Source organism: Pristiophorus japonicus, chromosome 19 (assembly GCF_044704955.1).
Source record: "Pristiophorus japonicus isolate sPriJap1 chromosome 19, sPriJap1.hap1, whole genome shotgun sequence".
NCBI classification, from domain to species: Eukaryota; Metazoa; Chordata; class Chondrichthyes; family Pristiophoridae; genus Pristiophorus; species Pristiophorus japonicus.
The window spans coordinates 70,361,639-70,433,727 of NC_091995.1; the positions used below are offsets into that span (position 1 = coordinate 70,361,639).

The 72,089-nt window shown below is 49.4% G+C and overlaps 2 non-coding genes and 2 pseudogenes across 2 annotated transcripts; 2 read left to right on the forward strand and 2 right to left on the reverse strand.

Moving 5' to 3' along the window:
• The first annotated feature begins 10,871 nt into the window (after positions 1–10,871).
• LOC139230758 (U2 spliceosomal RNA) lies at positions 10,872–11,061 on the forward strand. The gene has a single exon (XR_011587988.1). It is a non-coding gene; the product is annotated as a U2 spliceosomal RNA (small nuclear RNA).
• A 23,329-nt stretch (positions 11,062–34,390) lies between these two features.
• Positions 34,391–34,627, forward strand: LOC139230666 (U2 spliceosomal RNA; annotated as a pseudogene).
• A 3,651-nt stretch (positions 34,628–38,278) lies between these two features.
• Positions 38,279–38,479, reverse strand: LOC139230664 (U2 spliceosomal RNA; annotated as a pseudogene).
• An 18,777-nt stretch (positions 38,480–57,256) lies between these two features.
• LOC139230729 (U2 spliceosomal RNA) lies at positions 57,257–57,454 on the reverse strand. The gene has a single exon (XR_011587965.1). It is a non-coding gene; the product is annotated as a U2 spliceosomal RNA (small nuclear RNA).
• Positions 57,455–72,089: the final 14,635 nt, after the last annotated feature.

A 72,089-nucleotide genomic window follows, 5' to 3' on the forward strand; every position in this document is an offset into this window, starting at 1 on the left:
GGGTTACATTAGTTACCCCCTAATGCTTAGGAACTGATTCAGGGTCCATGGAATGTTGGAAAATGACCACCAGTGCATCCACTATTTCGATAGAAACATAGAAACATAGAAAATAGGTGTTGGAGTAGGCCATTCGGCCCTTCAAGCCTGCACCGCCATTCAATGAGTTCATGGCTGAACATGCAACTTCAGTACCCCATTCCTGCTTTCTCACCATACCCCTTGATCCCCCGAGTAGTAAGGACTTCATCTAACTCCTTTTTGAATATATTTAGTGAATTGGCCTCAACAACTTTCTGTGGTAGAGAATTCCACAGGTTCACCACTCTCTGGGTGAAGAAGTTTCTCCTCATCTCGGTCCTAAATGGCTTACCCCTTATCCTTAGACTGTGACCCCTGGTTCTGGACTTCCCCAACATTGGGAACATTCTTCTTGCATCTAACCTGTCTAAACCCATCAGAATTTTAAACGTTTCTATGAGGTCCCCTCTAATTCGTCTGAACTCCAGTGAATACAAGCCCAGTTGATCCAGTCTTTCTTGATGGGTCAGTCCCGCCATCCCGGGAATCAGTCTGGTGAACCTTCGCTGCACTCCCTCAATAGCAAGAATGTCCTTCCTCAGATTAGGAGACCAAAACTGTACACAATATTCCAGGTGTGGCCTCATCAAGGCCCTGTACAACTGTAGCAACACCTCCCTGCCCCCGTACTCAAATCCCCTTGCTATGAAGGCCAACATGCCATTTGCTTTCTTAACCGCCTGCTGTACCTGCATGCCAACCTTCAATGACTGATGTACCATGACACCCAGGTCTCGTTGCACCTCCCCTTTTCCTAATCTGTCACCATTCAGATAATACTCTGTCTCTCTGTTTTTACCACCAAAGTGGATAACCTCACATTTATCCACATTATACTTCATCTGCCATGCATTTGCCCACTCACCTAACCTATCCAAGTCGCTCTGCAGCTTCATAGCATCCTCCTCGCAGCTCACACTGCCACCCAACTTAGTGTCATCCGCAAATTTGGAAATACTACATTTAATCCCCTCGTCTAAATCATTAATGTACAGTGTAAACAGCTGGGGCCCCAGCACAGAACCTTGCGGTACCCCACTAGTCACTGCCTGCCATTCTGAAAAGTCCCCATTTACTCCTACTCTTTGCTTCTTGTCTGACAACCAGTTCTCAATCCACGTCAGCACACTACCCCCAATCCCAAGTGCTTTAACTTTGCACATCAATCTCTTGTGTGGGACCTTGTCGAAATCCTTTCTGAAAGTCCAAATATACCACATCAACTGGTTCTCCCTTGTCCACTCTACTGGAAACATCCTCAAAAACTTCCAGAAGATTTGTCAAGCATGATTTCCCTTTCCCAAATCCATGTTGACTTGGACCAATCATGTCACCTCTTTCCAAATGTGCTGCTATGACATCCTTAATAATTGATTCCATCATTTTACCCACTACCGATGTCAGGCTGACCGGTCTATAATTCCCTGTTATCTCTCTCCCTCCTTTTTTAAAAAGTGGGGTTACATTGGCTACCCTCCACTCCATAGGAACTGATCCAGAGTCAATGGAATGTTGGAACCAACATCCTTAAGTACTAAGCGGTCATAAACCATACAGGATCCTGGGCTTCATAAATAGAGGCAGAGGGGCCGAATTTGGCCAAGGTCTCAGCTCGCCCAAGTGCTGCCCAAAGTGCCGCCGATGGCCGCCGAGGTACCGGACGGTACTTTCGGCAAGGTTTTCATCGCCGAGGTCGCTCGAAGGTCGACGGGCAACAAATCAATGACGTAGGCGGGAGGTCTTATTCTCGGCGGCAGAGGCACTTGCCGCCCAAGTGCCGCCGAGGATGAAGTCGGGCCCACAGAGGGTCGAAGAGGTCAAAATAAAAACCAGCATCAACAAAAAAAGCCATCTGAGGACCTTCAGCGGACCCCATCCAGGCAAGTCCCTGTAAAGAAATAATTTTAAACCATTCCCACTTACCTTTTTTACAGGATCTTGACACTTACCATTGAGGACAGAGCAGCCTACGCACCGGTCCACCGCCGTCCTAGCCCCGACGGTCACCCGCACCAATCAGGCACCTCGGCGGGCGGGAGTCCACTTACATGCCCCGGTGATCCGCTGACATCGGCGGGGGCTTCCCGGCGGCTCTCCCCTCCCCCGCTCCAGGCCACGTCGAAAGTGGCACTGGGCGGTCCGAGCAGAGCAATGTCAGCGGCAGTGGGCAGTAAGTTCATCAAAATCAGCCCCACAGAGCACAAAAGCAAAGAAGTAATGATTAATCTTCATAAAACATTATTTCACGAACTGGAGCACTGTGTCCAATTCTTGGCATCGCACTTTCGGAAGGATGTGAAGGACTTAGAGAGGGCGCAGAAAAGATTTACGAGAATGGTTCCAGGGACGAGGGACTTCAGTTACGTGGATAGACTGGAGAAGCTGGGGTTGTTCTCCTTGCAGCAGAGTGAGAGGAGATTTGATGGAGGTGTTCAAAATCATCAGGGATCTGGACAGAGGAGAGAGACTGTTCCCATTGGCCGAAGGGTCGGGATTCTATCAATCCCACCCTGGGCTGTTGTATTTTTGCATTTTGTTTTGGGGTTTTTGCGACAATCCGATAGTTTCATGGTCACCATTATTGATACTAGCTTTTTATTCCATCTGAATTATTGAGTTTTGCATTTTAATCAATCGGGGGTTTAAATCAATCTGAGCTTTTTCAATTCAGCAATTCACCTGCTCCAAGCAGATATTTCCTGATTAAATGCCTCTCATCTTTACTCCACAATAGGTGATTGTAAATTGACTGTTTCCTGAAGATATGGATTTTTTAAAATAATAGTTTTGTCAGTAAAATAAGGAAAATATTTATTTTTTCCGACGAAATTGCAGCGAACTTCGCAGCAGTGCCGATGTGTTGCAGTTCCAGGCTCTTCCAACAGGTGCCCTCACCCTCCTTTGCCGACAAGTTTCCAATTCCACATCAATCCAACAGAGAGAAATTAATCTGGAGCCAGAGGAAACTCTGGTGAGACCACACCTGAAATACTGTGAGCAGTTCTGGCCACCTCCCTCTAGGAAGGATATATTGGTCTTGGAAGGACTGCACCGTAAGTTTACCAGAACAATCAAGAGTTAAGTTATGAGCAGAGATTACACAAATTAGGATTATATTCCCCAGAATTTAGAAGGTTAAGAAGTGATCTGATTGAATTTTTCAAGATATTAAGGGGAACAGACAGAGAGAAACTATTTCTGCTGCTTGTGGATTCTACGACTAAGGTGCATACTCTAAAAATTAGAGCCCGATCTTTCAAGAGTGAAATTAGGAAACTTAAATGACGGATATGAGATTCCCAAAGCAAGTGCTCTACTCGGAGCTCCGACACGGCAAGCAAGCCCCAGGTGGACCGAGTCAAGGCTTCAAGGACACCCTCAAGGCCTCCTAGAAGTTCAACATTCCCACCGACACCTGGGAATCCCTGGCACAACATCGTTCAAAGTGGAGGAGAATAATCCGTGAAGGCGCTGAATAGCTCAGCTCTCTTCGCCGGGAGCTAGCGGGGGACCAAGCGGGAACAGCGGGAGGAGCGCATGACAACCCAAGCGCTTCAACCAATGTCCTTTCAACCACCGCCTGTCCAACCTGTAACACAGACTGTAGTTCCCACATCGGACTTATCAGTCATCTGGGAACTCACTTTTAATGTGTAAGTAAGTCATCCTCCACTCCGAGGGACTGCCTATGATGATGATTTAAAGTCGTCGGTAGAAGGATCAGAGGGAGATGAGGAGACATTTCTTCACCCAGAGACTGGTGGGGGGTCTGGAACTCACTGCCTGAAAGGGTGGTGGGAGGCAAAAATCTTCATCACATTCAAAAGGGACTTGGATGTGCACCCGAAGAGCTGTAACCTACAGGGCTACGGCCAAGTGCTGGAAGGTGGGATTAGCACACCGAGACAGACATCACCTGCTGCTGGAGGGCCATCACTCGGTGAAAGACGCACTTTGGTCTTCCCGAAATTTGCTGGTCTTCCAGAGCAAGGAGATGTCCACGGCCGAGTGTTGCAGACTGGTGCAATCCAAGGTCCAGGAGTACGTGCTGAGGGACGCACTAAAGATTGGTGCAGTCTCCACAGACACACAATGTACAAATCTCTGGACAGTGGAGGAAAGGATGTTCTGAACGTGGCCCTCATCCTGATGGCCACCTTTGTGTGCAGCTGCATCAAGCTGTGCACAGCCCCTCAGTACATAAACACCAAGTGTCACTATGTGCTGAGGTTCTACCTGTCCCCGGTGTTGCAAAGGATGGGTCTGGTCACGCTGCCACAAAACGGCCCCACCAGCTGAACCATGCCTGTCCACCTGTCCTTCGTGGAAAAGACTGGCACAATCCAAGATCCAGGATTACGTGCTGAGGGCCACAGTTTAAAGCCCTTCTGCCATGGTAAACCCGGGGGCAGGAATCAGTACAAAACTCCCCTCGGGCTGTACTTGTAATTTTATTTTGTATACATGGAGCACCATGATCTGTAAACACCAATGTCGTGCCATGTACAATGCAAGAGCTTTCACACAAGCACCAAGATGTAAATGTACCGTCACCCAATCCGTGTACTGTATAGTGACACAAATAATGTAATTTGTTGAATGTACTACAATGTATCCCGTATTGTAGCAAATTGTACTTAAACTGAAAAGCAAGGAAATGTATCGAACGGAACTGCTGTCAGCACCCAAATGTAGTGTATGGGATTGCTGATCGCAGCTAAAGGTATTGAAATGTCTTTGAATGTACTGTACAGATTTTTTTATGAATAAAGTATATTTTGAAATTTAAAAAAATATTTTGAAATAAAAAAAAACCTATGTAGTGCCATATATAATGCAAGTTGGAAAGAAATGTAACTGTATGGTGACACATGTAATGTAACTTGATGAACGTACCACAATGTATCCTAGATTGTACGATGGGGAAGGCCCACGGTTTAAGGCCCTTTGTACACCGAGGGGCTGGGACCGGTAATAAACCCCCCTCAGGCTGTATGACGTAGGAAATGTTCAAAGTGAACATGCAATTGTAATGTGTGTGTAAACAGAGTCGCATGTGTTGATTTCACTTGTGTTATGCCATGTATAATATAATTTCTGGACTGTATCTGAAAAGTCATGTAAAACTCCTCTTATCAGTTCCCTGCACTGCTTTCATCTGTATAGTGCTGCATGTAATGATCAGTGACTGTACAGTGAAATACGGAAATACAGTTTCTGTCATAAGTGGGACAAAGACTCTGGTTTACCGCAACGGAGACGAGAGCTGCTCACAAAACACAACAGCGTACGCTCTGATTATTTCTTCTTTCAGTTTGCATTTTTCCCAGAAGGGAAGGGAGATGGAGTAGGGAAACCAAACCTTGGTCTCCCCCCACCACGTAGAGCAGAGGGAGCCCCGACCATCTCCCGCTCCAAAAATTAATATTTCTTGCAGAGGAGGTTCTTCGGAAAAAAAATTCAGCTCCCGCTCAGGTCACTCAGACCGCGCCTCTTTTACATCAAACCGACTACGTACTGATCATGGGACTTAACGTGTTGATATGAAATGTTGTCTGTCACTCGGGTCTTCCCTGCATGTTTATAGGAGCACAAAATGAATAAGGACATTTCTCTCCTTTCTTTTTCCAGCTGCACGTTTAATTTGTTTTCTTATTTGCATATCTCCAGCCGTTCGCCAATTGGGCAGCGGGTTTCTCTGCATCCCAGCATTGCAGACCTCAAAGTTCAGCAATTGGCTCAACGAAATGGCAATCACATTATTGCCCCGCCTTTCCATTTTGTTTATTGGTTGCTCCTATTGCCACTCAACTCTAACCGAGCCATGTGATTGGTGAAGCCGTGTGGGGCGGGTCTGCTGGTCGTGTGCCGCCTCCCACAGTTGGCCAGCCCTGTTGGGAGACTGAACATTGCCGCCCTGCTCGGTTCCCCATTGCTCAGACCTGTCAGCTTTCACTCCTCACTTAGCTTCAAAATGTGATTCTGTTCTTTATTCATTCTGGGGATGTTGGTGGAGCAGGCTAGGCCAGCAGTTATTGCCCGCCCGACTTGCCCTTGAGAAAATGGTGATGGGCCTTCTTGAACCGCTGCAGTCCGTGTGGTGAAGGTGCTGCTGAGCGGCCCCCGGCCTGCGAGCACCATCCAAGGCACCGGCCTCGTGGCAGCCTGGCGGCCTACCACTCCAGGGAGTAGCACGTGCTGGAGCAGGACAGCAACGGTAGTGAGAAGAGACGTCGCCAAGGTCCAGGTCGGTGATTGGAGCGTGGGCAGGTACAGCAGGAGCGGCGAGGTCGGGGCGAAGGAGCGGCGAGAGATTGTAGAGGGATGTGATCGGGGCCCGGGAGAGGCGAGAGTTCGGGGCCCAGAAGAGGCGAGGGCCCAGGGGCAGCACGGGCCCAGCCCACACTGTGCGATATGTGTGCGCACTAGGTCCGTGCAGCAGAGCTGGTCTCCAGTCGTCCTGGTTAACCCTTGCCACTGGACCAAGACCCAGCTCTGTCAAGCCCGTGTGGTGGCTGGTGTGCAACGTTCACCCCACGTTAAAAAAATCTTCCACCCTTCAAGATGTAGTCCAGGACCGGGAATATTAGGTCCTTCATTGAAACACCTGAGAACTTTCTGACGTGGAAGCAAGTCATCCTCGACTCGAGGGACTGCCTGTGATGATGATGATGATGAAGATGCTCCCACAGCGCTGTTCGGGAGGGAGTTCCAGGATTTTCAGTCAGTGACGATGAAGAAACGGTGATATGTTTCCAAGTGCTGGATACTAGTGAGGCTCATGAAACCTCGGGGGAAAGCAGTCTACATCACATCAATGGTCTGTGGGGACACAGCAATCTGTAGCATCATCATCATCGTAGGCAGTCCCTCGAAGCGAGGATGACTTGCTTCCACGCCGAAATGGAATGAGTTCACAGGTGTTTCAATGAAGGACCTAATATTCCGGATCCTGAACTACATCCTGAAGGGTGGAAGATGCCGGTGTGTGGATTCTTTTAACGTGCCACCACACGGGCTTGACAGAGCTCAGTCTTGGCCCAGTGGCAAGGATTAACCAGGATGACTGGAGACCAGCACTGCTGCACGGACCTAGTGCGCGCACATATCGCAGTGTGGGCTGGGCCCGTGCTGCCCCTGGGCCCTCACCTCTTCTGGGCCCCGAACTCATGCCTCTCCTGAGCCCCGATCACATCCCTCTTGCCGCTCCTTCACCCCGACCTCGCCGCTCCTGCTGCATCTGCCCGCACTGCAGCCGCACACACTGCCGCCGCACACTGCTCCCTCTAACGGCCCCAGCCAAATGATCAGCAAATCACAGGGGATTTGCTGGTCAGGGGATAGGCAGGCTTTTCTGCAAACACCTACGTGAGCCCCACCAGAAGGAGAATAAAGTACAAGGATGCTAGAATCTCGTGTCCTCTCATCCCCGCCTCCTCTCAGCCCCGCCTCCTCTCAGCCCTGCCACTGGCCAAGGGCTCAGCCATGCCTCTGCCAAGAATGACCTGCACCGTCTCCTCCAAGGGGGCGGGTGAGGCTAGGAATGGGAGATGTGCCTCGTGATTGGTGCAGATAGTTGTAGGTGAGTGCTTGGTGGTTGAGCATTGAGCAGTGTCTGAGGCTAGTGGTGCAGTTGGATTTTGTAGATGCATTCACTGACCTTGACCAGTGGTCTGAGTACATGAAGCTCCTTTGGGCACTGGAGCCAGGGTGGTGGGGGGCCACACTGCTGGCAGTGATGGACTCGGTGATGTTCCCCCACATTGTCCTGTCTGGAGGGGCTCCTGGCCCCCTGTGGGCAGAGGGCCGCTCTTGCAGTGTTGACCCCCTGTACAAAGCTGGAGCGCTGCCTATGAGACCCTCGATGCTGATGATACAAAGCTAGGTTGGAATGTAAGTTGTGAGGAGGATCCAAAGAGACTTCAAGGGGATTATAGACAGGCGAAGTGAAACAGAAACATAGAAAATAGGTGCAGGAGTAGGCCATTCGGCCCTTCGAGCCTGTACCACCATTCAATATGACCATGGCTGATCATTCCCTCAGTACCCCATTCCTGCTTTCTCTCCATACCTTGATCCCTTTAGCCATAAGGGCCACATCTAACTCCCTTTTGAATATATCTAACGAACTGGCCTCAACAACTCTCTGTGGTAGAGAATTCCACAGGTTCACAATTCTCTGAGTGAAGAAGTTTCTCCCCATCTCGGTCCTAAATGGCTTACCCCTTATCCTTAGACTGTGACCCCTGGTTCTGGACTTCCCCAACATCGGGAACATTCTTCCTGCAACGAACCTGTCTAAACCCGTCAGAATTTTATATGTTTCTATGAGATCCCCTCTCATTCTTCTAAACTCCAGTGAATACAGACCCAGTTGATCCAGTCTCTCCTCATATGTCAGTCCTGCCATCCCGAGATTCAGTCTGGTGAATCTTCGCTGCACTCCCTCAATGGCAAGAATGTTCTTCCTCAGATTAGGAGACCAAAACTGAACACAATATTCCAGGTGAGACCACACCTGGAATATTGTGTACAGTTTTGGTCTCCTTACCTAAGGAAATATATACTTGCCATAGAGGGACTGCAGCGAAGGTTCACCAGTCTGATTCCTGGGATGAGGGGATTGTCCTATGAGGAGACATTGACTAGGCCTATATTCTCTAGATTTTTGAAGAATGAGAGGTGACCTCATTGAAACATGCAACATTCTTACAGGGCTCGACAGGGTAGATGCAGGGAGGATGTTTCCTCTGGCTGGGGGGTCTAGAAAAGGGTCACATTTCTCAGAATAAGGGATCGGCTATTTAGGACTGAGATATGGGGCTGGATGTTCGAGAGGTTTGCGACCGGGTTTTCGCCGCGATTTGACCCTCCGCGGTAAAAACACAGCCGCAAAGCCTGGGGCAGGATCGTCGGCTCGTTGTTTGCGGCGCCGATGGGACGTGCCGCTGGGCACTCCGAGTTTCGGCACTCTCCCGAACCGTACGCCGCGCCCAGAACACCGACAGGTCAAATCCGTTGCTCATCATCATAAGCAGTCCCTCGGAATTGAGGAACATACATAAGAACATAAGAAATAGGAGCAGGAGTAGGCCATACAGCCCCTCGAGCCTGCTCCGCCATTTAATACGATCATAGCTGATCCGATCATGGACTCAGCTCCACTTCCCCGCCCGCTCCCCATAACCCTTTATCCCCTTATCATTTAAGAAACTGTCCATTTCTGTCTTAAATTTATTCAATGTCCCAGCTTCCACAGCTCTCTGAGAAAGGGAAGACTTGCTTCCACTCTAAAAATGAGTCCTTCGGTGGCTGAACAGTCCAATACGAGAGCCACAGTCCCTGTCACAGGTGGGACAGACAGTGGTTGAGGGAAAGGGTGGGTGGGACTGGTTTGCAGCCCTGCCACCAGCGGTAAGTTAGAAAACCTGCAAAAAAGGTACGTTCAAGTTTTTATTTTTTTATTTTTTTGCAGTGATGGGTCAGATAAGGGTTTTGGTAATCTTTTTCGGAATGTTTTTTGAATTTTTTTCCCCCTCCTCCCAAGGCCACTCTTGCAGTGCAACCGGCCCCACACTAAAGTTGGCAAAACTCGCGTTTTGCGCTGCCAATAACTGTGCAATGCTTCCCTTTGCAGTGCGCCCGCACAGACCCCAAAGGCTGAAAGTTCGGCCTAAAATCAGTACGCAGCGAAAACGGTAATTTTCACATATTGTAAGTGGTTCTGACCATCATTTTCCCGTCCTCTCTGGCTGCAGGTATGGTGCTGGAGGACTGGAGGACTGCTAATGTGGTACCTTTGTTTAAGAAGGGAGAAAGGGATAGACCGAGTAAGTACAGGCCAGTCAGCCTAACCTCGGTGGTGGGAAAATTATTGGAAAGAATTCTGAAGGACTGGATAAACCTTCATTTGGAAAGACACGGATTAATCAAGGACAGTCAGCACGGATTTGTTAAGGGAAGGTTACTTTGATGTGACCTTCAGAAACGTCGCCCTCTGCCTAAAGTTCCTGAAGGGTTTGAAGGAGGCGAGTGAACCGCTGCGCTCAGCGCTAACTTGGGAGCCACTGTTCACCCTCCCGTCACAGAGAAGATGCACTATCACAGTGCAAATGTACAACCCCCACATCCCCGTCATTGATGTGCTGACTTTCCTCGCCAGGTATGTCGATGGGGCAGGAAACAGCATCGACCTGAAGGATTTCCACGGGATATGGACCAGCAAGCGCCAGATCCAGGTCACCATGAAGGTGGACGCCAGCGGAACCATCCTGCACCCCCCCTCCAGCTTCACCATCGGAGGAAGTCGGGGCTACATGGTGTACGCTGGCCAACCCAACGTGTGCCGCACCTGCGGGAAGGCAGGCCATGTGGCGGCAAGCTGCAAGACTGTCATCTGCCGAAACTGCAAGAACGAGGGCCACCAGACGAAGGACTGTAAAGAGAACAAGTGGTGCAACCTCTGTGGTCAGGCTGGACATCTGTACAAGGCCTGCCCCAAGCGCAATTTCAGCTATGTGCAGACAGCAAAGAACATGGTGACATGTGAGGAGGGAGCTGAGGAGTGCAACGCCCCAGAGGAGACCTACACCTCCCTCCCCACCAACACACCGTGCGAACAAACCACCGCCCTAGTCGACACTGACCGAGAGGAGGAAAGGAAGTCTACCACGGCAAGCCGCCAGACACTAACACCCAGCAGTGAAACTCCCCCCCGAGACACCGAGTCCATGGAAGAGGAGGGAGCAGAAACAGAAGAGGAACAGGAATGGCAGCGTGTCACCAAGAAGAAGGCTTCTTGCCTTTTGGCTAAGATCAAGTGTAGTATCTGTTCTTATCAGTTTAATATCTGATACGTCCCCTATCTGGGGACCAAATATTAAATTGATTTTTGGAACAGGGAGATGGAACAGGGGCTTGCTCCGTCCACTCCACGCATCGACCTGGTATTGCAGTGTTTCCAGGAACGGTGCAGCTTCCCCTCTCGGCCTTTTGGCTAAGATCAAATATAGTAGCGCAAAGTGATCTTTGGCGCTGGAGTTGATCTGACAAGAATGAACCAAAAAAAAAAATCAAGAAGAAGACGGCCCACAAGTCAAAGGAAAAGAGGCCTCCTGCAGAAACGAGAGGCAAAAGACGGCTACCATCCACAACGGACAGCAGTGGCTGCAGCTCTTTCGATGACGAAGGGCGAGGCAGTCCAGCTCCAGGACCCCGGGAGCAGTGATGTCACCGATGTACCCCCGCTCCGGATCTCCGGGAGCGACGAAGCGACAGATGCACCCTAACTCCAGAACGCTGTGAGCGACGACACCACGGGGGATGTACACAAGGAACAACCAACACCAGGCGAGGGCAGCCCAGTTGACATGGAGGATCCCCGTCCACACTGCTGGCGTCCCCTGGTCGAATCATCCCCGCGGCAGAGGACAACCCATATCTCAGCCAAGGTGCAGTAGAAGAGTTTAAAGTTAACCTATGTATACGGGAACAGGCCACAGGGCCAAAGGACTGCGTGTTCCAAATGTAATGTTTGGACTGTAACCACCAATTTAAAAATGGGTTTAAAGATTGAATCCATTAACGTGCGTAGCATTAAGGTGATGTGTTTCCACCTTGGGGTATTTCGCCAAGGTCAAGGCAGACCTGCTATTCTTGCAGGAGTGCAGCCTGCCACACTTCAGCAGTTACCGGTAGTGGTCGCAATGGTGGTCCCACGGACCATCCGTTTGGGCCACGTTAGGAACATCCTTTTCTCCACTGTCCAGAGATTTGTACATTGTGTCTCTGCGGACACGTTCCATTTTGGACCTCCAGACAAAGTGGAATACGGCCCGGGTAACTGCCGCGGCACAGGAGCGAGGGATGGGCCAGACCTGTGTCACGTGTAGCAACCCCGAGAGCACCTCACTCCTGATGACCAGGTTCTTTCCTGCCATGGAGAGGAAGCGCATCTTCCACCATCCCAGTTTTTGTTTCACTTTGGCGGTACGCTCTTCCCAATTTTTGCCGCACGCCCCGTCCGCTCCGAACCATATTCCCAACACCTTCAGGTAATCTGGCTTCACGGTGAAGGGAATAAAGGATCGGTCGGCCCAGTTGCCAAAGAGCATGGCCTCGCTCTTGCTGCGATTGACCTTTGCTCCCGAAACCAGTTCAAAATGGTCGCAGATTGTTGGTCACCTTTGAGTGGATAGTGGATTTTACGCTACGCATGTTAATAGATGCAATTTTTAAATCAATGTTTAAGTTACAGGTTACAGTTCAAAACATTTACATTTCAAATAAACTGTCCTTTACATTGGAGACCTGTCCAATGGCCGGTTCCTGCATACATATACAATTTATATGCCTCTTCCTTGGATCTAACACTATCCTTAATTTCCCTTGGGTTAGCCACGGTTGAGCCACCTTCCCTGTTTTAGAAACATAGAAACATAGAAAATAGGTGCAGGAGTAGGCCATTTGGCCCTTCTAGCCTGCACCGCCATTCAATGAGTTCATGGCTGAACATGCAACCTCATTACCCCATTCCTGCTTTCTCACCATACCCCTTGATTCCCCTAGTAGTAAGGACTTCATCTAACTCCTTTTTGAATATATTGAGTGAATTGGCCTCAACAACTTTCTGTGGTAGAGAATTCCACAGGTTCACCACTCTCTGGGTGAAGAAATTCCTCCTCATCTCGGTCCTAAATGGCTTCCCCCTTATCCTTAGACTGTGTCCCCTGGTTCTGGACTTCCCCAACATTGGGAACATTCTTCCTGCATCTAACCTGTCTAACCCCGTCAGAATTTTAAACGTTTCTATGAGGTCCCCTCTCATTCTTCTGAACTCCAGTGAATACAAGCCCAGTTGATCCAGTCTTTCTTGATAGGTCAGTCCCGCCATCCCGGGAATCAGTCTGGTGAACCTTCGCTGCACTCCCTCAATAGCAAGAATGTCCTTCCTCAGGTTAGGAGACCAAAACTGTACACAATACTCCAGGTGTGGCCTCACCAAGGCCCTGTACAATTGTAGCAACACCTCCCTGCCCTTGTACTCAAATCCCCTCGCTATGAAGGCCAACATGCCATTTGCTTTCTTAACCGCCTGCTGTACCTGCATGCCAACCTTCAATGACTGATGTACCATGACACCCAGGTCTCTTTGCACCTGCCCTTTTCCTAATCTGTCACCATTCAGAAAATAGTCTGTCTCTCTGTTTTTACCACCAAAGTGGATAACCTCACATTTATCCACATTATACTTCATCTGCCATGCATTTGCCCACTCACCTAACCTATCCAAGTCGCTCTGCAGCCTCATAGAATCCTCCTTGCAGCTCACACTGCCACCCAACTTAGTGTCATCCGCAAATTTGGAGATACTACATTTAATCCCCTCGTCTAAATCATTAATGTACAGTGTAAACAGCTGGGGCCCCAGCACAGAACCTTGCGGTACCCCACTAGTCACTGCCTGCCATTCTGAAAAGTCCCCATTTACTCCTACTCTTTGCTTCCTGTCTGACAACCAGTTCTCAATCCATGTCAGCACACTACCCCCAATCCCATGTGCTTTAACTTTGCACATTAATCTCTTGTGTGGGACCTTGTCGAAAGCCTTTGAAAGTCCAAATATACCACATCAACTGGTTCTCCCTTGTCCACTCTACTGGAAACATCCTCAAAAAATTCCAGAAGATTTGTCAAGCATGATTTCCCTTTCACAAATCCATGCTGACTTGGACCTATCATATTACCTCTTTCCAAATGCACTGCGATGACATCCTTAATAATTGATTCCATCATTTTACCCACTACCGATGTCAGGCTGACCGGTCTGTAATTCCCTGTTTTCTCTCTCCCTCCTTTTTTAAAAAGTGGGGTTACATTGGCTACCCTCCACTCCATAGGAACTGATCCAGAGTCAATGGAATGTTGGAAAATGACTGTCAATGCATCCACTATTTTCAAGGCCACCTCCTTAAGTACTCTGGGATGCAGTCCATCAGGCCCTGGGGATTTATCGGCCTTCAATCCCATCAATTTCCCCAACACAATTTCCCGACTAATAAGGATTTCCCTCAGTTCCTCCTCCTTACGAGACCCTCCGACCCCTTTTATATCCGGAAGGTTGTTTGTGTCCTCCTCAGTGAATACCGAACCAAAGTACTTGTTCAATTGGTCCGCCATTTCTTTGTTCCCCGTTATGACTTCCCCTGATTCTGACTGCAGGGGACCTACGTTTGTCTTTACTAACCTTTTTCTCTTCACATATCTATAGAAACTTTTGCAATCCGTCTTAATGTTCCCTGCAAGCTTCTTCTCGTACTCCATTTTCCCTGCCCTAATCAAACCCTTTGTCCTCCTCTGCTGAGTTCTAAATTTCTCCCAGTCCCCGGGTTCTCTGCTATTTCTGGCCAATTTGTATGCCACTTCCTTGGCTTTAATGCTATCCCTGATTTCCCTTGATAGCCACGGTTGAGCCACCTTCCCTTTTTTATTTTTACGACAGACAGGAATGTACAATTGTTGTAGTTCATCCATGCGGTCTCTAAATGTCTGCCATTGCCCATCCACAGTCAACCCCTTCAGTATCATTCGCCAATCTATCCTAGCCAATTCACGTCTCATACCTTCAAAGTTACCCTTCTTTAAGTTCTGGACCATGGTCTCTGAATTAACTGTTTCATTCTCCATCCTAATGCAGAATTCCACCATATTATGGTCACTCTTCCCCAAGGGGCCTCGCACAACGAGATTGCTAATTAATCCTCTCTCATTACACAACACCCAGTCTAAGATGGCCTCCCCCCTAGTTGGTTCCTCGACATATTGGTCTAAAAAACCATCCCTTATGCACTCCAGGAAATCCTCCTCTACCGTATTGCTTCCAGTTTGGTTAACCCAATCTATGTGCATATTAAAGTCACCCATTATAACTGCTGCACCTTTATTGCACGCACCCCTAATTTCATGTTTGATGCCCTTCCCAACATCACTACTACTGTTTGGAGGTCTGTACACAACTCCCACTAACGTTTTTTGTCCTTTGGTATTCTGCAGCTCTACCCATATAGATTCCACATCATCCAAGCTAATGTCCTTCCGAACTATTGCCTTAATTTGCTCCTTAACCAGCAATGCTACCCCACCTCCTTTTCCTTTTATTCTATCTTTCCTGAATGTTGAATACCCCTGGATGTTGAGTTCCCAGCCCTGATCATCCTGGAGCCACGTCTCCGTAATCCCAATCACATCATATTTGTTAACATCTATTTGCACAGTTAATTCATCCACTTTATTGCGGATACTCCTTGCATTAAGACACAAAGCCTTCAGGCTTGTTTTTTTTAACACCCTTTGTCCTTTTAGAATTTTGCTGTATAGTGGCCCTTTTTGTTCTTTGCCTTGGGTTTCTCTGCCCTCCACTTTTCCTCATCTCCTTTCTGTCTTTTGCTTTTGCCTCCTTTTTGTTTCCCTCTGTCTCCCTGCATTGGTTCCCATCCCCCTGCCATATCAGTTTAAATCCTCCCCAACAGCACTAGCAAACACTCCCCCTAGGACATTGGTTCCGGTCCTGCCCAGGTGCAGACCGTCCGGTTTGTACTGGTCCCACCTCCCCCAGAACCGGTTCCAATGCCCCAGGAATTTGAATCCCTCCCTGTTGCACCACTGCTCAAGCCACGTATTCATCTGCGCTATCCTGCGATTCCTACTCTGACTATCACGTGGCACTGGTAGCAATCCCGAGATTACTACTTTTGAGGTCCTACTTTTTAATTTAGCTCCTAGCTCCTTAAATTAGTTTCGTAGGACCTCATCCCTCTTTTTACCTATGTCGTTGGTACCAATGTGCACCACGACAACTGGCTGTTCTCCCTCCCTTTTTAGAATGTCCTGCACCCGCTCCGAGACATCCTTGACCCTTGCACCAGGGAGGCAACATACCATCCTGGAGTCTCGGTTGCGGCCGCAGAAACGCCTATCTATTCCCCTCACCATTGAATCCCCAATCACTATTGCTCTCCCACTCTTTTTCCTGCCCTCCTGTGCAGCAGAGCCAGCCACGGTGCCATGAACTTGGCTGCTGCTGCCCTCCCCTGATGAGTCATCCCCCTCAACAGTACCCAAAGCAGTATATCTGTTTTGCAGGGGGTTGACCACAGGGGACTCCTGCACTACCTTCCTTGCACTGCTCTTCCTGTTGGTCTTCCATTCCCTATCTGGCTGTGGACCCTTTCCCTGTGGTACGACCAACTCGCTACACGTGATACTCACGTCATTTTCAGCATACTCCAGATAGGGATGTACAATTGTTGAAGTTCATCTATGTGATCTTTAAATGTTTGCCATTGCCTATCCACCGTCAACCCTTTAAGTATCATTTGCCAGTCTATTGTCGCCAATTCATGCCTCATACCGTCGAAGTTAACTTTCCTTAAGTTCAGGACCGTAGTTTCTGAATTAACTGTGTCACTCTCCATCTTAATAAGGAATTCTACCATATTATGTTCACTCTTCCCCAAGGGGCATCGCACAACAAGATTGCTAATTAGTCCCTTCTCATTACACATCACCCAGTCTAGGATGGCCAGCTCTCTGGTTGGTTCCTTGACATATTGGTCAAGAAAACCATCCCTAATACACTTCAGGAAATCCTCCTCCACCGCATTGCTACCAGTTTGGTTTGCCCAATCTATATGTAAATTAAAGTCGCCCATAATAACTGCTGTACCTTTATCGCACACATCCCTTATTTCTTGTTTGATGCTGTCCCCAACCTCACTACTACTGTTTGGTGGTCTGTACACAACTCCCACTAGCATTTTCTGCCCTTTGGTATTCCGTAGCTCCACCCATACCGATTCCACATCATCCAGGCTAATGTCCTTCCTTACTATTGCATTAATTTCCTCTTTAACCAGCAACGCCACCCCGCCTCCTTTTCCTTTCTGTCTACCTTTCCTAAATGTTGAATACCCCTGGATGTTGAGTTCCCAGCCTTGGTCACCCTGGAGCCATGTCTCTGTGATGCCAATTACATCATACCCATTAACTGCTATCTGCGCAGTTAATTTGTCCACCTTATTCCGAATACTCCTCGCATTGAGGCACAGAGCCTTCAAGCTTGTCTTTTTAACACACTTTGCCCCTTTAGAATTTTGCAGCAATGAGGTCCTTTTTGATTTTTGCCTTGGGTTTCTCTGCCCTCCACTTTTACTTTTCTCCTTTCTATCTTTTGTCGCAGTGTCCCTTTTATTTCCCTCTGCATCCCTGCATAGGTTCCCATCCACCTGCCATATTAGTTTAACTCCTCCCCAACAGCATGAGCAAACACTCCGCCTCGGACATTGGTTTCGGTCCTGCCCAGGTGCAGACCGTCCGCTTTGTACTGGTCCCACCTCCCCCAGAACCGGTTCCAATGCCCCAGGAATTTGAATCCCTCCCTTCTGCACCACTCCTCAAGCCACATATTCATCTGAGCTATCCTGCGATTCCTACTCTGGCACTGGTAGCAATCCTGAGATTACTACTTTTGAGGTCCTACTTTTTAATTTAGCTCCTAGCTCCCTAAATTCGTAGGACCTCATTCTGTTTTTTACCGATATTGTTGGTACCTATATGCACCACGACAACTGGCTGTTCACCCTCCCTTTTCAGAATGTCCTGCACCCGCTCCGAGACATCCTTGACCCTTGCACCAGGGAGGCAACATACCATCCTGGAGTCTCGGTTGCGGCCGCAGAAACGCCTATCTATTCCCCTTACAATCGAATCCCCTATCACTATCGCGCTCCCAATCTTTTTCCTGCCCTCCTGTGCAGCAGAGCCAGCCACGGTGCCATGAACTTGGCTGCTGCTGCCTTCCCCTGATGAGTCATCCCCCTCAACAGTACCCAAAGCGATGTATCTGTTTTGCAGGGGAATGACCGCAGGGGACCCCTGCACTACCTTCCTTGCACTGCTCTTCCTGTTGGTCTTCCATCCCCTATCTGGCTGTGTACCCTTTACCTGCGGTAAGACCAACTCACTAAACATGCTATTCACATCATTCTCAGCATCGTGCGTGCTCCAGAGTTCATCCACCCGCAGCTCCAGTGCCGCAATGCGGTCTGTCAGGAGCTGGAGGCGGATGCACTTCCCGCACACGTAGTCGTCAGGGACTTTAGAGGCGCCCCTGAGTTCCCACATAGTACAGGAGGAGCATAACTCGTGTACGAGCTCTCCTGCCATGACTTAACCCTTAGATTAACTTAATTGGGTAACAACAGTGCTAAAAGTTACACACTGATAAAGAAAGAAAAGGAAAAACTACTTACCAATCACCAGCCAATCACTTACCCCCTTGGCTGTGACGTCACCTTTTGATTTCTTTCTGCTTCTTTTTTGCCTTCTCCCTGTAGCTGCACAAGCTCCGCCTTTATAGGCCTCTCGCCAACTCACGGAATCCCGATTCAGTGACTCATCTCCCGACCTCGCGGCCTTTATAGGCCTCTCGCCGACTCATGGAATCCCGATTCAGTGACTCATCTCCCGACCTCGCGGCCCTTATAGGCCTCTCGCCGACTCACGGACTCCTGACTCAGCTCTCTTCTCAATCTTCCTCGCTGCCATGCTCCACCTCGCAGTCAACAAGCTCCCAGCTGGAGTGGAACTAAACTACAGAACCAGTGGGAACCTGTTCAACCTTCGCCGTCTCCAGGCCAGGTCCAAGACCACCCCAACCTCTGTAGTCGAGCTACAGTATGCACACGATGCCAGCGTCTGCGCACATACAGAGGCTGAACTCCAAGTCAAAGTCAACGTATTTACTGAGACGTACGAAAGCATGGGCCTTACGCTAAACATCCGTAAGACAAAGGTCCTCCACCAGCCTGTCCTCGCCGCACAGCACTGCCCCCAGTCATCAAGATCCATGGCACGGCACTGGATAACGTGGACCATTTCACATACCTCGGGAGCCTTTTTATCAACCAAAGCAGACATTGATGAGGAGATTCAATACCGGTTACATAGGAATCAAAACCCTGCGTCCAATTGATTCCTGACCCAGAATCTTGCCATTGTCATTTAAAGACAATCCCCACATCTCCCCTGCACTTGTGGCTAGATCCAACCACACAGACATAAATCCCTTCTGCGCCTTCCACCACTTTTTCCATCACAATTTCAGCTCTTCTCTTGTTCCTGTGGTTCGCCTGTTAGAACTGTTACCCAGTTTCTCCCACTCTATGGATGTATTCGTTTTTCCCCTGTCTGTTTTCCGTAACCAACACCATCATCGATGTGTTTCCACCTTGGGGTACCTCGCCAAGGTCAAAGCGGACCTGCTGTTTTTCCAGGAGTGCGGTCTGCCGCACTCCAGCAGTTACCGGCAGTGGTCACGATGGTGGGCCCATGGACCATCCATATGGTCAGGAGGCAACGACAGCCGGGCTTCCGGCCTGGGCATTCTGCTGCGGGGAGACCACTTCACCATCACCGAAGTTAAGGAGGTGGTGGGCGGCCGCCTCCTCGTAGCAGACGTAATGTACAAAAACTCCCCTCTAAGGCTAATTAACGTGTATGCCTCGCCTCTCTGAAGCGAGAGGCTGGCCCTCTTCCAGCAGCTCCCACTGCTACTGGCAACGTCCAGGCCGGTCATTCTGGGCGGTGACTTCAACTGCATCATCGATGCGGCTGGACGATCCAGCAGAGCCGACAGCAAACTGGACACCACATCCAAACTCCTGATGGATGCGGTAAAAGATGCCAAGCTGTGCGACGTCTTCAGCAACCCTGCAGACGGAGCACCGCGCAGGTACACCTGGTCGAGACCAGACGGGTCCGTCCGTTCCAGAATAGACTTCCTGTTTGTGTCCCACACGCTCAAGGTCAGATCCACCGACGTCACGCCGGTGTTCTTCTCTGACCACTGCCTCCTACTGGCCGACTGTCGCCCACAGGAAAACCAGAAAGTTGGCAGAGGGATATGGAAGCTGAACGTGAAACTGTTGACTCCGGAAAACGTGGAGGAACTCAAGAGGGATTACAAAGGTTGGAGAACCGTAAAACCCCTCTGCGATTCCCCGATGCACTGGTGGGAAACAATCAAGACAAACATCAAGAGGTTCTTCATCCTCAAAGGTGTTCAGGAGGCGAGAGGGAGACAGAGGGAATTGTCCCAAGTCCAGACGAATATGCAAAACCTGCTCCTGCTGCAGTCGATGGGGGTCGATGTCGCGGAGGAACTCGAAGAGGTGAAGGGCCAGCAAGCCTCGCTCTTTGCCTCAGAGTCCTCCAAAATCATTTTCCGCTCCAGAGTCCGCTCCGTTGAGCAGGATGAGATGTGTTCGCGTTTCTTCTTCCAAAAGGTACACAGGGGGAGCTCTGTGATCACCAGCCTAAAGGAAGAAGACGGTTCTGTGACGTTTTTGCAGCCTGACATGCTGAGGATCAGCAAATCCTTCTATGCCAGGCTGTATGACGTCAAGCCCACAGACTGCGCGGCCTCCAAGTCTTTCCTGTCGTCTATTTCGGAGGTCCTAAACGTCAGCGAGCGGGAGAGTCTGGACCACCCGTTAACTCTGGACGAGATGACAAAGGCCGTCCGGTCCTTCGAGACGAATAAAACTCCCGGAAGCGACGGCTTACCGGTCGAGTTGTACTCGGCTCTGTGGGACTGGATGGGCCCAGACCTGCTGGAAGTGTACGGAGGTATGCTTCTGGCCGGCAGCATGTCAGAATCGATGAGGAAAGTCATCATCACCCTCATCGACAAGCAGAAGGGGGAGAGGGAGGAAATCAAAAACTGGCGGCCCATCTCGCTGCTCAATGTGGACTACAAGATCCTGTCAAAGGTCATCGCCAACAGGGTCAAGTCTGCTCTTGAGCTGGTGATCCACCCGGACCAGACCTGCGCTGTCCCCGGCAGGAAGATCTCTGATAGCCTGGCGCTACTCAGGGATACGATTGCCTACGTGCGGGACAGGAGGGTGGACACCTGCTTAATCAGCTTAGATCCAGGAGAAGGCCTTTGACAGGATATCGCACACGTACCTGATGGACGTGCTCTCCAAAATGGGGTTTGGGGAGGGTATCCGCAATTGGATCCAACTGCTCTACAGAGACATCTGTAGCGCAGTTCTAATCAACAGGTGGGAAACTGAAAGCTTTCCGATCAGATCTGGAGTCAGGCAAGGCTGTCCTCTCTCGTCTGTCTTGTTTGTGTGTTGTATCGAGCCCTTTGCTGGGTCCTTCAGGAAGGATGTGAGCATTAGAGGGGTGACGATCCCAGGCAGCGGAGGCGCTCAGGTCAAGACCTCCCTGTACATGGACGACGTCGCCGTCTTTTGCTCGGATCCGCAGTCGGTCCGCAGATTGCTCACAATCTGCGACCAGTTTGAACTGGCCTCGGGAGCAAAGGCCAATCGCAGCAAAAGCGAGGCCATGTTCTTTGGAAGCTGGGCCGACCGATCCTTTATTCCCTTCGCCGTGAAGCCAGATTTCCTGAAGGTGCTGGGAATATGGTTCGGAGCGGACGGGGCATGCGCCAAAAACTGGGAAGAGCGTATCGCCAAAGTGAAGAAAAAACTGGGATGGTAGAAACTGCGCTTCCTCTTCATGGCAGGAAAGAACCTGGTCATCAGGAGTGAGGTGCTCTCGGGGTTGCTGCACGTGGCGCAGGTCTGGCCCATCTCTCGCTCCTGTGCCGCGACAGTCACCCGAGCCGTCTTCCACTTTGTCTGGAGGTCCAAAATGGACCGTGTCCGCAGAGACACAATGTACAAATCTCTGGACAGTGGAGGAAAGGATGTTCCGAACGTGGCCCTCATCCTGATGGCCACCTTTGTGTGCAGCTGCATCAAGCTGTGCACAGACCCCCGGTACGCAAACACCAAGTGTCACTACGTGCTGAGGTTCTACCTGTCCCCGGTGTTGCGAAGGATGGACCATGCCTGTCCACCTGGCCTTCGTGGAAAAGTTTTTCACAAAAAACCCCTTTGACCACAAAGCCATAAAACAGTGGTCAGCACGTAAGGTCCTGGACGCCCTACGAAAGAAGGAGAGGGTGGACCCTGTCGGGTGGTTCCCTGAGCAGAGTGTCGAACTCGTTTGGCAGAACGTCTCATCGCCAGAGCTTTCACACAAGCACCAAGACGTAGCTTGGTTGGCGGTGAGGAGGGCCTTACCCGTCAGAGCGTTCATGCACAGCCGACGTCTCAGCAGCACGGCACGGTGCCCCCGAGTCGGCTGCAGGACGGACGAGACTGTCACCCATCTCCTTCAGGATTGCGCCTTCGCAAGGCAGGTTTGGAAAGAGATGCAGTGGTTGCTGTCGAGGTTCATCCCAAGCAGCTCCGTAACACAGGACTCTGTGCTCTACGGGCTGTTCCCAGGGACACACACCGAGACAGACATCACCTGCTGCTGGAGGGCCATCAACTCGGTCAAAGACGCTCTTTGGTCTTGCCCAAACTTGCTGGTCTTCCAGAGCAAGGAGATGTCCACGTCTGTGTGTTGCAGACTGGTGCAATCCAAGATCCAGGATTACGTGCTGAGGGACGCACTTAAAATTGGTGCAGTCGCCGCAAAGGCACGGTGAGGAAGGGCCACAGTTTAAAGCCCTTCTGCCACGGTAAACCCGGGGTCAGGAATCAGTACAAAACTCCACTCGGGCTGTAATGGTATGCATCAATTTCCCCAACACAATTCCCCACCTAATAAGGATATCTTCAGTTCCTCCTTCTCTCTCGACCCTCGGTCCCCTAGTACCTCCGGAAGGTTATTTGTGTCTTCCTTCGTTAGCTGCAAACACCTATGTCGTGCCATGTATAATGCAAGTTCTGTTGCGTAATGCACGTTGGAAACAAATGTAACTGTACCCTCACTGTGTACTGTATGGTGACACATGTAATGTAACTTGATGAACGTACCACAATGTATCCTGGATTGTATGAATCGTACCTTGAAATGTAAAGTAAAGAAATGTCTTGAACGGAACTGCGGTCAGCATCCAAATGTAATGTATGGAATTGCTGACCGCATCCAAATGTACTGAACTGCTTTTGAATGTATTGTGCAAATTTTTACATGAATAAAGTATATTTTGAAATAAAAAAAATAAATAAATAAAACTGGGAAGGTGTCTCAACCTGGCTAACAAGGGAAATTAAGGATAGTGTTAGATCCAAGGAAGAGGCACATAAATTGGCCAGAAAAAGCAGCAAACCTGAGGACTGGGAGAAATTTAGAATTCAGCAGAGGAGGACTAAGGGTTTAATTAGCAGTGGGGGCAGGGGGGGGGGCGGAAACAGAGTACGAGAGGAAACTTGCCAGGAACATAAAACCGACTGCAAAAGCTTCTATAGATATGTGAAGAGAAAAAGATGAGTGAAGACAAACGAATGTCCCTTGCAGTTGGACTTAGGTGAAATTATAATGGGGAACAAAGAAATGGCAGACTAATTGAACAAATACTTTGGTTCTGTCTTCACGAAGGAAGACACAAATAACCTTCCGGAAATACTAGGGGACCAAGGGTCAAGTGAGAAGGAGGAACTGAAGGATATCCTTATTCGGCGGGAAATTGTGTTGGGGAAATTGATGGGATTGAAGGCTGATAAATCCCCGGGGCCTGATTGTCTGCATCCCAGAGTACTTAGGGAAGTGACCCTAGAAATAGTGAATGCATTGGTGATCATTTTCCAACAGTCTATCGACTCTGGAGCAGTTCCTATGGACTGGAGAGTAGCTAATGTAACACCACTTTTTAAAAAAAGAGGGAGAGAGAAAACAGGTAATTGGAGACTGGTTAGCCTGACATCAGTAGTGGGGAAAATGTTGGAATCAATTATTAAGAATGAAATAGCAGCGCATATGGAAAGCAGTGACAGGATCGATCCAAGTCAGCATGGATTTATGAAAGGGAAGTCATGCTTGACAAATCTTCTGGAATTTTTTGAGGATGTAACTAGCAGAGGGGACAAGGGAGAACCAGTGGGTGTGGTGTATTTGGACTTTCAAAAAGCCTTTGACAAGGTCCCACACAAGAGATTGGTGAGCAAAATCAAAGCACATGGTATTGAGGGTAAAGTACTGGCGTGGATAGAGAACTGGTTGGCAGAGAGGAAGCAGAGAGTCAGGATAAACGGGTCCTTTTCAGAATGGCAGGCAGTGACTAGTGGAGTGCTGCAGGGCTCAGTGCTGGGACCCCAGCTCTTTACAATATACATCAATGATTTAGATGAAGGAATTGAGTGTAATATCTCCAAGTTTGCAGATGACACTAAACTGGATGGAGGTGTGAGCTGTGAGGATGATGATAAGAGGCTGAGGTTAGGTGAGTGGGCAAATGCATGGCAGATGTAGTATAATGTGGATAAATGTGAGGTTATCCACTTTGGTGGCAAAACACGAAGGCAGAATATTAACTGAATGGCAGCAGATTAGGAAAACAAGACCTGGGTGTCATGGCTCATCAGTCATTGAAAGTTGGCATGCAGGTACAGCAGGCGGTGAAGAAGGCAAATGGCAGGTTGGCCTTCATAGCTAGGGGATTTGAGTATAGGAGCAGGGAGGTCTTACTGCAATTGTACAGGGCCTTGGTGAGGCCTCACCTGGAATATCGTGTTCAGTTTTGGTCTCCTAATCTGAGGAAGGACGTTCTTGTTATAGAGGGAGTGCAGCGAAGGTTCACCAGACTGATTCCAGGGATGGCTGGACTGACATATGAGGAGAGACTGGATCAACTGGGCCTTCATACACTGGAGTTTAGAAGGATGAGAGGGGATCTCATAGAAACATAAGATTCTGACGGGACGGGACAGGTTAGATGCGGGAAGAATGTTTCCGATGTTGGGGAAGTCCAGAACCAGAGGACACAGTCTTAGGATAAGGGGTAGGCCATGTAGGACTGAGATGAAGAGAAACTTCTCCACGCAGAGAGTTGTTAACCTGTGGAATTCCCTGCCGCAGAGAGTTGTTGATGCCAGTTCATTGGATATATTCAAGAGGGAGTTAGATATGGCCCTTACGGCTAAAGTGATCAAGGGGTATGGAGAGAAAGCAGGAAAGGGATACTGAAGGAATGATCAGCCATGATCTTATTGAATGGTGGTGCAGGTTCGAGGGGCCGAATGGCCTACTCCTGCACCTATTTTCTATGTTTCTTTGTTTCTATGACGCAGCCCTGTTTGACCCCGGTCCAGACGCTGATTGGGTTTGTAGTGGATCCGTTGGTAAGGATCACGGCCTGCATGTCATCGTGGAGCAGGCAGAGGATATTGACGAACTTTTGGGGGTATCTGAAACGGAGGAGGGCGCTCCATAGACCCTCGTAGTTGACAGTGTCAAAGGCCTTTGTAAGGTCGAAGAAGGCCATGTATAAGGGCTGGTGCTGTTCCCTGCATTTTTCCTGCACCTGTCGCGCTGCAAAAATCATGTCTGTTGTGCCCCATAGGGGATGAAATCCGCACCGAGACTCCGGGAGGAGCTCCTCGGCCACAGGGAGAAGACGGTTGAGGAGGATTCTAGCGACGACTTTCCCCAGTGGCTGATAGCAGGGGGATTGCTCTGTAGTTGCCGCAGTTGGACTTGTCCCCTTTTTTAAAGATGGTCATGATCATTGCATCTCTGAGATCTCCCGGCATGCTCTCCTCCCTCCAGATGAGAGAGATGAGGTCATGTATCCACGCCAATAGTGTCTCTCCACCATACTTCAGTACCTCAGCGGGGATTCCATCCGCTCCCGTAGACTTGGTGTTCTTAAGCTGTCTTATGGCTTTTTCTACCTCTTGCAGTATTGGGGTCTCACTGAGGTGGTGGCGGGTCGCATGCTGCGGGATGGAATCGAGAACACTCGAGTCAAAGGCAGAGTCTCAATTGAGGAGATCTATGAAGTGTTCCTTCCAGTTGGCCCTGACTGCCTCGGTGTCCTCGATGAGTGTCTCCCCGTTCTTGGCCAGGAGTGGGGTGGGGCCTTGGGTGCTTGGGCCGTAGGTGGCCTTGACTGCGATGAAGAATCCTCGCACATCATGGCTGTCGGCCAGCTGCTGTATCTCCTGTGCTTTCTCCATCCACCACCTGTTCTTTAGGCCCGGGTTTTTTGTTGGGCCTCGGCCTTAAGCCTTCTGTAATGCTGCCTTGTCGATCCCGAGTTGGGTTGTTTAGGCTCAGGAATGCTTTGCGCTTGCGATCTATTAGCTCTTGGATCTCCTGATCATTCTCATCAAACCAGTCCTGATGTTTTCTGGTTGACTGACCAAGTATCACTTCACAGTCACTGGTTATAGAGGCCTAGAGGGCAGACCAAGCGCTGTGGGCATTCTCCATCTCAGGGTCATCAAGGCACGCCAGATTCGCTGAGAGTTGCTGGCTGTATAGGGCTCTCTTAGCTGGGTCTCTAAGTGCCCCGGCATTTAATTTTTTGCGGCACTGCTTCTGCTGTCCCCTCTACTTTAGGGCAATGTTAATGTTGATGATGGATCGGATTAGGTGGTGGTCCATCCAGCAGTCGTCAGCTCGTGTCATGGCACGGGTGATGTGCTCATCCTTGCGATCCCTGGCTTGGACGATGACATGGTCAAGCAGGTGCCAGTGTTTGGAGCGAGGGTGTTGCCACGATGCCTTGTATTTGTCCCTCTGGTGGAACAGGGTGTTGGTGATGAGGAGTTCATGTTCCGGACATTTTGTCAGGAGTTGGCTTTCCCTACCCCCTCTCTGCCAATCACACCTCCCCAGAGGGCTGTGTCCTTGCCGACCCTGGCGTTGAAGTCACCGAGGAGGATCAGTTCGTCGTCCGCAGGGACGCGGGACAAGGACTTCACGATCTGACCTGGAGCGTGTGGGACACAAACAGGAAGTCTATTCTGGAACGGACGGACCCGTCTGGTCTCGACCAGGTGTATCTGCGCGGTGCTCCGTCTGCAGGGTTGCTGAAGACGTCGCACAGCTTGCCGTCTTTTAGCGCATCCATCAGGAGTTTGGACGTGGCGTCCAGTTTGCTGTCGGCTCTGCTGGATCGTCCAGCCGCATCGATGATGCAGTTGAAATCACCGCCCAGAACGGCCGGCCTGGACGTTGCCAGTAGCAGTGGGAGCTGCTGGAGGAGGGCCAGCCGCTCGCTCCTGAGAGGCGAGGCATACACGTTGATTAGCCTTAGGGGAACATTTTTATACAGTACACCTGCTACGAGGAGGCGGCCGCCCACCACCTCCTTAACTTCGGTGATGGTGAAGTGGCCTCCCCGCAGCAGAATGCCCAGGCCGGAGGAGCGGCAGTCGTTGCCTCCTGACCAGACGGATGGTCCGTGGGACCACCATCGCGACCACTGCCGGTAACTGCTGAAGTACTGTACGTAAACTTGAGGTCATCCAAAACTCGGCTGCCCTTGTCCTAACTCGCACCAAGTGCTCTCGGTTAAGCAACGCCTCGATTTGAAAATTCCCATCCTTGTTTACAAATTCCTCCATGGCCTCACCCCTCCCTATCTCTGCAATCTCTTCCAGCCCCACAACCGCCCGAGATGTCTGCGCTCCTCAAATTCTGCCCTCCTGAGCATCCCTGTTTATAATCGCTCCACCACTGGCGGCCGTGTTGCCTGGGCCCCAAGCTCTGGAACTCCCTCCCTAAACCTCTCCGCCTCTCGCTCCTCTTGACGCTCCTTAAAACCTATCTCTTTGTCCAAGCTTTTGGTCACCTGCCGTAATTTCTTCTTATGCGGCTCGTTGTCAAATTTATCTGTTTTATCTTATAACACTGCTGTGACGTGCCTTGGGACATTTTACTGTGTTAAAGATGCTATATAAATACAAGTGGTTGTTGTTGTCTCTTCCAAAATGTGGCAACTCAGAGTGTCGGCCTGGATTTTTGTGCTCAGGTCTCTGGAGTGGGACTTGAACCCACAACTTTCTGACTCAGAGTCAAGAGTACGACCCACTGAGGCACGGCTGAGTGCTGTGCCAGCTGTTTGGCTGAGGACCCTTCATGGTTGAATAGCTGGCAGTGTGTGCCAGCTGTGAGATGTGGGTGGGAGGATTGCAGCAGTTTTTGTTGCACATAAATTCTGGGCACTGCACCTTAGGGAGGCTGTCAGGGCTGTCGAAATCTCGACCTCCGAAAAGAATGACTCCGACACTTACAGCTCCGGTAGAAGTTTCTTTAATTTACTTGCTCGCAAGGGGTAGGTCACACTCAGTCAAGGGCTAAGTGAACACCTCCGAAATGGTTCAGTTTAACAAGATATTTATACAGTAAGACCAAAGTTCTGGCCTCTCCCTGTGTATTGCTCTGTCTCACAGTCAGTGAATACAGATAAAGAGTTAATTACTATATCCTGGTCCTGACATGGTATCCAGATATTTCCTTTTGTCAGGGTTATCAGAAAGCCAAACAGCCATTACTCCATGAGTCATAGGTAATGGGCTATCACCTGTCTTGTATTGTGTCAGGATTGTTCCAATTTCCTGGTCAGTTTATCTGTTTGCATCAAATGGATGAGGTCTCGGAAAGAGATAATGGCTAGAAGATAAGGGTGGGGTGACATGGAACTCCTGTAGTGTAGACAATAGGAGAGCACCATGGGGGGGGGGGGGGTTACTTGTCTCAGCATGACTTGTCTCCTAGCTGTCTGATGGCCATCAGCCATCTCAAACCAGGTTTAGCTGTTTATGCAAGCTGACTGCTAAAATGCAGAAAGTTCTGGAAGGGCCAGGACTCCATTTTGATCAAAAGGCACACTGAAGTTGAATGTTCAGCCATGAACTCATTGAATGGCGGTGCAGGCTAGAAGGGCCGAATGGCCTACTCCTGCACCTATTTTCTATGTTTCTATGTTTCTAAATACCGTATGGTATCAGCTTAGATAAAAATACATTTCCACAGGGCCCTGGAGAGAACACAGAGGAGGTTTACCAGGATGATGCCAGGGATGAAGGAGTTCAGTTTTGTGGAGAGACTGGAGAAACGTAGAAACATAGAAAATAGGAGCGGTAGTAGGCCATTCGGCCCTTCGAGTCTGCACCACCATTCAATATGATCATGGCTGATCCTCTATCTCAACACCATATTCCCACTTTTTCTCCATACCCCTTTATGTCTTTTGTTTCTAGAAATCGATCTATCTCCCTCTTAAATAGATTCAGTGACTTGGTCTCCACAGCCTCCTGTGGTAGAGAATTCCACAGGTTCACCACCCTCTGAGTGAAAACATTTCTCCTCATGTCGGTCCTGAATTTCCTACCCCGTATCCTGAGACTGTGACCCCTTGTTCTCGACTTCCCAGCCCGGGGAAACATCCTCCCCACATCCAGTCTGTCCAACCCAGTCAGAATTTTATACGTTTCTATGAGATCCCCTCTCATTCTTCTTAAGCTGGGATTGTTCTCCTTGGAGCAGAGGAGGTTAAGGGCAAACCCAATAGAGGGTTTCAAAATGATCAGGGGTTTTGTAGAGCAAGTAGGAACAAATAATTCCCTCTGGCAAGTGGAGCAATAACCAGAGGTCCTGGATTTAAAATAATTGGGGAAGTGCTCGAGAGGAATTGAGGAGAAAAGGCTTCACACAGAGGGATGTTAAGATCTAGAGCGCACTATGTGAAAGGCTGGTGACTCCGGTTCCATAGGAACCTTCAAAAGGCAATTGGACGTGTACTTGAAGCGGAAAACTCTGCTGGGTTATGGGGAAAAAGCTGGGGAGTGGGACTAATTGGACAGCTCTTCCACAGGCACGACAGGCCAAATGGCCTCCTTCCATGCAGGGGATAGTGCTTTTCACTCGGACAGTTTAAGCATCAAATGCTGCAAACCCCCTCACGTTGAGGAATGGAGAGAAAATAAACGCAAAGATGAACACGAGCCCAGTTCCCCAGCGGAGGCCAAGCAACGGGGACCCGCGACTCGCATGTTAACCCCATACAGACCAAAGAAAGAATCCTCGGCCTCCTACACTGTTCCAACAAAGCTCAGCGCAAGCTCGAGGAATAGCACCTCACCTTTTGTTTAGGCATTTTACAGCCTTCTGAACTCAACATCGAGTTCAACAATCTCAGAGCATAACCGCTGCCAATCTGTGGCTCCCTTAATCACCGATCCCCATCTGAATTATAATATATCACACACATAATATGAAAGTGCTGCATGTAAAGAATGTTATAATAATGTTTTTTCAGAAGACAGGTCATCATCATCATAGGCAGTCCCTCGGAACCGAGGAAGACTTGCTTCCACTCCTGAAGTGAGTTCTTTGGTGGCTGAACAGTCCGATACAAGAGTCACAGACCCTGTCACAGGTGGTGGTGCTCAGCGCCCTCCCGGATGCTCGTCCTCCACTTAGGGCGGTCTTGGGGACTCCCAGGTGTCGGTGGGGATGTTGCACTTTATCAAGGAGGCTTTGAGGGTGTTCTTGAAACATTTCCTCTGCCCATCTGGGGCTCGCTTGCTGTGTTGAAGCTCCATAGAGCGCTTGCTTTGGGAGTCTCGTGTCGGGCATGCGGACAATATGGCCCGCCCAACGGAACTGATGGAGTGTGGTCAGTGCTTTGATGCTGGGGATGTTGGCCTGAGCGAGAACACTGATGTTGGTCTTACTGATCTTATTGAATGGCGGAGCAGGCTCAAGGGGCTGAATGGCCTACACCTGCTCCTATTTCTTATGTTCTAATGAGAGATGATCTCATCGAAACATATACGATTCTGAGGGGGATTGACAGGATAGATGCTACGGAGTTGTTTCCTGGAGAGTTTAGAATTAGGGGGCACAGTCTCAAGATAAGGAGTTGGCCATTTAAGACTGAGATGAGGAGAAATTTCTTCACTCAGGGGATTGTGAATCTTTGGAATTCTCTGGGTGCGGATGCTGAATTGTTGAATATATTGAGGACGGAGAACAATAGATGATTGGACTCTCGGAGAATCAAGGACGATAGGAATTGGAACTTCCCACTTGTTGGTGAGGAGGACTGCTGCCAACGAACAGGAAGTAGTTATGCATGCACCGTTCCAGTGTTTCTTTTGTTTGTTGTCGCCGGACTTCACAAAATGAGGAATAAAGAAGCGGGTTTTGAGAATTCTGTTAGAATCGTTAATTTTAAATAAATTGCGAACTGTGAGTTTATTTTTTTAAGTTTTTGTTTCCCTTGGAGACAGCAGATCTTAAACTGGACAAATCACCAATAGCGCTAACCCAACCGAGTAACATCAGTGAAACTTTATTAGTGCAACATCTCAGATCGGACCCCGTCTATTGAGGTGCACGTTATTTTTTTATATTTGGAACTGATGGTAGCTTCCGGTTCGTTGGCAGGAGTCACTCCACTTCCCCACAGAACTGGCCAACTGTGGGAGGCGGCACACAACCAGCAGACCCGCCCCCCACACCGCTTCACCAATCACATGGCTCGGACAGGCTTGCGTGGCATTACGAGCAACTAATAAACAAAATGTGCTGTTCTGATTGCCATTTCGTTGAGCCAATCAGCGGGCTTGTTGAAACTGGAGCTGGGTCGAAGAGAAACCCCCTGTCCAATTAGCAAATGGCGGCGGATATGCAAATAAGGCAACAAATTAAATGTGCAGCCAGAAAAAGAAAGCAGATAAATATCCTTATAACTTTTGCGCTCTGATAAACATCCAGACAATACCTTAGTAAGCGACAACATTACATACTAATACGTTAAGGCCGGTGTGCAGTCGGTTTGATGTAAAAGAGGCGAGGCCTGAGGGACCCAAGCGGAAGGCAAGGGAACGGTACAGTGTTTCAGCTACTGACCATAGTTGGTCGTTGCGACAAATTTTTGGTCGGGATATGGTGGGGGCTCCCTTCACTCCACGTGATGGAGGGAGGCCAAACTTTGGTTTCTCCTGTTCTGTGTCCCGAATATCAAATAAAATTAGAGATGGTGTTATCCTGTTTTTATTCCTTGCTCGATGCGAGGCACGTTTCTGGGTTAAATCAGCTCCTACTTGGGGCTAGTTTCGCAAAAATGGAGGTGAGCAGAAAGAGTCGTGAGTCTGTAAAATTATCTACCCCGAACAGCTATGGAGGTCGGGTCATTCAATATATTTAGGAGATACAGATGTTTCCACTACAGGGGTATCAACGGCTATGGAAAGTGGAGTTGATGTCAAAGATAAGAGATAAGGGGTAAGCCATTTAGGACCGAGATAAGGAGAAACTTCTTCACCCAGAGAGTGGTGAACCTGTGGAATTCTCTACCACGGGAAGTAGTTGAGGCCAATTCATTAAATATATTCAAAAGGGAGTTATATGAAGTCCTTACTACTCGGGGGATCAAGGGGTATGACGTGAAAGCAGGAAGTGGTTACTGAAGTTTAATGTTCAGCCATGAACTCATTGAATGGCGGTGCAGGCTAGAAGGGCTGAATGGCCTGCTCCTGCACCTATTTTCTATGTTTCTATGTTTCTATGTCAGCCATTCCGTGTATAGTGAATGTACTACAAGGTATCCCGTATTGTACTTGAACTGAAAAGCAAGGAAATGTATAAAACGGAACTGCCGTCAGCACCCAAATTTGTGTATGGGATTGCTGACCGCAGCTAAACGTACAGAACTGCTTTTGAATGTACTGTACACATTTTTATATGAATAAAGTATATTTTGAAATTTAAAAAAAAACTGCGCAAAGCTTTGCTCCTCACTGTCAACCGCAAGGCCAATGTTTGTATAATCTGCAAATATCTTTATCATGCCTCTTACACTTATGCGCATATCATTAATATATAGCATAAAAAGTAAGGGACCGACGACTGAGCACAGAGGAATCCCCATTGAAAGCAGTACCTTGAACGTACACCCAAATAGGTCCCGCACTGAAGTGATGGAAAGTGAAAATTGCCTGTCACATAACGCCTAACACCGCTTTTAGCATTAATTTTCCCTCATGAAGAAATGGAGACGGAACAGGAGCAGCCAACGTTAGGCAACGCCCTCCCACGTGCAGCAGAGGGACCTCCCACCAACTCCCCGAGCCAAAAATTAATAACACTTGTCTCCATTAACAAGTCCAGGAAGAGATTCTTCAACATGAAAACCCAGCTCCCGCTTGGGTCCCTCAGGCCTCGGCACTTTTACATCAAACCGACTGCGTACTGATCATGGACCTGAACGTTTTACTGTGAGATGTTGTCTGTTACTAAGGCTTGGTCTGGATTTCAATCGCAACGCAAAATGAATATGGAAATATTTCTCCCTTATCTTCTTGGTTGTACATTTAATTTATTTCCTTATTTGCATCTCTCCAGCCATTCGCCAATTGGACAGCGGGTTTCTCTTCATCCCCACATTACAGTAAGCGCTGATTGGAGATACCACCAATAATGTCTCCGCAAGATCCTGCAAATCCAGCATTGCACTGACCACACTTGATCAGCTCCGCTGGGCAGGCCACATTGTCCACATGCCAGACACGAGACTCCCAAAGCAAGCGCTTCACAGCAAGCGAGCCCCAGGTGGGCAGAGGAAATGTTACAAGGACACCCTCAAAGCCTCCCTGATAAAGTGCAACATCCCCACCAACACCTGGGAGTCCCTGGCCAAAGACCACCCTGGGTGGAGAAAGTGCATCCGGGAGGGCGCTGAGCACCTTGATTCTTGTCGCCATGAGCATGCAGAAATCAAGCACAGGCAGTGGAAAGAGCGTGCGGCAAACCAGTCCCACCCACCCTTTCCCTCAACAACTGCCTGTCCCACCTGTGACAGGGACTGTGGTTCCAGTATTGGATTGTTCAGCCACCTCATAGACTCATAAACAAAACATAGAAACATAGAAAATAGGTGCCGGAGTAGGCCATTTGGCGCTTCTAGCCTGCACCACCACTCAATGAGTTCATGGCTGAACATGCAAATTCAGTACCCACTTCCTGCTTTCTCGCCATACCCCGAGTAGTAAGGACTTCATCTTACTCCCTTTTGAATATATTTAGTGAATTGGCCTCAACTACTTTCTGTGGTAGAGAATTCCACAGGTTCATCACTCTCTGGGTGAAGAAGTTTCTCCTCATCTCGGTCCGAAATGGCTTACCCCTTATCCTTCGACTGTGTCCCCTGGTTCTGGACTTCCCCAACATTGGGAACATTCTTCCTGCATCGAACCTGTCTAAACCCATCAGAATTTTAAACGTTTCTATGAGGTCCCCTCTCATTCTTCTGAACTCCAGTGAATACAAGCCCAGATGATCCAGTCTTTCTTGATAGGTCAGTCCCACCATCCCGGTAATCAGTCTGGTGAACCTTCGCTGCACTCCCTCAATAGCAAGAATGTCCTTCCTCAAGTTAGGAGACCAAAACTGTGTGGCCTCACCAAGGCCCTGTACAACTGTAGCAACACCTCCCTGCGGCCTTTTGGCTAAGATCAAGTGTAGTACCGTTTCTGACCAGCCACCATGACCTCCGGGTGGTTTCTCCCTGGTCAGGAAGGTATATGCTTGTATTTTTGGAAACAGCAGGTGGGTGGGGAGGATTGACCCATCCACCTCCACGGAGGTGTGTGGGGGACCTGACCCATCCACCTCCATGGCACGAACCTGGTATTGCAGTACTTCCAGGAACGGTGCAGTGGCTCTAGGCCTTTTGGCTAAGAGCATTGGCGCAGAGTGATCCTTGGCATATGCAAGGATCTCTGGCGTTTGTGATTTGACAAAGAATTGGAATGATTGGCTACGAATTTAAAAGAAAAAAAAAACACCTCCCTGCCCCTGTACTCAAATCCCCTCGCTATGAAGGCCAACATGCCATTTGCTTTCTTAACCGCTTGCTGTACCTGCATGCCAACCTTCAATGACTGATGTACCATGACACCCAGGTCTCGTTGCACCTCCCCTTTTCCTAATCTGTCACCATTCAGATAATAGTCTGTCTCTCTGTTGTTACCACCAAAGTGGATAACCTCACATTTATCCACATTATACTTCATCTGCCATGCATTTGCCCATTCACCTAACCTATCCAAGTCACTCTGCAGCCTCATAGCATCCTCCTCGTAGCTCACACTGCCACCCAACTTAGTGTCATCTGCAAATTTGGAGATACTACATTTAATCCCCTCGTCTAAATCATTAATGTACAGTGTAAACAGCTGAGGCCCCAGCACAGAACCTTGCGGTACCCCACTAGTTACTGCCTGCCAATCTGAAAAGTACCCATTTACTCCTACTCTTTGCTTCCTGTCTGACAACCAGTTCTCAATCCATGTCAGCACACTACCCCCAATCCCATGTGCTTTAACTTTGTACATTAATCTCTTGTATGGGACCTTGTCGAAAGTCTTCTGAAAGTCCAAATATACCACATCAACTGGTTCTCCCTTGTCCACTCTACTGGAAACATCCTCAAAAAATTCCAGAAGATTTGTCAAGCATGATTTCCCTTTCACAAATCCATTTTTTAAAAAATTTCAAAATATACTTTATTCATAAAAAAATCTGTACAGTACATTCAATGGCATTTCAGTACATTTAGCTGCGGTCAGCAATCCCATACAATACATCTGGGTGCTGACGGCAGTTTCGTTCGTTACATTTCTTGTTTTTCAGTTCAAGTGCAATTCGGTACAATAAACGGGATAATTGTGGTACATTCACACAAATTACGTTTCATGTGTTACAATACAGTGCACGGAATGGGTGACGGTACATTTACATTTTTCTTTTCAAACATGCATTTCGTAACACACCTTGCATTGTACATGGCACGACATAGGTGTTTACAGATCATGGTGCTCCATGTACACAAAAAGTAAATTACAAGTACAGCCCGAGGGGAGGTTTGTACTGATTCCTGCCCCCGGGTTTACCGTGGCGGAAGGGCTTTAAACTGTGGCCCTTCCCTACTGCACCAATTTTAAGTGCGTCCCTCAGCACGTAATCCTGGATCTTGGATTGCACCAGTCTGCAACACGCAGACGTGGACATCTCCTTGCTCTGGAAAACCAGCAAGTTTCGGCAAGACCAAAGAACGTCTTTGACCGAGTTGATGGCCCTCCAGCAGCAGGTGATGTCTGTCTCGGTGTATGTCCCTGGGAACAGCCCGTAGAGCACAGAGTCCTGTGTTACGGAGCTGCTTGGGATGAACCTCGACAGCAACCACTGCATCTCTTTCCAGACCTGCCTTGCGAAGGCGCAATCCTGAAGGAGATGGGTGACAGTCTCGTCCGTCCCGCAGCCGGCCCGGGGGCACCGTGCCGTGTTGCTGAGACGTCGGCTGTGCATGAACGCTCTGACGGGTAAGGCCCTCCTCACCGCCAACCAAGCTACGTCTTGGTGCTTGTGTGAAAGCTCTGGCGATGAGACGTTCTGCCAAACAAGTTTGACAGTCCGCTCAGGGAACCACCTGACAGGGTCCACCATCTCCTTCTTTCGTAGGGCGTCCAGGACCTTACGTGCTGACCACTGTTTTATGGCCTTGCGGTCGAAGGGGTTTCTTTTGAAAAACTTTTCCATGAAGGACAGGTGGACAGGCATGGTCCAACTGGTGGGGGCGTTTCACGGCAGCATGGCCAGGCCCATCTTTCTCAACAATGGGGACAGGTAGAACCTCAGCACGTAGTGACACTTGGTGTTTGCGTACCGGGGGTCTGTGCACAGCTTGATGCAGCTGCACACAAAGGTGGCCATCAGGATGAGGGCCACATTCGGAACGTCCTTTCCTCCACTGTCCAGAGATTTGTACATCGTGTCTCTGCGGACACGGTCCATTTTGGACCTCCAGACAAAGTGGAAGACGGCCCGGGTGACTGCCGCGGCACAGGAGCGAGGGATGGGCCAGACCTGTGCCACGTGCAGCAACAGCGAGAGCATCTCACTCCTGATGACCAGGTTCTTTCCTGTGATGGAAAGGGAGCGCTGCTTCCAAAAATTTTTTTTATTTTTTATTTATTCGTTGCCAATCTTTCCAATTCTTTGTCAGATCACAAATGCCAGAGGTCACCTTGCACCTGTCAAGGATCACTCTGCGCCAATGCTCTTAGCCAAAAGGCCTAGAGCCACTGCAGCATTCCTGGAAGTACTGCAATACCAGGTTCGTGCCATGGAGGTGGATGGGTCAGGCCCCCCACCCACCTCCTCTCCAAAATGCCAGTTTCTGTTTGACCTTGGCGATACGCTCGTCCCAGTTTTTGGCACACGCCTCGTCCGCTCCGAACCATATTCCCAACACCTTCAGGTAATCTGGCTTGACGGTGAAGGGAATGGAGGCTCGGTCGGTCCAGTGGCCAAAGAGCATGGCCTCACTTTTGCTGCGATTGACCTTTGCTCCCGAGGCCAGTTCAAACTGGTCGCAGATTGTGAGCAATCTGCGGACCGACTGCGGATCCGAGCAAAAGACGGCCACGTCGTCCATGTACAGGGAGGTCTTGACCTGAGTGCCTCCGCTGCCTGGGATCGTCACCCCTCTAATGCCCGCATCCTTCCTGATGGACTCGGCAAAGGGCTCGATACAACACACAAACAAGACAGACGAGAGAGGACAGCCTTGCCTGACTCCAGACCTGATTGGAAAGCTTTGAGTTTCCCACCCGTTGATTAGAACTGCACTACTGATGTCTGTGTAGAGCAGTTTGACCCAATTGCGGATACCGTCCCCAAACCCCATTTTGGAGAGCACGTCCATCAGGTACGTGTGCGATATCCTGTCAAAGGCTTTCTCCTGGTCTAAGCTGATTAAACAGGTGTCCACCCTCCTGTCCCACACGTAGGCGATCGTATCCCTGAGTAGCGGCAGGCTATCAGAGATCTTCCTGCCGGGGACAGCGCAGGTCTGGTCCGGGTGAATCACCAGCTCAAGAGCAGACTTGACCCTGTTGGCGATGACCTTTGACAGGATCTTGTAGTCCACATTGAGCAGCGAGATGGGCCGCCAGTTTTTGATTTCCTCCCTCTCCCCGTTCTGCTTGTAGATGAGGGTGATGATGCCTTTCCTCATTGATTCTGACATACTGCCAGCCAGAAGCATACCCTCGTACACTTCCAGCAGGTCTGGGCCCATCCAGTCCCACAGAGCCGAGTACAACTCGACCGGTAAGCTGTCGCTTCCGGGAGTTTTATTCGTCTAGAAGGACCAGACGGCCTTTGTCATCTCGTCCAGAGTTAGCGGGTGGTCCAGACTCACAAATCCATTTTTTTTTTTCCCGTTGCCAATCTTTCCAATTCTTCGTCAAATCACAAACGCACACATCAAGGATCACTCTGCGCCAATGCTCTTAGCCAAAAGGCCTAGAGCCCAAGCACCATTCCTGGAAGTACTGCAATACCAGGTTTATGCCATGGAGGTGGATGGGTCAGGCCCCCCACACACCTCCTATTTCCAAAAAGCATTGGAGAACCACCTTCCTGATCCAGGGAGAACCACATTGGGGTCATAGTTACTCCCCTGTCAGGTCAGTTACGCATGATCTTAGCCAAAAGGCCGAGAAAGTCCTATTTCCAAATGAACTGCTATGATATCCTTAATAATTGATTCCATCATTTTACCCACTACTGAGGTCAGGCTGACCGGTCTATAATTCCCTGTTTTCTCTCTCCCTCCTTTTTTAAAAAGTGGGGTTACATTGGCTACCCTTCACTCGATAGGAACTGATCCAGAGTCAATGGAATGTTGGAAAATGACTGTCAATGCATCCGCTATTTCCAAGGCCACCTCCTTAAGTACTCTGGGATGCAGTCCATCAGGCCCTGGGGATTTATCGGCCTTCAATCCCATCAATTTCCCCAACACAATTTCCCGACTAATAAGGATTTCCCTCAGTTCCTCCTCCTTACTAGACCCTCTGACCCCTTTTATATCCGAAAGGTTGTTTGTGTCCTCCTCAGTGAATACCGAACCAAAGTACTTGTTCAATTGGTCTGCCATTTCTTTGTTCCCAGTTATGACTTCCCCTGATTCTGACTGCAGGGGACCTACGTTTGTCTTTACTAACCTTTACTTACTGACTCATACTTAGAGTGGAAGCAAATCTTCCTCAATTCCGAGGGACTGCCTTTGATGGCTCGGATAGAGTTGAGTGGCATTACCAACAGCCAATAAACAAAATGGAAAGGCGGGGCACGAATGTAAACCTGTTCTCATCTGCTCCATGTAATACCCTTATTTGCACAGTATTACATGTAATGTGATTTAAGGATTGTACTAAACTGTACCTTGAAATGAAATGCACGTTGTGCATTGTACGGAACTGCTGTCAGCATCCAAACAAATTGTATGGAATTGCTGACCACAAGGTACTGAGCTATTTTCTAATGTATTGTGAAAATTTTATATGAATAAAGTATATTTTTTGAAAAAAAAATCCGGGAGGGCGCTGAGCACCTCGAGTCCCGTCGCCGAGAGCATGCAGAAATCAAGCGCAGGCAGCGGAAGGAGCGTGCAGCAAACCAGTCCCACCCACCCCTTCTCTCAACGACTATCTGTCCCACCTGTAACAGGGACTGTGGTTCCCGTATTGGACTGTTCAGCCACCTAAGGACTCATTTCAAGAGTGGAAGCGAGTCTTCCTCGATTCCGCGGGACTGCCTCTGATGATGATGATTGGCTCAATGAAATGGCAATCATATTAGTACCCCGCCTTTCCATTTTGTTTATTGGTTCTTGGTAATGCCAATCAACTATATCCGAGCCCTGTGATTGGTGAAGTGGTGTGTGGGGGCGGGTCTGCTGGTTGTGTGCCGCCCCCCACAGTTGGCAAGCCCTGTGGTGAAGTGTTGACAGCAGCAACTCCCAGAGTGGGACTGACCGATTTTTTTTCTTTAATCCTACCCCCCTGCTTCCCTTACAGCTAGATTCAGTTTCAGCTGTGGCTTAGTGGGTAGCTGACTTGTCTCTAAGTCAGAAGGTTGTGGGTTCAAGTCCCACTCCAGGATATTTGAGCACAATAAATCTAGGCAGATGCTCCAGTGCTGCACTGTCTTTCAGATGAGATGTTAAACTGAGGCACCGTCTGTTCTCTCAAGCAGATGTAAAATATCCCATGGTACTTCTTTTGAAGATGAGCAAGGGAGTTGTTCCTGGTGAGCTGGTCTATGGACAAAAAAAGATTATCTGGTCATTATCTCATTGCTGTTTGTGGGAGCTTGCTGTGCACAAATTGGCTGCCACGTTTCCTATTTAACAACAGTAACTACACTTCAAAAATACTTCATTGGCTGTAAAGCGCTTTCAGACGTCCAGTGGTCATAAAAGGCGCTATATAAATGCAAGTCTTTCCTTCAGGCTCACTCATTTAGTGTCAACATGTGATCTGTTCCTTATTCATTCTTGAGATGTTTGCATTGCAGGAGCGGTTCCCTCTCATTTTTTGGGGGTGCACGGACCCTTTGTCGGGCTGTACCGTCCTGTCAGATTTCCGCACACGCTCGGTTGCTCCATTCGAAAACCGGTGAGCAGCCTATGCGGGACCCCGAGACCACTGCGTGATTGCTCAGTTTCACGGGAACATTGCTCGCAGGCAAGGCCAGCATTTGGTGCCCGCCCCGGCTTGCCCTTGAGAAGGGTCTGCTTCTTGTTCCGCTGCAGTCTGTGTGGTGAAGGTGCTCCCACAGTGCTGTTGGGCAGGGAGTTCCAGGACTTTGACCCAGTGACGATGAAGGAACGACGATACATGTCCAAGTGCTGAGTACCGGGAGAGGGCAGTCGAGAGCAAATCCACGCGGTGCAAATGAGTGCGCAGGGGGCCACAGCAAAGTGTAGAAATGCAGTGGTCTCCACCCTCACCTGGTGTGCCGCCTCCCTGGTGCCAGGGTAAAGGACATCACTGAACATTCTGCGGGGGGGAGGGGAACAACCAGAAGTCGTGGTCCATGTGGGAACCAATGACAGGGAGTAAAAGAGTTGAGGTCCTGCAGACAGAGTTTCAGGAGCTCGGGGGGGGAGACGAAAGAGTAGGACCCCAAAGGTAGCAATCTGGGGATTACTCCCAGTGCCACGCGCCAGTGAGTATCAGAATAGCAGGATTATTTTTTTCCCCCCAAAACATTCTTTATTCAGATAAAATTTTCACAATGCACTGGAAAATAGTTCACTACCTTGCGGTCAGCAATTCCATACAATTCGTTTGGATGCTGACAGCAGTTCCATACAATGCACTAGCTGCATTTCATTTCAAGGTACATAAGAACATAAGGATATAAGAATTAGGAACAGGAGAAGGCCATCTAGCCCCTCGAGCCTGCTCCGCCATTCAACAAGATCATGGCTGATCTGGCCGTGGACTCAGCTCCACTTACCCGCCCGCTCCCCATAACCCTTAATTCCCTTATTGGTTAAAAATCTATCTATCTGTGACTTGAATACATTCCATGAGCTAACCTCAACTGCTTCCTTGGGCAGAGAATTCCACAGATTCATAACCCTCTGGGAGAAGAAATTGCTAATACATTTCCTCTGACTCCGTGTACCTTTATCTTCTGCAGTAACCTTTTGTGTGGCACCTTATCGAATGCCTTTTGGAAATCCAAATACACCACATCCATCGGTACACCTCTATCCACCATGCTCATTATATCCTCAAAGAATTCCAGTAAATTAGTTAAACATGATTTCCCCTTCATGAATCCATGTTTCTTCTGCTTGATTGCACTATTCCTATCTAGATGTCCCGCTATTTCTTCCTTAATGATAGTTTCAAGCATTTACCCCACTACAGATTTTTTTTAATTTCAAAATATACTTTATTCATATAAAAAAAATTGTACAGTACATTCAAAAGCAGTTCAGTACATTTAGCTGCGGTCAGCAATCCCATACACTACATTTGGGTGCTGACGGCAGTTCCGTTCGATACATTTCCTTGCTTTTCAGTTCAAGTACAATTCGGTACAATACGGGATACATTGTAATACATTCAACAAATTACATTTCATGTGTCACTATACAGTACGCAGAATGGGTGACGGTACATTTACATTTTTTTTTTCTTTTCAACGTGCATTACGAATCAGACCTTGCATTGTACATGGCACTACATAGGTGTTGACAGATCATGGTGCTCCATGTACATAAAAAAGAAGTTACAAGTACAGCTCGAGGGGAGTTTTGTACTGATTCCTGCCCCCGGGTTTTCCGTGGCGGAAGGGCTTTAAACTGTGGCCCTTCCCCACCGTGCCTTTGCGGTGACTGCACCAATTTTAAGTGCGTCCCTCAGCACATAATCCTGGATCTTGGATTGCGCCAATCTGCAACATGCAGACGTGGACATCTCCTTGCTCTGGAAGACCAGCAAGTTTCGGCAAGACCAAAGAGCGTCTTTGACCGAGTTGATGGCCCTCCAGCAGCAGGTGATGTCTGTCTCGGTGTGTGTCCCTGGGAACAGCCCGTAGAGCACAGAGTCCTGTGTTACGGAGCTGCTCGGGATGAACCTCGACAGCAACCACTGCATCTCTTTCCAAACCTGCCTTGCGAAGGCGCAATCCTGAAGGAGATGGGTGACAGTCTCGTCCGCTCCGCAGCCGACTCGGGGGCACCGTGCCGTGCTGCTGAGACGTCGGCTGTGCATGAACGCTCTGACAGGTAAGGCCCTCCTCACCGCCAACCAAGCTACGTCTTGGTGCTTGTTTTTTTTAATTTCAAAATATACTTTATTCCATTAAAAAAATCTGTACAGTACATTCAAAGGCATTTCAATACCTTTAGCTGCGGTCAGCAATCCCATACACTATTATTTGGGTGCTGACGGCAGTTCCGTTCGTTACATTTCCTTGTTTTCCAGTTCAAGTGCAATTCGGTCCAATACGGGATACCTTGTAGTACATTCAAACAAATTACATTTCATGTGTCACTATACAGTACACGGAATGGGTGACGGTACATTTACATCTTGGTGCTTGTGTGAAAGCTCTGGCGATGAGACGTTCTGCCAAACAAGTTCGACAGTCCGCTCAGGGAACCACCCGACAGGGTCCACCCTCTCCTTTCGTAGGGCGTCCAGGACCTTACGTGCTGACACTGTTTTATGGCCTTGTGGTCAAAGGGGTTTTTTCTGAAAAACTTTTCCACGAAGGGCAGGTGGACAGGCATGGTCCAACTGGTGGGGCCGTTTCGTGGCAGCATGGTCAGACCCATCCTTCGCAATACCGGGGACAGGTAGAACCTCAGCACGGTGACACTTGGTATTTGCGTACCGGGGGTCTGTGCACAGCTTGATGCAGCCACACACAAAGGTGGCCATCAGGATGAGGGCCACATTCGGAACGTCCTTTCCTCCACTGTCCAGAGATTTGTACATTGTGTCTCTGCGGACACGGTCCATTTTGGACCTCCAGACAAAGTGGAAGACGGCCCGGGTGACTGTCGCGGCACAGGAGCGAGGGATGGGCCAGACCTGTGCCACGTGCAGCAACCCTGAGAGCACCTCACTCCAGATGACTAGGGTCTTTCCTGCCATGGAGAGGAAGCGCATCTTCCACCATCCCAGTTTTTGTTTGACCTTGGCGATACACTCGTCCCAGTTTTTGGCGCACGCCCTGTCCGCTCCGAACCACATTCCCAACACCTTCAGGAAATCTGGCTTGACGGTGAAGGGAATGGAGGCTCGGTCAGTCCAGTTGCCAAAGAGCATGGCCTCTCTCTTGCTGCGATTGACCTTTGCTCCCGAGGCCAGTTCAAACTGGTCGCAGATTGTGAGCAATCTGTGGACCGACTGCGGATCCGAGCAAAAAACTGCGACGTCGTCCATGTACGGGGAGGTCTTGACCTGAGCGCCTCCGCTGCCTGGGATCGTCACCCCTCTAATGCCCGCATCCTTCCTGATGGACTCGGCAAAGGGCTCAATACAACACACAAACAAGACAGACGAGAGAGGACAGCCTTGCCTGACTCCAGATCTGATCGGAAAGCTTTGAGTTTCCCACCCGTTGATTAGAACTGCACTACTGATGTCTGTGTAGAGCAGTTTGACCCAATTGTGGATACCCTCCCCAAACCCCATTTTGGAGAGCACGTCCATCAGGTATGTGTGCGATATCCTGTCAAAGGCTTTCTCCTGGTCTAAGCTGATTAAGCAGGTGTCCACCCTCCTGTCCCGCACGTAGGCGATCGTATCTCTGAGTAGCGCGAGGCTATCAGAGATCTTCCTGCCGGGGACAACGCAGGTCTGGTCCGGGTGAATCACTGGCTCAAGGGCAGACTTGACCCTGTTGGCGATGACCTTTGACAGGATCTTGTAGTCCACATTGAGCAGCGAAATGGGCCGCCAGTTTTTGATTTCCTCCCTCTCCCGCTTCTGCTTCTGATTCTGACATGCTGCCGGCCAGAAGCATATCCTCGTACACTTCCAGCAGGTCTGGGCCTATCCAGTCCCACAGAGCCGAATACAACTCGACCGGTAAGCCGTCGCTTCCGGGAGTTTTATTCGTCTCGAAGGACCGGGCGGCCTTTGTCAGCTCATCCAGAGTTAACGGGTGGTCCAGACTCTCCCGCTCACTGTCGTCTAAGACCTCCGAAATAGACGACAGGAAAGACAGGGAGGCCGCGCGGTCTGTGGGCTTGACGTCATACAGCCTGGCATAGAAGGATTTGCTGATCCTCTGAATGTCAGGCTGCGAAGACGTCACAGAACCATCTTCTTCCTTTAGGCTGGTGATCACAGAGCTCCCCCTGTGTACCTTTTGGAAGAAGAAGCGCGAACACGTCTCATCCTGCTCGACGGAGCGGACTCTGGAGCGGAAGATGATTTTGGAGGACTCTGAGGCAAAGAGCGAGGCTTGCTGGCCCTTCACCTCTTCGAGTTCCTCCGCGACATCGACCCCCATCGACTGCAGCAGGAGCAGGTTTTGCATATTCGTCTGGAGTTGGGACAATTCCCTCTGTCTCCCCTCCAAAGACGGGACCAATGTTCTCACGGGTGGTTTTGAGGGCTTTAAACTAGCTTGGCAGGGGATGGGAACCCAGGAGAGGGCTCTGAGCTAGTTAGAGTGGGTGAGAGCTCAAATGAACAGAACCCCAAGAAAGGATTCAAAAGGCAGGAGGCAACAGAGCAGAGTAGCACTTCAGTAAGTGTAAACCACAAGGTGATAGGAAGGGATAATATGTATGAACATAAAGGGGCTGCAGGAGGGGTCAAAAATAAAAATCATGGTTTAAAATCTAGTGTTAAAACACTTTACCTAAACGCACGCAGCATTCGAAACAAAGTAAATGAGTTGATGGCACAAATCATTACAAATGCGTATGATTTGGTGGCCATGACAGAAACATGGTTGCAGGGTGGCCAAGACTGGGAATTAAACATACAGGGGTATCTGACAATTCGGAAAAATAGACAAGAAGGGAAAGGAGGTGGGGAGGAGGTGGGAAAGGATGATATCAGGGCAGTTGTGAGAGACAATATTGGCTCTAATGAACAAAATGTTGAATCATTGTGGGTGGAGATTAGAGATAGTAAGGGGAAAAAGTCACTGGTGGGCGTAGTTTATAGGCCCCCAAATAATAACTTCATGGTGGGGCGGACAATAATCAAGGGAATAATGGAGGCATGTGAAAAAGGAACGGCAGTAATCATGGGGGCTTTTAACCTACATATCGATTGGTCAAATCAAATCGCATGGGGTAGCCTTGAGGAGGAATTCATAGAATGCATACGGGATTGTTTCTTCGAACAGTATATTACAGAACCTACAAGGGAGCAAGCTATCTTAGATCTGGTCCTGTGTAATGAGACAGGAATAATAAAGGATCTCCTAGTAAAAGATCCTCTCGGAATGAGTGATCATAGTATGGTTGAATTTGTAATACAGATTGAGGGTGAGGAAGTTGTGTCTCAAACGAGCATACTATGCTTAAACAAAGGGGACTACAGTGGGATGAGGGCAGAGTTGGCTAAAGTAGACTGGGAACACAGACTAAATGGTGGCACAATTGAGGAACAGTGGAGGACTTTGAAGGAGCTCTTTCATAGTGCTCAACAAAAATATATTCCAGTGAAAAAGAAGGGCGGTAAAAGAAGGGATAACCAGCCATGGATAACCAAGGAAATAAAGGAGAGTATCAAATTAAAAACCAATGCATATAAGGTGGCAAAGGTTAGTGGAAACTAGAAGATTGGGAAAATTTTAAACGACAGCAAAGAATGACCAAGAAAGCAATAAAGAAAGGAAAGATAGATTACGAAAGTAAACTTGAGCAAAACATAAAAACAGATACTAAAAGCTTTTACCGATATATAAAATGGAAAAGAGTGATTAAAGTAAATGTTGGTCCCTTAGAAGATGAGAAGGGGGATTTAATAATGGGAAATGTGGAAATGGCTGAGACCTTAAACAATTATTTTGCTTCGGTCTTCACAGTGGAAGACACAAAAACCATGCCAAAAATTGCTGGTCACGGGAATGTGGGAAGGGAGGACCTTGAGACAATCACTATCACTAGGGGGTAGTGCTGGACAGGCTAATGGATCTCAAGGTAGACAAGTCCCCTGGTCCTGATGAAATGCATCCCAGGGTATTAAAAGAGATGGCTGAAGTTATAGCAGAAGCATTCGTTATAATCTACCAAAATTCTCTGGACTCTGGGGAGGTACCAGCGGATTGGAAAGCAGCTAATGTAATGCCTCTGTTTAAAAAAGGGGGCAGACAAAAGGCAGGTAACTATAGGCCGGTTAGTTTAACATCTGTAGTGGGGAAAATGCTTGAAGCTATCATTAAGGAAGAAATAGCAGGACCTCTAGATAGGAATAGTGCAAACAAGCAGACGCAACATGGATTCATGAAGGGGAAATCATGTTTAACTAATTTACTGGAATTCTTTGAGGATATAATGAGCATGGTGGATAGAGGTGTACCGATGGATGTGGTGTATTTAGATTTCCAAAAGGCATTCGATAAGGTGCCACACAAAAGGTTACTGCAGAAGATAAAGGTACGCGGAGTCAGAGGAAATGTATTAGCATGGATCGAGAATTGGCTGGCTAACAGAAAGCAGAGAGTCGGGATAAATGGGTCCTTTTCGGGTTGGAAATCGGTGGTTAGTGATGTGCCACAGGGACCGGTGCTGGGACCACAACTGTTTACAATATACATAGATGACCTGGAAGAGGGGACAGAGTGTAGTGTAACAAAATTTGCAGATGACACAAAGATTAGTGGGAAAGCGGGTTGAGTAGAGGACACAGAGAGGCTGCAAAGAGATTTAGATAGGTTCAGCGAATGGGCTAAGGTTTGGCAGATGGAATACAATGTCGGATAATGTGAGGTCATCCACCTTTTAAAAAAAACAGTAAAAGGGAATATTATTTGAATGGGGAGAAATTACAACATGCTGCGGTGCAGAGGGACCTGGGGGTCCTTGTGCATGAATCCCAAAAAGTTAGTTAGCAGGTGCAGCAGGTAATCAGCAAAGCGAATGGAATGTTGGCCTTCATTGCGAGAGGGATGGAGTACAAAAGCAGGGACGTCCTGCTGCAACTGTACAGGGTATTGGTGAGGCCGCACCTGGAGTACTGCGTGCAGTTTTGGTCACCTTACTTAAGGAAGGATATACTAGCTTTGAAGTGGGTACAGAGATGATTCACTCGGCTGATTCCGGAGATGAGGGGGTTACCTTATGATGATAGATTGAGTAGACTGGGTCTTTACTCGTTGGAGTTCAGAAGGATGAGGGGTGATCTTATAGAAACATTTAAAATAATGAAAGGGATAGACAAGATAGAGGCAGAGAGGTTGTTTCCACTGGTCAGGGAGACTAGAACTAGGGGGCACAGCCTCAAAATACGGGGCAGCCAATTTAAAACCGAGTTGAGAAGGAATTTCTTCTCCCAGAGGGTTGTGAATCTGTGGAATTCTCTGCCCAAGGAAGCAGTTGAGGCTAGCTCATTGAATGTATTCAAATCACAGATAGATAGATTTTTAACCAATAAGGGAATTAAGGGTTACAGGGAGCAGGCGGGTAAGTGGAGCTGAGTCCACGGCCAGATCAGCCATGATCTTGTTGAGTGGCGGAGCAGGCTCGAAGGGCTCGATGGCCTACTCCTGTTCCTAATTCTTATGTTCTTATGTTCTTTGAGTGGGTGGTCTTACCGTATGTCCAGGAGAGAAGGAGAGAGACCAGTTCCCGGCTTGTGTTTTTATATTCCTTAAGTTCATTGCTCCTCAGAAAGCCCCCAGATTGGATCTTGGTTCCAGGGCAGTTCCTTATTGGCTCTCCTCACACATGTGTCTGGACTGGCCCAGCCATCTCTTGATTAGATTAAGTTAATGGCTTTCCAATTAAGACAATACACAAACAGGCCGCGCTGGAAGCCTGTGGGCTTCCATTTTGTTTCAACACTCAGCCTTTCCGTATAACCTACACTTTTAACATTTATACATACACCGAATCAATGTTATCATTAATAAATACTTTTATTCTTACAGTCGGCAGCAAGAAACACGAGAACATGTGGGCGGAGAGATGAGGAGGGACTGCAGGGCTCTCCCCAGGAGGCCTTACTGTCCGAAGGTATCCCGAGAGCACCTCCTACCTTCAATGAAGTGGGGAGCAGCATATTAGACAGCTCCGCCTCACCAAGGGGGTAGTCCCAGAACTCTGCCACATCCTCCAAACAGACCTGCAGCCTCACAACAGGATGGCTTAAACCCCAGATCCCCTTTGCTCACCACATCACCATCATTCCATCCCTCTCGCAGGCTGTATCACACCTCAAAAAAATGGTAAGTGAATTCATAAATTGATCAAGAAACAGTAAACATATATTTACACCAAAAATATTAACTGTTCACCTTTGTGCAACCCCTCAGTGCCTATCGTTACTGTGCTGCTTCCTGCTCCAGTATTCCTACGCAGTGTTGGCCCAGTTGCTGCAGCAGGACTGGTCATCATCATCATAGGCGATCCTGGGGTGGGGTTCTGAAGTTGCATGTTCAGCCATGAACTTATTGAATGGTGGTGCAGGCTCGAAGGGCCGAATGGCCTACTCCTGCACCTATTTTCTATGTTTCCCTCGAACGAGGATGACTTGCTTCCACGAGTTCACAGATGTTTTGATGAAGGACCCGACGTTCCGGTCCTGAACTCCAATCGAGGGGGTGGAAGATGCCTGTGTGTGGATTTTTTTAACGTGTGGTGACCGTTACACACCAGCCACCACACAGGCTTGACAGAGCTAGGCCTTTATCCAATGGCAAGGGTTAACCAGGACGACTGGAGACCTGCTCTGCTGCAGGGACCCAGCGCATGCACATATCGCACATTGTGGGCTGGTCTGTGTTGCCCCTGGGCCCTCGCCTCTTCTGGGCCCCGTACCCTCATCTGTAGCACATCCGCCACGATCTCTCGCTGCTCCTCCGCTGTAAACATTCACCACATCTCGCCACAAACACACGGTCTGTGACAGTATGTACATACTGGCTATGGTGAACATTATACACACTATAGCTCATTACAGTTCAAAGCAGTCATTAAATGTCAGTACTGGGTGACAGCAATTCAACTAGCTGCAAATCAAATAAACAAAAATTATTTGGCCACCCAACTGAGGAGCAAGTGACTGTTGCAAGCCATATTTATACATTTTCAATTATCTCATACCTCCTCTCCAAGGTTTGGCAACATTTCCTCAATCCTCTTTCTTATGTCCTTATGTAACCTTCTGTTTGCACAGATTGCATATTGCTGGTGGAAGTCTGCTGAGTGTCCATGCGGGGGGCTTCAGATGGCCTTGCAGGATGCCCTTGACCAGCTCTGAGCCTGGAAGGCCCGGCAGTAGACTGTGCCACCTCAGCAAGGGGGGCAGCAGCCTGGGCTGGCTGGGTGACAGGCAGCGACACGGGCAATGGCGGAGTGGCAGTGGTGGGAGCAGGAATGCTGTCATCCTGAGAGAGGGCAGCAGGTTCCTGCTCCACTGCCACTCCCCCGGGGCATCACCTCAGCATCCCCACTGATCTGCTGGAGCACAGATTGCTGGCCTGTGTGCTCCTGCTCTCCCCTGTTGAGAGTTACCTTAGCCTGCAAGAGAAAGGAAAGTGAGCAAGTGAGTGTGCAGCAATGTGTTTGGGTGTGGTGCCTGCCATAGTTGAATAGCTGTCATTGTGTACAAGGTGTGAGATGCGGGTGTGAGTGTTGGTCGGCAGAGATTGTTGGTGGGGTACGGCGCTTTGGGCAGTGTGTGAAGACTGTGGTTCAGATGGTGGTATGTAGCCTATGTTGAAGCATTCGCTCATCCTGACTACCTGAGTGAGGTCGTTAAAGTTCTTCCTGCACTGTGTGTGGGTCCTGGGGCCCGCAGTGCTGCCCGAGATGTGTTGCACTCCCTCCCGCCACATGGTGTGGAAGATTTGCGGTGAGGGCCTCTGGCTCTCCTTATTTAAGGAGGGATATACAGGTGCAGCGTCGAAAATCCGGAGTTCCTGAACCTGGACTCTGGACCAATCGGTGGCAGGGTCATCCGGAATCCGTAAAATATTCTGGAGACCGGACCCGCTGACCTTGGGGCACCGCCGCCGCCCAACCTCGGGCCTCGCCTCGCCCCGCTCTCCGCTGCCCTTACCTGGGGGTCTCCTCACCAGCCCCCCCGAACACCTCTTGCCCACCAGCCCACCCGAACACCTCCTCCGCAACTGAGGGGCTCGCCCGAACAGCTCCACGGCAGTGGGACACCCACCTCCCTTTCTGATGTTCCGAAATACCCGAACCTGGGCTCAGGTTTTTTTCTGGATTCGTGACGTCAGAAAGACGATCCAAAGTCCGGAAAAGCCCAGAATCCGTAACGGTCCCAAGGATTCCGGATTCTTGGCACTGCACCTGTACTTGCAATGGAGGCCGTTCAGAGAAGGTTCAAGAGGTTGATTCCTGGGATGAAGAGGTTGTCTTATGAAGAAAGGTTGAGTAGGTTGGGCCTACACTCATTGGAGAATGAGAGGTGATCTTATTGAAACATATAAGATACTGAGGGGGCTCGACAAGGTAGATGCAGAGAGGATGTTTCCCCTCATGGGAAAATCTAGAACTAGGGGGCATAGTTTCAGAATAAGGGGTCGCTCATTTAAAATGGAAATGAGGAGGAATTTCTTCTCTCAGAGGGTCGTGAATCTTTGGAATTCTGTGCCCCAGAGAGCTGTGGAGGCTGGGTCATTGAATATATTTAAGGTGGAGATAGGCAGATTTTTGAACTATAAGGGAGTGAAGGGTTTTGGGGAGCGGGCGGGGAAGTGGAGCTGAGTCCATGATCAGAGCAGCCATGATCTTATTGAATGGCGGAGCAGGCTCGAGGGGCCGAATGGCCGACTCCTGCTCCTATTTCTTATGTTCTTATGATGTTTTGCCACTTGCGGGGTGGAGCATTGCCCTCCATCTCTCCACAGTGAACACCGATACCTCCAATGCTTGATTGCAGAATCTGCGGGCTCACTCCCTGGGCACACCTGGTCCAGGCCTCCGGCTCCTTCTCCTTGACCCGCTGCTTGCTGAGGCAACTGCACAGCCAGCAATGCTGAGAATGAGCTGCTGCAGTATTTATGAACCTCCCCTTTAAGAACTGACAAAAGCCTATGGCAATCATGACTTGTGATTGGCCGCGAGAGGCGTCGGGAGGTGTGTCGGAGAGACGTGAGTCCGGGGTCGGCGAGAGGCCTACAAAAGGCCGCGAGAGGCGTCGGGAGGTGCGTGGAGAGACGTGAGTCTGGGGTCGGTGAGAGGCCGGTGCAGCAACAGTGAGAGGGCAAAAAAGAAGTAGAAAGAAACAGAAAGGTGACGTCACAGCCAAGGGGGCAAGTGATTGGCTGGTGATTGGTAAGTAGTTTTTCTTTTTTCTCTTCTATAACAGTGAGTAAACTTTAGCATTGTTGTTGCCAATTTAAGTTAATCTAAGGGTTAAGTCATGACAGGAGAGCTCGGTCACATGTTATGCTCCTCCTGTACTATGTGGGAACTCAGGGACACTTCCGGTGTCCCTGACGACTACGTGTGCGGGAAGTGTATCCACCTCCAGTTCCTGACAGATTGCGTTGCGGAGTTGGAGCTGAGGGTGGATTTACTCTGGAGCATCCACGATGCTGAGAATGACGTGAGTAGCACGTGTAGCGAGTTGGTCGTACCGCAGGTGAAGGGTCCACAGCCAGCTAGGGAATGGAAGACCAGCAGGAAGAGCAGTGCAAGGAAGGTAGTGCAGGGGTCCCCTGCAGTCATCCCCCTGCAAAACAGATACACCACTTTGGGTACTGTTGAGGAGGATGACTCATCAGGGGAGGGCAGCAGCAGCCAAGTTCATGGCACCGTGGCTGGCTCTGCTGCACAGGAGGGTGGGAAAAAGAGTGGGAGAGCTATAGTGATAGGGGACTCTATTGTAATAGATAGGAGTTTCTGCGGCCGCAACCGAGACTCCAGGATGGTATGTTGCCTACCTGGTGCAAGGGTCAAGGATGTCTCGGAGCGGCTGCAGAGCTTTCTGGAGAGGGAGGTTGAACAGCCAGTTGTCGTGGTACATGTAGGTACCAACGATATAGGTAAGAAGCGGGAAGAGGTCCTACAAGCTGAATTTAGTGAGCTAGGAGTTAAATTAAAAAGTAGGACCTCAAAGGTAGTAATCTCTGGATTGCCACCGGTGCCACGTGTTAATCAGAGTAGAGGGAGCAGGATAGTTAGAATAAATACGTGGCTTGAGCAGTGGTGCAAGAGGGAGGGATTCAAATTCCTGGGATATTGGAACCAGTTCTGGGGGAAGTGGGACCTGGACAAAAGGGACGGTCTGCACTTGGGCAGGACTGGAACTAATGTCCTGGGGGTAACATTTGCTGATGCAGTTCAGGAGTGTTTAAACTAATATGGGAGGGGGATGGGAACCTATGCAGCGAGATAGGGTGAAGTAATATGGAGTCAGAAACAGATGGTAGCAAGGTAAAAAGCAATAGTGGAAGGCCGAGTAAACAAAGGCAAGAAACAAAAAGGGCCACACTACATCATAATTCTAAAAGGACAAAGGGTGTTAAAAAAACAAGCCTGAAGGCTTTGTGTCTTAATGCAAGGAGTATCCGTAATAAAGTGGATGAATTAACTGTGCAAATAGATGTTAACAGATATGATGTGATTGGGATTACGGAGACGATGATCAGGGCTGGAAACTCAACATCCATGGGTATTCAACATTCAGGAAGGATAAAATAAAAGGAAAAGGAGGTGGGGTAGCATTGCTGGTTAAAGAGGAGATTAATGCAATAGTTAGGAAGGACATTAGCTTGGATGATGTGGAATCTATATGGGTAGAACTGCAGAACACCAAAGGGCAAAAAACGTTAGTGGGAGTTGTGTACAGACCTCCAAACAGTCGTAGTGATGTTGGGGAGGGCATCAAACAGGAAATTAGGGGTGCATGCAATAAAGGTGCAGCAGTTATCATGGGTGACTTTAATATGAATATAGATTGGGCTAACCAAACTGGAAGCAATACGGTGGAGGAGGATTTCCTGGAGTGCATAAGGGATGGTTTTCTAGACCAATATGTCGAGGAACCAACTAGGGAGGAGGCCATCTTCAACTGGGTGTTGTGTAATGAGAGAGGATTAATTAGCAATCTCGTTGTGCGAGGCCCCTTGGGGAAGAGTGACCATAATATGGTGGAATTCTACATTAGGATCGAGAATGAAACAGTTAATTCAGAGACCATGGTCCAGAACTTAAAGAAGGGAAACTTTGAAGGTATGAGGCGTGAATTGGCTAGGATAGATTGGCGAATGATACCTAAGGGGTTGACAGTGGATGGGCAATGGCAGACATTTAGAGACCGCATGGATGAACTACAACAATTGTACATCCCTGTCTGGCGTAAAAATAAAAAAGGGAAGAAAAATAAAAAAAGCGTAGCACCTCCTCCAGGTTGTGGAGGCGTTCTTCAGTATGAGGATGTCGTCCTGAAAAACCACCGTCCCTGGAATCGACTTGAGGAGGTTTTCCATATTTTGTTGGAAGATCGCGGCGGCCGAGCGAATCCCGAATGGACATCTGTTGTACTCAAACAGATGTGTGCCGTGATGGTGGTCAGCTTCTTCGACTCACTCGCCAGCTCCTGGGTCATGTAAGCTGAGGTCAGGTCCAATTTTGAAAAAAGTTTGCCGCCGGATAGCGTCGCAAAGAGGTCCTCCGCTCTCGGTAGCGGGTACTGGTCTTGGAGTGACACCCGATTGATGATGGCCTTGTAATCACCACATATCCTGACCGACCCATCCGCCTTGAGCACCAGCATAATCGGGCTCGCCCAGTCACTGAATTCGACTGGTGAGATGATGCCTTCCCTCAGCAGGCGGTCCAATTCGCCTTCTATCTTTTCCCGCATCACGTGCGGCACCGCTCTGGCTTTGTGGTGTACTGGCCTGGCGTCCGGGTTTATGTGAATCACTACCTTGGCCCCCATGAAAGTGCCAATGCCGGGTTGAAATAATGAGTCAAATTTGTCCAGGATCTGTGAGCATGATACTCGCTCCACAGAGGAAATTGCATTGACATCGTTCATGACAGCAAGCCAACTCCTCCCCAGTAGTGCGGGACCGTCCCCTGGGACAATCCAGAGTGGCAGTCTGTTCTCCGAATCTTTGTGGGTCACGAATCTTTGTGGCGCTGCCTAGCACCGGAATGATCTGCTTTGTGTAAGTCCGTAGCTGTGCGTCAATCGGCGATAATTTTGGCCTCCTGGCCTTGGACGCCCACAACTTTTCGAACTGTTTGATACCCATCAGGGACTGGCTGGCCCCCGTGTCTAACTCCATTGATACTGGGATGCCATTGAGGAGCACTTTCATCATTATCGGTGGTGTCCTGGTGTATGAACTGTATACGTGCTCCACATGAACTCGCTGAACTTCAGCTTCCAGCGATTTCCCCCAGCGTTCATTTCTGCAATTTCTGCAGGTATTTTGCTCACCTCTGCAAACTCCGGCTGAGTGTGTGCCTCCACGCCTCCACCATGAGCTGCGGTTTGGAACAAAAGGTCCCTTGCCAGTCGATCGTCGCTGACTGCCCCTGTTATTGCCCTTGAGTGCGCCATTAACAGGTGTTGATGGCCCCATTACTGGCCACATTGTCCCTTGTAATGGCGTGAATTGCCGTTCAGCTTGCCATTGTCTCTGTCGAGCTCCCCCTCTGGGTTCGACTATATGTTGGGGCATGTCCGACTGCCCTTGTCTGCCTGGAGAACTGTGCTGCTTTAACAATGTTGAATCTCTGTCCGAACCATTCCTTAACACAGTACCTCTCGTCTGTTCCGCTAGTGGCCATGCTCGCGTGGTTCACATCCCAGTTTCTTGTCGCCATTGATACGTCCTGACTATACAGTATAAATGCACACGAGGCCCATACTTGAGAGAAGGTCAGTCTGTGACCTGTCCTTTATTCCTTAGCACTCAAGTGCAGGAAGTGGGTGGAGCTTCCCCTTTTATATCTGAAGGTCCAGGTTAGGAGCGTCTCGCACAAGTTAACACCTAGTGGTCAGTGTTCTCACGGTGTACAACTTAGGTCAGTTTATACATGGGTTACAATGCTGGTTGAATACATGATAACATCAGCTGAGGCCTAACCAGAGAATTATAAAGGTTTATATAACTTCCTTGCTTTTGTACTCTGTTCCCCTATTAATAAATCCCAGGATCCTGTGTGCTTTTTAACAGCTTTCTCAATTTGTCCTGGCACCATCGAAGATTTGTGCACATACATCTCTCTGTTCCTGCACCCACTTTAAAATTAGAGCATTAATTCATATTGCCGCTCCTCATTCTACCTGCCAGATTGCATCACTTCATATTTCTCTGTGTTAAATTCAATCTGCCATGTGTCTACCCATTTCACCAGTCTGTCTACGTCCTCCCAAAGTCTGCCTCATTGTTTCTTACATTTCTGAGTTTCCTGACATCTGCAAACTTTGAAACAATGCCCTGTATACCCGGTCATTAATACATATCAAAAAACACATGGTCCTAATACTGACCCCTGGGGGACACCACTGTATACATCCCTCCAGTCTGAGAAACAACCGTTCACCACTACTCCCTTCATTCTGTCCCTTGACCAATTTTATATCCATGCTCCCACTGTCTCTTTAGTCCTGTGGGCTTTAATTTTGCGAACGAATCTATTGTGTGATACTTTGTCAAACACCTTTTGAAAGTCCACACACGACCCTCATCAACCCACCCCGTTACTTCATCAATGAACTCGATTAAGTTAGTCAAATACGATCTGCCTTTAACAAGTCTGTGCCGACTTTAATTTATTAGCCCATACTTTTCTAAATGCCAATGAATTTTGTCCAGGATATTTGGGCCCAAGTTTCCGATATCCGCTAGAACAGCGCACCTCCGAGAGACTTTTGTCACCTATTTTGTGGAATGAAAAGCGCGACAAAAGCTTCCCTCGCGATTCTTCGAGTGCAGCAGGCCTGTCCAGCGGTCAGCGTGAAGCAGCACAATGGCAGGGGTTCGGAGTTACAGCCCTGGGCCTAAAAGAGCTGTGCGCAGGTGCAGTGGAGTCTGCGCGCGTGCGCAGTAGCTCCTGGCCCCTAGGTTCTGTGTGCGTGTGCTGCTGGCTGTGTGGGAGAGGCCTGAAGCACGCACCCCCTAGCCCTGGCCCAATGGGCTCCTGGAGCGGGCAGAGTGCCAATTTCCAGCCTGCAACACGCAGCCCCTAGCCCCGACTGGGCTCCCGGTGCTCCTGAATGTGTAGGTGAGGGAGGAACTTTTTATTTTTTATTTATTGATTTAGTGAATGATTTTTTTAATTTTATTGATTTATTTAGCATTTATTATTGATGATGGTTTCTTTTTAAAAGTGAAGTGTTTAATGCTTTGGAAAATCCTCTAACTTTCCTCCAACCTCCCTCCCCACCCCCACTATCCCTGGCTTACCTGCGCCTAATTCTAAAGTGTATGCAAGGCTTTTCTGAGCGTACACAAGTCGACACTTAGTCCGTTGTAAGTTAGTTTGGAGTAACTTTTCAGTGCCTAAACTTGCAAAACAGGCTTAAGTGGCTGGTAACGCCCCCTTTTGAAAAAAACTGAACTAAAACAAAACTAAACTAACTCACTAGAACTGGAGCAAACTAAATGCCAAAACTTACAATTTCTAAGATTTTTTTTTTTTTTGAAATTCATAGCCAATCGTTCCAATTCTTTGTCAAATCACAAACGCCAGAGGTCACCTTGCACACATCAAGGATCACTCTGCGCCAATGCTCTTAGCCAAAAGGCCTAGAGCCACTGCACCGTTCCTGGAAGTACTGCAATAACCAGGTTCGTGCCATGGAGGTGGATGGGTCAGGTCCCCCACACACCTCCGTGGAGGTGGATGGGTCAAGCCACCCCACCCACCTCCTATTTCCAAAAAAGCAAGCATATACCTTCCTGATCCAGGGAGAACCACCTTGGGGTTATGGTGGTTACTCCCCTGTCAGGTCAGTTACGCATGATCTTAGCCAAAAGGCCGAGAAGCGCCGAGAAGCGAAGATACCCCAAACTAAACAAGTTGCAACTCCACCCGAAACTTGGGCCCGTTGTCTCTAAAAGTTCCCCAACCACCGACGTTAGGCTGACTGGCCTGTAGTTGCCGTGTTTATCCTCACACCCTTTTTTGAACAAGGGTATAACATTTGCAATCCTCCTGTTCTCTGGCACCACTCCCATGTACAAGGAGGATTGGAAGCTTGTGGCCCGAGCTTCCACGATCTCCACCCTGACTTGCGTCAGTAATCTAATTGCATCCCAGCTGGACCAGGCAACTTCTCTACTTTGAGGACTTTAAGTAGCACCTCTTTATCTGCTTGTATCCTGTCCAATATCGCTACTACCGCTTCCTTTACTGCTACATTGGCAGCATCCCCTTGTTTGGTGAAGGCAGATGCAAAGTGCGCATTTACTCCCGATGGTGCTCGCAGGCCGGGACCTGCTGGGCAAGACCGCCACGCTGCTCCTTGCGCTCCCCGGCCTGCTCCGATGCTGCCTACGATGATGACTCATTTACTACCTCAGCCATGCCCTCTGCCGCCATGAGAAGATCTCCTTTTTGGTCCCGAATCAGCCCCACCCTTCCTTTGACTGCCCGTTTACTATTTATGTATTTATTAAAGCCTTTTGGGTTCCCTTTGTGTTACCCGCTAATCTTTCCTCATTCTCGATCTTTTCCCTTCTTATTTCCTTTTTTAGATCTCCTCTCTCCTTTCAATATTCCACTTCATTCTCTACTGCGTTATACACCTTACATTTGCCACAAGCCTCCTTTTCCAGTCCCATTTTAACTTCTCTGGGGCAATAATTGCCCCCCCCCCCCCGCCCCCCGAAGTGGGACACACGCACGCACCCGGTTCCAATGGTTCTTACCACAGCTGTGTTTGAGGTCGCCTCTTGAGCAAAATTCCGCTTTTTGTTGCTTTTTAAAAAATCGGATCCGGAAGTCGCTCTGAATGGGGACGGTGACTACACGAGAGGGGCGGATACGTGGCGGTTGCATCACCTGAGGGGCGGAGGTTGGGGGCTGTGCGGAGTGACCGCCGCGATGACATCATCACGGCGCCACGTCACCGCGGCTCTCCCCGTCACTTAAAGGGCAGAGCCTTCGCGATTTCAAAACTCCGGCCCACTGGAGGGTTTCGGCCGGGCCAGTGGCCAGTCACCAGTCACACAAGAGGAGGTCCCTGTTGGCAGCCCGGCCAAACCCGGGGGGGGCATAATTATTGGGCGGCCATGGCAGTCGGCCAACAAAAAAAACATGGCGGCAGCTGCAGTGCGCCCTCCCCTTTAAGGAAAGCCACACCGCCGCTGCAGAAGGCCACAGCCTCACTGGGCCACCGGGGAAAAGCTTGTTTTGGCACTGTCGGGCGGACTGAAGATTTTCAGAGCGGAATTTCGCCGTGGGTGGGGTAGGTCGGCGGTGCGCACGGTGATCGGTAGCAGCGGAGCGATGGGGGCGGGGGGGAGATCGGGGCACCGCTGGGGAACCTCAGGAGGGCAATTGGACTATCAGCGGCCATTCCACGAGAAGTCAGCAGCCACTGCACTCCGCAGTGTGGCCACCGATCTGTGATGGTAACAGGCCTTGAGAAGGGGGGCAATTTCAGCCCCTAGATGTTTAGTCATCCAGGGAGCTCTAGCTTTGGATGCCGGTTAAAAATATTGCCAATGCTCGCCGCCACCCCGCCCCCCAATGCCGCGGTTTTTTTTATCGGTTTTCTCGCTGCTGCCGGTTTGGAGAAGCCCGGTGGTAACCCGGCAACCGCTATCTTCCTATTGCGGTAATGTCAGAGTTTCCCTGCTGTCTGCCACAAGGAAAATGATCACAGGAATCATCTTCAATCGTCTCTCCCCAGTGGCTGAAGCGCTCCTCCCGGAGTGATACGGGGCGACCAGGCATTGGGTTCTCCTGCTAATTTCCCCAAACTATGAACTTATGTTCAACATGTAGACTGATGACACCCAGTTCTGCCTCACTACCACTTCTCTCAACCCCTCCATGGACTCTAATAACAACCTCTCAGAATCAACCCTGTCAATCCCCGGTCACAATATTATATGTTTCCATGAGATCACCTCTCATTCTTCTAAACTCCAGAAATTGTAGGCCCATTCTGCACCATGAATCCTCATAGGACAGCCCTCTCACCCCAGCATAAGGGGTTATGGAGAGCGGGCAGGGAAGTGGACCTGAGTCCATGATCGGATCAGCCATGATCGTATTAAATGGAGGAGCAGGCTCGAGGGGCCGTATGGCCTACTCCTGCTCCTATTTCTTATGTTCTTATGAATCAATCGAGTGAACCTTCGTTCCACTGCCTCCAAGGCAAGTATATCCTTCCTTAGATAAGGAGACCAAAACTGTGCACAGTACTCCAGGTGTGGTCTTACCAAGGCCTTGTACAATTGTAGCAAGACTTCCTTACTTGCTTTGGAGGCTGTTATGTATGTTAACTGGGTTTTATCTGCCACCGGAGGGATCAACTGTCAGAGTCCTAATGGTCACTGGCAGACACATGCAAGCCGCTTATATAATGTTGACAGCCATGTTGAATTCTGACTTTGAGAATAAATAAACTAGAGTAAGGTCATGCCTGAACCAGCTCACCGTACTTAGCCTCGTGGAGTTATTCGACACCTAACAATTGGTGACGAGTTAAAAATCCGAACTTTCACACAACCATGTCGGTTAGAATTTTGGAGAGATTCATGGAAGGGGAAGACTGGGAGGATTTTGCTGATCGCCTCGACCAGTACTTCATAGCCAACAGATTGGAAGGAACCGATAATGCAATTAAGCGCAGGACGGTTCTCCTCACTGTGGGTCAAAAATTTCTGGCCTTATCAAGAATCTACTCTCACCGACTCGACCAATGGATAAGATGTACAATAAATTGTATACGCTGGTTCGGAACCACTTTAAACCGAAGGAAAGCATCATCATGGCGAGGTATCGTTTCTATAAGCACAATCGCTCCGAGGGCCAGGACGTGGTGGAATTTGTCACTGACCTGAGATGTCTCGCTGGGCCGTGCAACTTCTGAGCTGCATTGGAAGAAATGCTACGGGACTTTTTCGTGCTTGGCATTGGCCACAAGGTCACCCTTCGAAAGCTGCTTGCTGCTGAATCTCTAGACCTGAGCAGGGCCATCACGATTGTCCAGGCACAGATATCTTCCCAGCATCAAAATTCACCGGCAAATACTGTGCATAAAATAATATCATCGGCAGGCAGAGCTGCACATGGCAGGGCCTACTCATCTGCATTTGTACAACCTGTAACTGCTCAAAGTCCACCATCGGGGGTGAATCAAATCTTGCCTTGTTGGCATTGCGGGGGCTATCATCGGGCCCATCAATGCCGATTCAAGCAATACGTGTGCAAAGGCTGTGCAACAATGGGGTACCTTCAGCGAATGTGTTCACAAAGGAGCAAGCGTGCTGCGACACACCATGTGACTGAGGATGATCGATCCAGCATGGATCAAGCGGCACAGGCAACTCAACCCGAGGTACAGGACAAAGAAGTGTATGGGGTACATTCTTTTACCAAAGGTCCTCCAATAATGCTGGAAGTTAAATTAAATGGGGTTCCAGTCTCCATGGAATTGGACACGGGTGTGAGTCAGTCAATAATGAACCATAGGGCTTTCGAAAAGCTGTGGGACACCAAGGCAAAAAGGCCCAAACTGAGCCCAATCAATGCGAAGCTGCGTACCTACACCAAAGAGCTCATACCAGTCATTGGTAGCGTGGCAGTAAAGAGTAAAGGTATTGTATGATGGAGCTGTGCATGATTTATCATTCCAGGTAATGGCCCAATGCTGTTTAATTAAATGGAACTGGAACGATATTAAAGCCTTATCATCAGTGGATGACGCTTTGTGTGCTCAAGTGCTGAGCAAGTTTCCCTCGTTGTTCGAACCAGGCATCGGCAACTTCACGGGAGCCAAGGTGCAAATCCACCTAGGCCTGGATACAAAAACCCATCCATCACAAGGCTCGGGCGGTTCCGTGCATGATGAGGGAGAAGGTCGAGATGGTGCAGGCTCGAAGGGCCGAATGTCCTACTCCTGTACCTATTTTCTATGAGATCAAACTAGACAGACTTCAACGGGAAGGAATCAGTCGAGTTCAACGAATGGGCCAATCCAATTGTCCCTGTGTTGAAAAGTGATGGTACAGTCAAGATCTGCAGCGACTACAAGGTAACAATCAACCGAGTCTCAGTACATGATCAATACCCGTTACCCAAGACTGATGACCTGTTTGCAATGCTAGCGGGAGGGAAATCGTTCACCAAATTGGACCTGACCTCCGCTTACATGACACAGGAGCTGGTCGAATCTTCAAAAACAATGAGGTGCATCAACACGCACAAAGGTCTGTTTATATACCACAAAGGTCTGTTTATATACCACAGAATCAACACGCACAAAGGTCTGTTTATATACCACAGAATCAACACACACAAAGGTCTGTTTATATACCACAGGATCAACACACACAAAGGTCTGTTTATATACCACAGGATCAACTCGCACAAAGGTCTGTTTATATACCACAGGATCAACACACACAAAGGTCTGTTTATATACCACAGGATCAACACGCACAAAGGTCTGTTTATATACCACAGAATCGACATGCACAAAGGTCTGTTTATATACCACAGAATCAACACGCACAAAGGTCTGTTTATATACCACAGACGCCCTTTTGTAATTCGCTCAGCGGCAGTCATATTCAGAAAAACATGGAGAGTTTGCTAAAGTCAGTCCCGAGAACCATCATGTTCCAAGATGACATCCTGATCACCGGTCACGATGCCACCGAACACCTGCACAACCTGAAAGAGTTTCTACGTCGTCTGGACAGAGTGGGACTCAGGCTAAAATGCTCCAAGTGCATTTTCATGGCACCAGAAGTTGAATTCCTGAGGAGAAAGATTGCAGCAGAAGGCATCAGGCCTATGGACTCAAAGACAGAGGCCATCAAGAATGCACCCAGACCCCAGAGTGTGACGGAGCTGTGTTCGTTCCTGGGTCTTCTCAACTATTTTGGTAACTTTCTACCTAGTTTGAGCACATTGCTAGAACCCTTGCACATGTTGCTGAGAAAGGGTAACAACTGGGTTTGGGGCAAATCTCAAGACAGAGCCTTTGAGAAGGCCAGGAAGTTGCTGTGTTCCAATAAATTACTGGTACACCATGACCCATGTAAGCGGTTAGTGCTGGCCTGCGACGCCTCATCATATGGGGTCGGTTGTATGCTCCAGCAAGCCAATGTATCGGGCAAACTCGAACCAATTGCATACGCGTCCAGAAGTCTGTCAAAGACTGAAAGAGCCTGTAGTATGATAGAGAAAGAGACTTTAGCATGCGTATATGAGGTTAGGAAAATGCATCAATACCTGTTTGGGCTTCGGTTTGAGCTTGAAACAGACCACAAACCGCTTATTTCATTGTTTTCTGAGAGAAAAGGTATAAACACCAATGCTTTGTCCCGCATCCAAAGATGGGCACTGATATTATCCGCTTATGATTATGTCATCCGCCACAGACCAGGCACTGAAAACTATGCTGATGCGTTTAGCCGGCTACCATTGCCCACAACCGGGGTGGAAATGCCGCAGCCCGCAGACTTGCTGCTGGTCATGAATGTCTTCGAGAGCGAGGGGTCACCCGTCATGGCTCGTCAAATTAGGATTTGGACCAGCCAGGATCCTGTACTGTCAAGCGTAAAAAGGTGTGTCATAAATGGAAATTGGCCTGCCATTCCCAGGGAAATGTAGGATGAAATTAAGCCTTATAACCCCCGCAAAGATGAATTGTCTATTCAGTCTGATTGTCTGTTATGGGGTAATCATGTTGTTATGCCAAAAAAAGGTTGGGAAACTTTTGTGCGAGATTTACACAGTACCCACCCAAGCGTTGTCACGACGAAGGCCATTGCCAGGTCTCACGTTTGGTGGCCCGGTATTGACTCGGACTTGGAGTCATGTGTGCATCAGTACAACACTTGCATGCAACTGAGTAACTCTCCTGTTGAGGCTCCGCTGAGTCTGTGGTCATGGCCATCCAAACCGTGGTCAAGCATCCACATAGACTTTCCCGGCCCCTTTCTCGGCAAAATGTTTTGACTGGTAGTGGACGCTTACTCCAAACGGATTGAATGCATAATCATGTCATCCAGCACGTCCACAGCCTCTACTGAAAGCCTCCGGGCCATGTTCGCCACCCATGGTCTACCCGACGTCCTTGTCAGCGACAACGGACTGTGTTTCACCAGTTTGGAGTTCCACAAGTTTATGACCCAGAATGGCATCAAGCATGTCAGGTTTGCCCCTTTCAAACCCACGTCTAGCGATCAAGCGGAGCGGGCTATCCAAACCATAAGCCGAGCCTAAAATGTGTGACTCTCAGCTCCCTACAGACCCACTTGTCGCGCATTCTGTTCAGTTACTGGACGAGACCCCACTCGCTCGCCGGGGTCCTTCCTGCCAAGCTGTTAATGAAGAGCGGCCTCAAAACCAGGCTCTCCCTGGTACACCCGGATCTCAATGGTCATGTCAAAACCAGAAGGCAATGGCAGCAATGGTACCTCGATCATGCGGCTTTATCACGTGACATTGCTGTTCATGACCCTGTGTTTGTCCTGAATTATGGTCATGGTCCAAAGTGGGTTGCTGGCACGGTTTTGGCCAAGGAGGGGAACAGGGTGTTTGTAGTCAAACTGTTAAATGGTCAAACGTGCAAGAGGCACATTGACCAAACCAAACTGCGATTCACAGACAACCCAGAACAAATTGAAGATGACATCATCGCCGACCAATCAAAACATATCCAACCATCAGTTGACCCTTGTGTCATTCACGAAGACGAACCGACCATCCCCGACAGCCCTGTCAGACCGACTGCTCCACAATGCAGCAATGGTCCTACTAACTCACCCAAGCTTGGGTTCGAACTGAGGAGATCAATCAGGGAGCGGAAGGCCCCGAACCTTCTCAACTTGTAAATACAACCTGTATCAAGGACTTTGGGGGGAATGATGTTATGTATGTTAACTGGGTTTTTGCTGCCACCGGAGGGCGCGACTGTCAGAGTCTTAATGGTCACTGGCAGACACGTGCAAGCGGTGTATATAATGTTGGCAGCCATGTTGAATCCTCACTTTGAGAATAAATAAACTGGAATAAGGTCATGCCTGAAGTAACTCATCGTACTTAGCCACGAGGAGTTATTCGCTACTTAACACTGTGGGTGGCAGTCGGCCAGTAGGAGGCATTGGTCAGAGAAGAACACCGGCGTGACGTCGGTGGATCTGACCTTGAGCGTGTGGGACACAAACAGGAAGTCTATTCTGGAACGGACGGACCCGTCTGGTCCCGACCAGGTGTATCTGCGCGGTGCTCCGTCTGCAGGGTTGCTGAAGACGTCGCACAGCTTGGCGTCTTTTACCGCATCCATCAGGAGTTTGGACGTGGCGTCCAGTTTGCTGTCGGCTCTGCTGGATCGTCCAGCCGCATCGATGATGCAGTTGAAGTCACCACCCAGAACGACCGGCAGCAGTGGGAGCTGCTGGAAGAGGGCCAGCCGCTCGCTCCTGAGAAGCGAGGCATACGCGTTAATTAGCCTTCGAGGAACATTTTTATACAGTACACCTGCTACGAGGAGGCGGCCGCCCACCACCTCCTTAACTTCGGTGATGGTGAAGTGGTCTCCCCGCAGCAGAATGGCCAGGCCGGAGGAACGGCAATCGTTGCCTCGTGACCAGATAGATGGTCCGTGGGACCACGATTGCGACCACTGGCGGTAACTGCTGAACTCCTGCAAGAACAGCAGGTCTGCCTTGCATCATCACCCTCATCTACAAGCAGAAGGGAGAGAGGAAGGAAATCAAAACTGGCGGCCCAATTCGCTGCTCAATGTGGACTACAAAATCCTGTCAAAGGTCATCGCCAACAGGGTCAAGTCTGCTCTTGAGCTGGTGATTCACCCGGACCAGACCTGCGCTGTCCCCGGCAGGAAGATCTCTGATAGCCTGGCGCTACTCAGGGATACGATCGCCTACGTGTGGGACAGGGGGGTGGACACCTGCTTAATCAGCTTAGACCAGGAGAAGGCCTTTGACAGGATATCGCACACGTACCTGATGGACGTGCTCTCCAAAATGGGGTTTGGGGAGGGTATCCGCAATTGGGTCAAACTGCTCTACACAGACATCAGTTGCACAGTTCTAATCAATGGGTGGGAAACTGAAAGCTTTCCGATCAGGTCTGGAGTCAGGCAAGGCTGTCCCCTCTCCTCTGTCTTGTTTGTGTGTTGTATCAAGCCCCCTGCCGAGTCCATCAGGAAGGATGCGGGCATTAGAGGGGTGAAGATCCCAGGCAGCGGAGGCGCTCAGGTCAAGACCTCCCTGTACGTGGACGACATGGCCGTCTTTTGCTCGGATCCACAGTCGGTCCGCAGATTGCTCACACTCTGCGACCAGTTTGAACTGGCCTCGGGAGCAAAGGTCAATCGCAGCAAAAGTGAGGCCATGTTCTTCGGCAACTGGGCCGACCGATCCTTTATTCCCTTCACCGTGAAGTCAGATCACCTGAAGGTGTTGGGAATATGGTTCGGAGCGGACGGGGCGTGTGCCAAAAACTGGGATGAGCGTATCGCCAAAGTGAAGCAAAAACTGGGATGGTGGAAGATGCGCTTTCTCTCCATGGCAGGAAAGAACCTGGTCATCAGGAGTGAGGTGCTCTCGGGGTTGCTGCACGTGGCACAGGTCTGGCCCATCTCTCGCTCCTGTGCCGTGGCAGTCACCCGGGCCGTCTTCCATTTCATTTGGAAATCGAAAATGGAACGTGTCCGCAAAGACACGATGTACAAATCTGTGGACACTGGAGGAAAGGATGTTCCGAACGTGGCCCTCATCCTGATGGCCACCTTTGTGTGTGGCTGCATCAAGCTGTGCACAGCCCCCCGGTACGCAAACACCAAGTGTCACCGTGCTGAGGTTCTACCTGTCCCCGGTGTTGCGAAGGATGGGTCTGGCCACGCTGCCGCGAAACGCCCCCACCAGTTGGACCATGCCTGTCCACCTGTCCTTTGTGGAAAAGTTTTTCACAAAAAACTCTTTTGACCACAAGGCCATAAAACAGTGGTCAGCACGTAAGGTCCTGGACGTCCTGCGAAAGAAGGAGAGGGTGGACCCTGTCGGGTGGTCCCCTGAGCAGACTGTCGAACTCGTTTGGCAGAATGTCTCATCGCCAGAGCTTTCACACAAGCACCAAGATGTAGCTTGGTTGGCGGTGAGGAGGGCCCTACCCATCAGATCCTTCATGCACAGCCAGGGTTTCAGAGACACGGCACTCTGCCTCCAAGTCAGCTGTGGTGCATCTCCTTCGGGTTTGTCCCTTTGCAAGGCAGGTCTGGAAAGAGATGCAGTGGTTGCTGTCGAGGTTCATCCCAAGCAGCTCCGTAACACAGGACTCTGTGCTCTACGGGCTGTTCCCAGGGACACACACCGAGACAGACATCACCTGCTGCTGGAGGGCCATCAACTCGGTCAAAGACGCACTTTGGTCTTGCTGAAACTTGCTGGTCTTCCAGAGCAAGGAGATGTCCACGGCCGAGTGTTGCAGACTGGCGCAATCCAAGGTCCAGGCGTACGTGCTGAGGGACGCACTAAAGGTTGTTGCAGTTGCCGCAAAGGCACGGTGGGGAAGGGCCAGAGTTTAAGGCCCTTCCGCCCATCCTCCCTCGAGCTGTACTTTTTTTTCAAAAATATACTTTATTCAGATAAAATTTTCACAATACACTGGAAAATAGTTCAGTAATTCCATAAAATTTGTTTGGATGCTGACAGCAGTTCCATACAATGCACTAGCGTGCATTTCATTTCAAGGTACAGTTTAGTACAATCCGTAAATCACGTTACATGTAGTAATGTGTAATTAAGGGTATTACATGGAGCAGATGAGAACAGGTTTACGCTACATTGCAGGATACATTTCAATGCTGATCACGAATCACGTTACATGTAGCACTATACAGATGAAAGCAGTACACGGAACGGATGAGAATACACTTACATTTCTTTACAAGTTACTAAACAAAGTGCAGAGACTTTCATTATACATGGCACAACACAGGTGTTTTTCAGTACATGGTGCTCTATGTATAGAAGCAGATTAACAAGTACGGTACAAGTACAGTGGTGGTAATATGGTTCGGAGCGGACGGGGCGTGCGGCAAAAATTGGAAGGAGCGTATCACTAAAACCAAACATAAACTGGGATGGTGGAAGCATTGCAGGAAAGAACCTGGTCATCAGGAGTGATGGTGAAGTGGCCTGCCCGCAGCAGAATGCCCAGGCCGGAGCAACGGCAATCGTTTTCTCCCAATCAGACGGATGGTCCGTGGGACCACCATTGCGACCACTGCCGGTAACTGCTGAAGTGCGGCAGGCCACACTCCTGCAAGAATAGCAGGTCTGCCTTGACCTTGGCGAGGTACCCCAAGGTGGAAACACATCGCGTAGTCGACTTAACGCTACGCACATTAATGGATGCAATCTTTAAACCCATTTTTAAATTGGTGATTACAGTCCAAACATTACATTGCAAACACGCAGTCCTTTGGCCCTGTGGCCTGTTCCCGCATACATAGTGTTGTGTATGTATATATCCTGTAAACTCAATGTACAGTTACATAAGACCGCTGAATGTATCCTCACACTGTATACACTATACCTGTACCACCAGAGGGTGCAACTGGAGGAGACCTAAGGATCACCTGCACATGGCAGGTAACGAAGTATAAAAGGGAGCTCACTTCACTGTATCCTCATTCAGGAGCTGCAATAAATGGACGAAGGTCACAACAGTTCAAGTGCAATACTTTACCTCATGGAGTGACGACTAGAGTTCTTACAGACACCACACACAGGTTAGCTTTAAAATCTTCCACTGCGCCTTGGCTGAGATATGGGTTATCCTCCGCCTTGGGGGAGCTTCGACCAGGGGACGTCAACAATATGGATGGGGGGTCCTCCATGTCAACTGGGCTGCCCTCGCCTGGTGTTGGTTGTTCCTTGTGTGCATTCCCAGTGATGTCATCGCTCCCAGAAATCCGGAGCTGGGGTGCATCGGTGACATCATTACTCCCGGGGTTCCGGAGCTGGGCTGCGCTGGTCGCATTGGCATTTTGGCTCCTCTTCTGCTGGTGGTAGTGGGGCCTTTTGCCTCGCCATTCGTCATCGGAAGAGCTGCAGCCACTGCTGTCCATCGTGGGCGGTAGCCATCTTTTGCCTCTCGTTTCTGTTGTGTATCTATAAAGCATGCACTCCCATGTTCTGCCACCAGGGAGCGCATCTCTGAAGTCCCAAGAGATCCCAGCATCCCTTGGGAGCACTGTATATAAGCCGGCCCCTCAGGCCTGTTCCTCACTCTGGAGTGTCTTAATAAAGACTGAGGTCACTGTTACTTTAACCTCCCTGTGTGCAGTCCCATTTGTGTTCGGAACACAACAACTGGCGACGAGTATATGAATCCAATGCAAAGCTACAGCAAACTGTGGACATCCTGGAGAAGTTCTTGGAGGGTGAGGACTGGGATGCCTATGTCGAATGGCTAGACCAGTACTTTGTAGCCAACGAGCTGAACGGAGAAGGAAGCGCTGCAAAAAGGAGAGCGGTCCTCCTCACGGTCTACGGCGCACCAACCTACAGCCTCATAAAGAATCCTCTGGCTCCGGTGAAACCCACAGATAAGTCATATGAGGAGCTGTGTACACTGGTTCGGGAGCATCTTAACCTGAGGGAGAGCGTGCTGATGGCGAGGTATCGGTTCTACACGTACCAGCGATCTGAAGGTCAGGAAGTAGCGAGCTACGTCGCTGAGCTAAGGCGACTTGCAGGACAATATGAGTTTTATGGCTACCTGGAGCAAATGCTCAGAGACTTTTTTGTACTGGGCATTGGCCATGAGACCATCCTACGAAAACTTTTGACTGTAGAGACACCGACCCTCAGTAAGGCCATTGCAATAGCACAGGCGTTTATGTCCACCAGTGATAACGCCAAACAAATCTCTCAGCACACAAGTGCTAGCAATGTTCATAAATTAATTGGAACTGTGTTTGCGAGCAGAAATGTATAGGGCAGAAACCACGAGTCTGCAACTGCCAGCAGGCGTCAGGTGACCCAGATGACTCAGAGTCCGCAACAAAGATTGAATGCAAGGCAATTCACACCTTGTTGGTGTTGTGGAGGCTTCCATTCAGCCTATTCATGCCGCTTCAAAGGGTATGTTTGCAAGAGCTGTGTAACAATGGGGCACCTCCAACGAGCTTGCAGACGAGCTGCAAGCTCTGCAAAACCTGCCAACTTCCACGTGGCAGAGGAAGATCGGTCCATGGTAGATCAAAGCAATTTCGAGCCTCAGAGAGAGGAGGCAGACGCTGAAGTACACGGGGTGCACACATTTTCGACGAAATGTCCACCTATAATGCTAAATGTAAAATTGAATGGCTTACCCGTAGCCATGGAACTGGACACTGGCGCTAGCCAATCCATCATGAGTAAAAAGATGTTTGAGAGACTGTGGTGCAACAAGGCATTCAGACCAGCCCTGAGCCCCATCCACACGAAACTGAGAATGTACACCGTAGAGCTTATCACTGTCCTGGGCAGCGCCATGGTCAAGGTCACCTGCTAGGACACGGTGCACGAACTGCCACTCTGGATTGTCCCAGGCGATGGCCCCACTCTGCTTGGAAGGACCTGGCTGTGCAAAATCCACTGGAACTGGGATGGCATCTGAGCACTATCACATGTCGATGAGGCCTCATGCACCCAGGTTCTTAGCAAATTTCCTTCCCTTCTTGAGCCAGGCATTGGAAACTTTTCCGGGCCGAAGGTGCGGATCCACTTGGTCCCAGAGGCACGACCCATTCACCACAAGGCGCGAGCGGTACCTCACATGATGAGAGAGAGAGTGGAAATCGAGCTGGACAGGCTGCAACATGAGGGCATCATCTCCGCAGTGGAATTCAGCGAGTGGGCCAGCCCGATTGTTCCAGTACCCAAAAGTGAAGGCACGGTCAGGATTTGCGACGATTATAAAGTAACTATTAATCGTTTCTCGCTACAGGACCAATAACGCTACCGAAGGTAGATGACCTATTTGCGACGCTGGCAGGAGGCAAGACATTCACCAAGCTCGACCTGACTTCGGTCTACATGATGCAGGAGCTGGAGGAGTCTTCGAAGGGCCTCACCTGCATCAACACGCACAAGGAACTGTTCATCTACAACAGATGCCTGTTTGGAATTCGGTCGGCTGCAGCGATCTTCCAGAGAAACATGGAGAACCTACTCAAGTTGGTACCATGCATGGTGGTTTTTCAGGACGACATATTGGTCACGGGTCAGGATACCGTCGAGCACCTACAAACCCTGGAGGAGGTCCTTCAGCAACTGGATCGCATAGGGCTGCGGCTAAAGAGGTCGAAATGAGTCTTCATGGCAACAGAAGTGGAGTTTCATGGGAGAAAGATCGCGGCGGACGGCATTCGGCCCACAGACACCAAGACAGAGGCTATCAGAAACGCGCCCAGGCCATAGAACGTCACGGATCTGCGGTCGTTCCTGGGACTCCTCAACTATTTTGGTAAGTTCCTACTGGGGTTAAGCACCCTTTTAGAGCCCCTACATGTGTTATTGCGTAAAGGTGAGAACTGGGTATGGGGGAAAAAAAAAAATTGCTTTTGAGAAAGCCAGAAACATTTTATGGTGCAACAAGCTGCTTGTATTGTATAACCCGTGTAAAAGACTTGTGCTAGCATGTGATGCATCGTCGTATGGAGTCGGGTGTGTATTACAACAAGCTAACATTGCGGGGAAGTTACAACCTGTCGCCTATGCCTCCAGGAGCTTGTCTAAGGCCGAGAGGGCCTGCAGCATGATTGAGAAAGAGGCATTAGCGTGTGCGTTCAGGGTAACGAAAATGCAACAGTACCTGGTTGGCCTCAAATTTGAGCTGGAAACCGATCACAAGCCCCTCATATCCCTGTTTGCTGAAAACAAGGGGATAAATACTAATGCCTCAGCCCGCATACAAAGGTGGGCACTCGCGCTATCAGCATATAACTATACCATCCACCACAGGCCAGGCTCTCAGTCGGCTACCATTGCCCACCACGGGGGTGGAAATGGCGCAGCCTGCAAACTTGTTGATGGTGGCGCAGCCAGCAGACTTGTTGATGGTCATGGTAGCGTTTGAAAATGATAACTCACCTGTCACGGCCCACCAGATTAGAACTTGGACCAGCTAAGATCCTCTGCTGTCCCTAGTAAAAAACTGTGCACTGCATGGGAGCAGGGCCAGCATCCCCGTTGAAATGCAAGAGCTAATCAAGCCGTTCCAGCGGCGAAAGGACGAGTTGTCCATTCAGGCAAACTGCCTGTTGTGGGGTAACCGCGTAGTGCTACCCAAAAATGGTAGGGAGACGTTCACATCGGATCTCAACAGCACACACCTGCGTATAGCAATGATGAAAACGATAGCCAGATCCCACGTGTGGTGGCCCGGTATCGACTCTGACTTAGAGTCCTGTGTACGGCAA